General features: G+C 38.9%; 4 protein-coding genes and 1 long non-coding RNA gene across 5 annotated transcripts; 2 read left to right on the forward strand and 3 right to left on the reverse strand.

Annotated features, from left to right (window-relative positions):
* Positions 1-19,343: 19,343 nt before the first annotated feature.
* On the reverse strand, positions 19,344-24,443 carry LOC149612312 (uncharacterized). The gene has a single exon (XM_089858578.1). The coding sequence runs from the start codon at positions 24,441-24,443 to the stop codon at positions 19,344-19,346; it is 5,100 nt and encodes a 1,699-aa protein (XP_089714704.1).
* A 3,429-nt stretch (positions 24,444-27,872) lies between these two features.
* LOC149612313 (uncharacterized) lies at positions 27,873-28,687 on the forward strand. Its single transcript, XM_089858579.1, has 2 exons — positions 27,873-27,966; positions 28,040-28,687. Exons 1-2 carry the CDS (start codon positions 27,873-27,875, stop codon positions 28,507-28,509), a joined length of 564 nt encoding a protein of 187 aa, XP_089714705.1. The 3' UTR covers positions 28,510-28,687.
* A 3,093-nt stretch (positions 28,688-31,780) lies between these two features.
* LOC149612314 (uncharacterized) lies at positions 31,781-32,486 on the reverse strand. The gene is made up of 2 exons (XR_016376436.1): positions 32,320-32,486; positions 31,781-32,259 (listed from the first exon to the last, which is right to left on the reverse strand). It is a non-coding gene; the product is annotated as an uncharacterized LOC149612314 (long non-coding RNA).
* Positions 32,487-42,810: 10,324 nt separating this feature from the next.
* LOC149612315 (sorting nexin-16-like) lies at positions 42,811-43,401 on the forward strand. The gene is made up of 4 exons (XM_089858580.1): positions 42,811-42,989; positions 43,090-43,159; positions 43,232-43,350; positions 43,386-43,401. The coding sequence occupies exons 1-4, from the start codon at positions 42,964-42,966 to the stop codon at positions 43,399-43,401; spliced, it is 231 nt and encodes a 76-aa protein (XP_089714706.1). The 5' UTR covers positions 42,811-42,963.
* A 12,456-nt stretch (positions 43,402-55,857) lies between these two features.
* On the reverse strand, positions 55,858-57,517 carry LOC149612316 (uncharacterized). The gene is made up of 2 exons (XM_089858587.1): positions 57,278-57,517; positions 55,858-56,515 (listed from the first exon to the last, which is right to left on the reverse strand). The coding sequence occupies exons 1-2, from the start codon at positions 57,421-57,423 to the stop codon at positions 56,251-56,253; spliced, it is 411 nt and encodes a 136-aa protein (XP_089714713.1). The 5' UTR covers positions 57,424-57,517; the 3' UTR covers positions 55,858-56,250.
* Between the last annotated feature and the right edge of the window lie 14,572 nt (positions 57,518-72,089).

Here is a 72,089-nt window from a genome sequence, read left to right on the forward strand (position 1 = left end):
ATGCTGGTTAAATTATATATATGCTCTTTGAATATCAAAATCTGAATAAATTATCAATTGCAAGTTAAAAACCACATCTGTTTAAATTATTGAAGAAAATACAATCTATTAAATAAATTTTTGTTGTAGCCTATAGTAAAGTAACTGCATTCAATTTAAATAACTATATAATTAATTTCATGTATTCTAGAATAATTAAATTTAATTTGATCATATCTTCTATAATATTAATGTTTTCATGGACATGAGTTTTAATTTCAATAGGGATATCTCAATTGTGACGTCAGTGCAAAGGTAAAATGTCAGGGGCTTACCTTTGACAGTGGGTGGCCGTGTCTGGTACCACTTTGGTTCTATGGGAAAATACGGCGTGGTTGACGTCACACTAAAGCTTCTGAAATGGCTCTATTTTGAATAATAAAGAATTTATACCGAGTAGACAACAAAGACTTCAGACTTCATTACCAATCTATATCTATATAAATCAAAGTCCTGACTGACTGACAGACTGACTGATAATCAACGCCCAGCCCAAACCGCCTGCCCTAAAAGGCTGAAAATTTCCAGAAACGTTACTCATAAGTAGTAGGTGCGTTCTAAGAAAGATTTTTCCAATCCACCGCCATCTTAAAAAATGGCGACCAGAAATGTAAAAAATCTGCTCTATGCAACAGAGTTCGCGCGTTTCAAATGATTTCGCAAATATTTAGTACACTGGTTTCCTTTGACCTATAAGCGGGTTGAATGGTCATTCGGGCTAGATTTGTTGCCATCTTTTTAAATGGCGGCCAAAAACTCAAAACCCTTCTTTATAGAATATGTCCGTGTGAAAAGTAATAAAAAAATGTTCCCACGGGCTGACGGGCAACACCGAGTGCCTTCGCTCCTAGGGTGCTGAAAAAATATTAGTCATCAGTAAAATCTACCCAATGTTTATATCCTTTTGATGGAAGTTCTTATTACACGCGAGCGACGCCACGGGTAACAGCTAGTTCTTCATAAACCTAGTGGAAAAACAAGACGGCCCAAGGGCTCGTAATAGTAGCCATATCGTACGAGTGAATAGCCCCTCTATACCCTACCCTAATGAATGGATAACCCCTCTATATTTTACCCTAATTAGTGAATAGCGCTATCTATTTCAATGCTTAAATGATCTACCGTGCATAAAATCTGAGTTAATAGCCCCTCGATGCCCTACTCTAAACAGTGATTAAATTATAACCGTATAAATTTACTTATGCTGTAATTCTAATATTCCGGCGAATCGAAGAACAGATATTTTTAGTGATAATCCCCTGGATGCGTTTACAACATAGACTTATGCCGATGCACACTTATCGCATCTTATAAATTTCTAACAAGGACTTATGCCCAGAAACTTTTGAAAGAGAAAGTTTAGTTATAGTGATTACCTATTTTAGTGATTATCCCCTCGAATTACCTTTAACAAGGCTAAAGTGATCAAACGCACAACGCTAATTTAACACTTTGTTAGCTATATCTAAACCCACATTTGAATTAACCGCCAAAACGTTCCAGTCAAACATAACATAGATGGCGATAGCTACCGAACGAGAAAGAAACACATGGGGAGCGCGGTAGGAAACGGGAAAAATTGTTATCTATTTAATTAGCACATAAATAAAAAGGAAATAAATATAAAAACCCCAAACATTTAAATTCATAAGTATCCGACCCCACAGATAAAAATTCAAAAGTATCCGACCCCACAGATTAAGAGGTACCCCACCCCACATCACCCCGACATTTTAGAGATAAAACTTAAGGATAAAAACTGGGAGTTTCTATCAAGTCTCTATGGCTCAGTAGTAGAATGTCTGTCTACTGCGTGAGCGATCCGGGTTTGGTTCCCGGCTGCGACATGAAAAATTTTTAATTAAAATTAAATCTCTAATCGAGCCCAGTTACCCCTATTGGTGGGTTCTGGTAATATAAAGTTCCTTTTTAGCTAAAATCTAACGATGACGAAGCGACAACCCCGGCCACTACTACTACTACTACTACTACGGACGACGGCTCGGGCAAACTAAGAGCCTCATCGTATACTACGATGTGGCTAAAAACTGAATTGAACTGAGGTGAGCTATATCTGTACTAAAAGCGACTGCTTATATGACGATAGTCGCGCTATTCGTAAAACGCAAGCTAGTACGCAAACATGGATTATAATAGAAAAAGAACTATAGCGTTATTGGGAATTGCTATAATACAAAACCAGGAAAGAAAGAAAACACGAAACAAGAGAAGAATGTGGGTGAGAAAATGGATACAAAGAAGAAACGATAGGGGAGCCTACCACTGTTTGGTGAATGAGCTAAGGGCTTAAGGATCGGGAAGAATATAGGGGCTATCTTCGGATGTCTCCAGAGACCTTTAATTACATTTTAAACGGCATAAAAATAAGAATTCAAAAGCAGGAAACCTTGTTTAGAGATTCAATTTCCCCAGAAGAAAGGCTAGCCTTAACTTTTCGTTTCTTGCAACTGGTATGTTCATTTCATTATTGTATTTTAAACCAATTTTCAACGCTTAATGTCTGAAAAATACCGCATTGTTAACAGGAGAATCTATGCATTCAATGAGATTCCAATACCGCATTGGCCTCAGTACGATTCACAAAATAATTTATGAAAGATGTGATGCAATACATGAAGTTTTATCACCAAGGTAATGAAAATAACATAAATATTATAGTTTATGTAAAATATTATGTTCTTTACAGGCATATTCGTTTTCCGAAGTCCACACTAGACTGGCTTGATGTGTCGAAGAAATTCAAAACTGATTGGCAGTTTGATCACTGCATAGGAGTCCTTGACGGAAAACATATTGAAATTGTTGCACCACCAAATTCAGGATCATTTTTTTATAACTACAAAGGGTCATTTAGTATAGTTCTTCTAGCCCTTGTTGACGCTGATGCTAAAGTAACAAATTGCAGAACGTATGCTCATTTCTGTTCTAAACACTATTTTTTCAGGCTGTTTTTGTGGACGTTGGCACTAACCGGCGCTGTCACGATAGATCCACCTTTAACAATTCAAAAGTAAATGAGTGCTAATAAATGACGCTGAAAAATTACCAAAGGCTGAACCCCTACCTGGCCGACAGAAGCCGATTCCTTATGTCATTGTAGGGGATGAAGCTTTCACGCTCAAACCTAATTTGATGAGACCATTTTCCAAAAATGAGCTAACTTTCCGAAAGAGGGTATTTAATTACCGGTAGGTTTTAATGTTCAACCATCGCTCTCATTATTATTTATATATTATTGAACTTGTTTTTCTAGCCTTTCAAGAGCCCGGAGAATTTCAGAAAATTTCTTTGGTATTTTAGCGAGTCGGTTCCGTGTAATTTTAAAATCGATTCAAGGTTACCCGGAAAATGTGGAAAAAATAGTGTTATGTATTAGTACACTCCATAACATCTTGAGGGAGCAAGCGATTACAGAAACAGAGAAGAATGGAAAAGATAACAGATGTGATGATGATAGCGAAGATGATATGGAAAACAACCGACAAGAACAAAACAAAAAAGGTGCGCCACTAATGAGGCCTCTAGAGCATCAAGGCTGTCGAGCGTCACAAGCTGCGAAAGACATAAGAGATGAACTGATGGGCTATTTTTGTAACGAAGGAGTTTATGAAAAGCAGTGGCAAAGATTATATAATTATTAATGAGTTTCGATTTCCATTTGTGAACTTAAAAAATGAACTAGATAGATATAGTGAAATTAAACGCCCTTTTTTATTTATCAGAATTTGCTTTATGTTTCTTCTCAAAAATAATTTTCATAAATTCAAGCTTCATTTCATCGGAATCCTTTGGTTCCAGCATCCTTAATTGAGAAGCAATGAATCTTCCAAATAATTCATGCTCATCCAAATTTTCATCTTGCTTACAAACTGGAGTTTTTAGGCATCGTAGCGCTTCTTCTAAAAATTCATCGCACAGTGTATTATTTGATTTTCGTTTTTTGGTTTTTCCCATTTGTTGGAGTTTTTAATGCCTCGCTTTTACTACTGCATGACGCATCTTTACTGGAATCTGATGTTGATGGGGAAACTTTTTCGACTGGACATTCATTCATTGAATCATGGTCTGGCTCTACAATTTCATCCACATAGAAACAAAAATTTGCATGGAATAGTCTTCCCCATCATTTAATTTCTGTGGCTAATAAATACAATAAAATGGTTAGGTAACAAGTTTACAGCCGCAGTTGGTTAATGAATTTAAAATCAAACAACCAAAAACCTACATTATGTTCACATGTTTTGCATACTTAAGTTCATAGAGTTTAACACAATTTATTTAGTTCCACTGTTTGGTTTTAAATTCATTATGCACACGTATGAATGAATACTCAAAGTAATGCTTACGATAATGACCTCGGTTTGTAATACTGATATATCCAGATTTGTTCGCCCTTTCCTTGGCTGCAAAGAACTTTTTAAAAATCCAAGATCTGGATAGTATTCCCACTTTGGGGAATATACATCATCAATTCCGGCTCCACTAGTTTTGGACTGGGATACTTTTCTAAATTCTCTTAAAAAATACGTTCTAAGATTCTCCCATCGATATTTTGCTTCTGTTACTGAAGTAAAAAGAGAAACAATGGCAAAGGCTGAAATCAAAGAATGGGCATCATACCTGTACAGCCAATATGAAGAGAAATGTCTTTAAACACTTTATCACGGAGGCCAGTGTTTTGTAGTTCTCATGCTTGGAGTTGTAGATAAATTCATTTTCCTTCACAAGGTCAATTAATTGACGAGAATTCGTCGAATGCCAATTGTACCTCTATTCAATAATTCAACTTGTTGAGAACCAATGCACTCTGTACTATTTCTAAATTAAATCAAAGGCTTACCTCGACTTTCTTTTTTGCTGCCATTACAACCTATAAATTCTATCTCAAATCGTTAAGCCTCGAGACTAGCAGCGACTTGAAAGCTCACTTTAAAATTTAAAGTTTCAATTATTAAAATTTTAGCGTTTAAAACTAGGCCTTATCACAATTGATAATAATGGTGGTGGGAAGTTTCGAATTTTCCTTAACGTCATGCATCACGTGAACTTTTGGAAGATAATCATTGGCTGAATGATTCTCAAAACTTTAGTTCGCCTGATTCCAATCGCCCACCTACCCGATTGAAATCTAGTTACATCAGTCAGTAAAGTCAAGTCGCTCACAACATTCACACTGCCTGATTTATTTGGACGACTAGCAAGACAAACTTTGTCAGCTGACCAAAATTGGGTAGTGTGAACGGGGCATGAGAAGACGCTAACTCAGGACAGAATGTAGGGAAAGTTAACCTAGAGCATCTGAAACTCTACTGGACAGACGAAGCTGTCTTCGACAAAGCCGAAAAAGCCCCCACTTCACAATCGAACGTTGCAGATGATCCTGAGTCCCGCAACGAACGGTGGTATCATGGACCACCCTTCTACGGCGACTTCCTCAACTACTACATCTGAATCATCATCATAGTCTACTTCACCGTCACCACCTCAGGACGATCAGGAAGTCGATCACCAGATCATTCCTGCTATTCCAGATGTCCCTCATACGTCGACATCAATTGCTCTAGATGATCAAGCAGCGGATCAACAGATCCATCCTGCGATTCCAGATGATTCACATCAACCAACAGAATCTGATAGTGAACCGGGCATGGCCCTTTTTGAAGACCCTCCTCTCCTACTCCGTACTAACCACGATATGAGGGCTTTTCAGCTCAATCATCCTACTAACGATAGTCCGCCTTCTGCGGCAGGGGCGGCTTCCCCGTCTGATCAAGAATCAGTCCCTGGAGCTACGCTACATATACCAACGAAAGAAATATATATATATACATATATATATACATATATATATACATATATATATACATATATATAATGTATATATATATATGTACATTACGAAAGAAATCCTCACGCCTGAGCACAATTCTGACAAATCAGTCGAGGAACCAGAACTACATAAGTCAACTTCCAGTTTTACAGAAGAAATTGTAACGCCGGAACACAAATCAACGTCTTCTGAACAATCAATATTGGAACCGGCGTTACACTATTCTCCTTCTTCTGGTTTTTCGGAGGAGATTTTGGCTCCTGAACAGATTCCTCAATCGCAACCCCAATCGATGCGTGCGTCTGACAGTTCATCAACCACGTTATCAGAGTCTATGAGAACTCCAAGATTAAACAGGGCTTCCTTACCCGATATTTATTTAGAACCTTTTCGATTGGGATGGCGTAGAGAAGTGTGTAAGAGGGCAACGATTGTGCCGGGAGGAAACGACCTCCCGACAATAAAAGATTACGGTCGAAATATGAGGTCCAAGTTTACCTCCAAAATAATAAGATCCCGAACCTAACCAGGGAACTTTTTTGCTTTTCCCGAGAGCCAATCTCTATTTTCCCCTGGGAGTTTATCTCCCAAGCAAATAAGAGTGGGTACTAATATATTGTATTTTTAGATGGCCGAAGGAGGACGAGATTTTACACGGCCTATTTATTTTGACCCTCCTGCAGGGGCTACTATGCTCGAGATAGGAAAATGACAAGCCAATCCGTCCAAATTGGATTCTGCCCAAGAAATTAGCAATAAATATTCAGACTATTGCACTAATTGCGGCCAAGCCTCGCATAGACAACAAGTTTGTTATTTCCCTAGGAGGGAAAAAGGGGAACCTCTCCGGTGCGTCGAATGTGGAAAAAGTGATCATCTATCTAAGAATTGCGAGACTCCCTCGGATGGGATACCTTTGGTGTTAAAGGTCTCCCCCGAAGAAAGGAGTTTCTTGGGGCCTATTCTGTAAGCCTCGAAAGCGAGTTGTCGATCGACATCTCTCTCGATCTCGAACCGAGATCTCGAAAATCACAAAAATGGTATTCTGTAAGAAGTTGTCGAACTTAAACATCTCGATTATCGACAAAGTTGTCGAACTAGATATCGACAGGGTAGTAGCTGTCGAGATCGTCTTTTCGTTTCGAGTAACCCTTCTTTCATGAGTTTTAATCTTAGTGTAAATAGCTGCCCTTCTACATTTAGCTCGCTTTGAGTTAGATAATCAAGCTAGAGAAATTTTTACGTGAATTTTACGAAGACACCGTGTTGTCAGAAGTATATAAAATTTCATATATACCTCTGGTGTTGTAATGTTAACGCCCAGGCAAAACAGTCCCCCTTAAATTTTGCAGGGACGTTAAATAAATTGCTTTTAATCTATAGCCTACTTGAAAAATGCTGCAAGAAATGTGGAATAATGTCTGCGCTTTTCAACTGATTCCCCGAACATTAGGTACACCCACCGGTACACGGTATCAAATATACAGGCTTTGTGAGTTTTGGGGTATGATTTGAAACCATATTCTAAAATGGCCGCCCAAAAAGTAACAAAGATGTCCCGACGGGCAACGATGCTGAAATTTATGCAGGGACGTTACTCTTAAGTCGTAGGTGCACATCAAGAAATATGGCTTGAATGCACGGCCATCTTGAAAAAGGCGGCGAGAAATATAACTATCCTTTCGGAATAACGTCCTACTCTCGAAACCGTTCGACTAAAAATAAAAAGTGTCTTATGGGTTTTCGGGTTTAACATGCCGTCATCTTTTAAAATGGCGGTCGAAAAAGTAACACTAATGTTATGCCCCTTTCCTACTAGTTGGAGATAAATCTATACGTTTAGAGCAGTCGAATAAAAACTTTAGCCTGTAGATCATAGGTTATGGTTATGTAAATAATAGAGATGGGCCATATCGGTATCGGTACCGATATTTGGCTTTAACCGATATTTCGGTATCGGTTAAAAATGAACCGATATTTCTACCCGATATTTTTTGAAGAAAATAAATACTTATGTTGAGAGTAGATGGCGCCATAAGACCTAAACTCTGAGACAGCACAGTTTTTCATCTATTTTTGGATAACGTAACTAGTGTCTAAAATGGGTTTTTCTTATGATAAGCCAGTTTTATAGTTTCAAGTACCGAAATTGGATCGAGAATCATCTATAGAGATGGGCCGATACCGATACCATATCGGTATCGGTTTGATATCGGTTTAATCGAAGGATCGGGTAAAATATCGGTATCGGTACGTATCGGTTTCCAAAGTATCGGATCATATCGGTATCGGTTTAAACTGATATCGGCCCATCTCTAGTAAATAATAATATGGTATTTATTTATTTTTATTTATTTAGCAATTGGCGAGGTGGTGCGTGGTCACTGAGCCAGTAAGGCCCCTGCGTGACCGCCCTCTAAAAAACAATAATGAATATAACAATAATGAAACAGCGATACACAGCAGAGAAATAAAAAGCAAAAAAAAAAAAAAATAACAATAATAATAATGATAATAAAAATGATAATAATAATAATAAGAATAATAAATGAAATCAAACAGAAAAAACCATAAAGTACTAATAATAACAATAACAAAGCGAAATTAGCCAAATTACTTTTAAATACTTATTTTTATACTGTCTATCCTACTTCAAATTAGATGGCTTAAAACCTGCAAGAATTAAACTAAACCCTCACATCCTAAACAAAAATAAACGATCTTATTTTTTTGTCCGCTAATAATAGTTTCAAGTTTCGCGCCTCCTAGAGTCCTATTATGATTGGTCCCATGAAACGGAAGTGCGTCACTCTTTCGACATCTATGCTGTTCTCGAAGATCGAGAACTCCGGTATCGAACTCGAACGATACATGTTATAGAATACCATTTTTCGTTCGAGAAGGATCTCGATCGATACGACTATCTTCGAGATCGTGTTCGCTTCGAGATCGAGATCGACATCTAAGAAAATTACAGAATAGCCCCCCTTCATTGAAGAAACAGAAACTGTACAAGGCCCTGTTACTGTTTTTCGGCGCCAAAAGGACTATGTCCCAAATTCCCTTATTCCTTGGCCTCAACCTCCAGCTCGGTTCCCAGTCCCTCCAGCTCCTCACCAGAACCTTCCTCCTTCCTGCGCTTCTCCCCGTCAATGGCGCCCATTGATAGAGCCTGACGAGGAGGATAAGCTCAATTGGGAGCGTTTTGGAAGTATGGGTTAGATTCCGAAGTTAACCATTCCAAAAATCCTTATTCCGGCGAAAGTTGAGCAGGCGAAACATCCTCTCATTCTGAACACCGTAGTTTGCTGGAGATGCAGAAAGACAGGACACCATGTCGTTTCAGACTGTCCAGGAGGGCGCAGCAAAGAATCGATTGCCCGACGAGAGGCCCGACGAATTTCCCGTTTGGCGAAAAAACATTCGCTTGGGTAAATAAAAAAAAAAGAACATTTTTGTGATAACCCCTGGCAATCATTATAAGGTTCCTCGGGGTAACCTTTTTTATTTTGTTTTGTTTCAAATATAATTAAAGTTACTAACGAGGGGGGGGATGTAGCATGGCTGCCAGATCCTTGAAGCTTCCGCCCCTTGGGTCTGGCAGGGCTCTTGCCTCCACGCTAAATGCTCCTCCTCCCTTTCTTACTGCGATATTTTGCAACTAGAGTTAGTTACGGTTGGCTTCGGTCGAGAGTAGTTCTATCTTTTTTTTTTGATTAACGTTCTCCTAAGACGGAGTTTTGTATTAACGAAGTTAAGTTGCGGGATCGTTATCCCTTACTTATTTTTACATCAATAAAGTCACGAAGAACTGTCTTCTGTTTTGGATATTACATTGTTAGTTGTCTTTGATTCATTTTTATGGCCCTCGGGAGAATCTCCCTATTTAGTCAATTTCTATTGAGGGTTACAATATGGTGAGAATTTTATCGTTGACTTTTCACATTAAACTTTCCGTTGTTAAATTTTTGATATGGTGATAATTTTTTTGTTGACTTTTCACATTAAACTTTCCGTTGTTAAATTTTTGATATGGTGAGAATTTTTTTGTTGACTTTTCACATTAAACTTTCTTTCAGCTTTAACGTAGGATTTTGATGTCAGTTTTTAACACGGTGAATACACTACCGTTGATTTTCAACGCCTTAATAATTTGGATAGATATATTGTACCATTTTCTTACTTATGGAGAAATCAAGTTTAATTAAGTTAACTACATGAATGGAAACCCCAAACTTTCTAAATCACATCTACAAGTATATCCAATTGTAGGGTAAAATCAAGCAGACGATGATAAAACAGTCCTATAATTCCGGAAATGTTTCTATAAATTACCTTTTTTATAATCTTAAAAGAGAAATGGAACTATCCAAAACGATATAGACTAACTAAAATACAACTTGCGCCTTGGTACTACTGGTAATAAAGAACGCCAAAGTATAAACTTACTTCTTATGATATTGAAACCTCTATCAACACTAATTATTTACCTGAATTATTTTTTAAAGGTAAATCATGGAGATGGACATTATAAACGGAAGGGAAGCTAGATCATACGTGTTTGTAGCTGATAACTTTGGTTACGTTAAAAATAGAGGTTTATCTTCACCAGAAGAAGTTAAGTTTAAAGCGTTGGAGAAAAAATGGGGTTCCAGGTGGGGTCGAGAATGTGGATCAACATTGCCGTGCGACAGCAACCACCGAACAAGGAGTTTTAGATTTGAAGAAAAATCACAATCATGGATCACATTTAGTGGAGCTGGAAGACTTGAAGCTTCTGTCAGGACTTAAAAAGAAGACTCTTCGAAGAGCCGGATAAAACTCCCAAATTTTTATTTGATGACGAAAAAAGACAGTGGAATGCAGTATATTTTTGTTAGGGTATAGGCTGGTTTTAATCCACTGGCGTTTCTCTTTGTGCTCCAACAGCAACCAAGAATAAAAGTAGGCCTAGATCAATAACTTTTCTCCTACTATTTCATATTTACCAAGGTATCCCAATGCTTACATTTTGTACCCTGCCGTGAATTAAACCCTGTAATCATTCATGAATCGACATCGAGCTCGACATAAACTGGTAGCGGCTGCTCTGATTCCGGTTGCTCCTGTTTCTCCTTCAAATGATCCTTTGCAACAAGAATTCGTAGATCTATTGTGCAGAATATGGTACGAGTTCAATAAAAACCTGATTGCACTTTCATGCAATCATGCTTCGTGCTATCAAAGGTGTGCCAACAGACTTTCTGACAAGGAACCTCTATGTCCCTGCTGCAGAGACGACGTAATGGAGTTCAGGAGATTTTTCATTGTATAAAGTGGGTTAAAAAGCTTAATGCTGAAACGGTCCATAGGTTTGTGGCCGAAGTAAGCTTAATGGGAGGAAAGGTTTAATTCTAAAACGGTCCATTTCTATTTGGGACAAAGTATAGGCAGGAAAAAACCTTTAAAAACCTCAAAAAAAATAAACAAAAACCCAAAAGAAAAGAAAATTGTGTCAATAGCAGTGTTTCAGACGTTCCACATTTATCTAAACTTTTCTGGCTATAATTCGCAAGGAGCAGAGGCCATTAATCATAAAACAACCCGTCCAACTATGACGTTTCTCCCCTTCAACCGATAGAGCTCTATTGCGTTTCCTCAAAATTGTGAAACCCAGAAAGTTGTATATCTGTCAAAGGTGGCCCAGCCCCAAACACAAGCGCTGAAAAACCGTGCTCCAGTGGCCCCATCTCTTCTATCCCCACTGCCCTCATAATCTCTGCTATCTTAGAGAAATATGGGGTAAGTTCAATTTAAAGTAGATTTATTGCTTGCAAGTTTTTCGAAAAAGTTTCTATGTATTTCTTAAGTTGCGTCATCAGGAGATAATTTGAAATGGTTTTCAACAGTTTTACAGAAAAAATAATTGCATTATCTCATAAAATACCTCCATGGGCGCCAAGAAAAAAAATATTAACCCAGGCTGTACCGCTGCCACCGTCGCCAACCCAGACTATACCGCTGCCACCGTCACCAACCCAGGATCGACCACAGCCGCCAAGCAAGGTTCGACCGCTGATGACCCGAAGAGAGACAGAACTCAGCAAGGGTGAGTCGATAGCTTATATTCCATCCTTGAAAAAGAATTAACTATCGATGCACTGTTGACTGCGTTCAAAGATCTATACGTGGAAGAAAATATGGGAGCGATCCCATAGGAGTATTGGTCACTGGCCTAATACCCTGCCGACGTTGAATGCAAAGGTAGAGAAGGAAACTAAAGCTCGATACAACGCCGTAATGGTAAATCTGTACAGGGATGGAGATGACAGTGTTGGATGGCACTCCGATGATGAACGTGGTCATTCAACTATTGCCTCATTATTTTTCGGCGCGGAAAGAAAATTCTTAATGTGCCCGAAAGGTACAGTTCAACTCGTTCTACCATTTCGGTTAGCTTAACCAATGGATCCTTTCTTTTTCTGAAAGGGGTTAATTGCGAAAAAGATTGACAGCATTCTGTGGCACGAGATTCAACCCCCAAGTTAAAAGATAGAATTAATAATACCTTTCATTATATGGAGGAAATGCATAACACATCTGCAATAGCAAATTCTTCATTTCTCGAGAGGAGACGGGTGCGGCGATATCTGATTGAACTCCACTTTGGTTAATGCAGTCCATCCTACCAATTACAAACTGTACCACCTCTCTGCTTTCTTTCTAAGTCTATGACGCAGACTTTAAAGATCCGTGATTACCAGTCCAGTTTACAATTAATCTAAAGTTGATTAGAAGTAATAATTTGCATAAATTATTATAATTATAATGGCGCCTTGAAGGAAGTAAGCGTACTGTGGGAATGGTCTAACCCATTGCGCTAAAAGGAGATTTCTCTTCCAGTGCTAAACCATTTTAAATACTAGAAATTATCTAACTACAATACGTCCAAGTGTTAACTCGTTAACGGTGTCAATCAAATTAATCAAAAATTGACTGTAATTACTTTAGGCTTAATGCTCAAAAAGAAAGATTGGAAGGAAAATCAAATACATAAGTATTTGCTGAGTTCTGAAAATAACAATATACAACATCCATGACCCACTCTAAAATATGCTTGTTACATTAAATTACCCCATCTGCTAGCAATAATACATAGAAATCAACAGTGTCATTAGTAAAGTGGTTCATTTGTAAAAAATGATATTGGAGATTAGGCTTTTCAGAAGACGAATGTGCAAGTCTAAAGTTTCATCATTAACTTTTCGAAAATTGGAGGTGTTTTAATCATCCATGCTCTAACGAAACCTTGAAAAATTCACAAGAATTTACTTATGAATAAAAACAACTTATATTAAACAGAAATAGTAGGGCTTTCCTTAAGGTGAAGCCTCATAGATTTCAGGATTTTCAAGCGCCCATAACTCGGGTTCTACGCATCGCAGCTTCATCTCGTTTTGGTTTTCTTAATTTAGAGTCGACTTCAAACGGTGATACGTATTTTACTTATTTTAAATTTAATTTGAAACATGATGCCAGAACCGGAAACATGCTTCGGGCAAACATCCGCCATTCGCCAACGGATTTTCCCCGAGGGTTGGGCTTTTTTTATATGCTTTAAAATGTTCAAACTAGGGCATCTTCGTGCAAAATTTTATTCAGGCTAACGGTTAATTTGTTACTGACGTTGCTAAATGACTCTCAAACATGCGGCCTAGACATTTAGATTTAGATTTTCTAATTTTATAAATTTACTCAAACTTTATAGAACGAACCTTCCTAGACCCGAGTAAAAAATAATTATCACTCTTAAGTGAAATAGCCTTCGAGATATAACCGTTCATGTAAACCACAAATTTCGCTCTTTTTGAAGCAAAATTTTTAAAATACGCGCAATTTCACTAGCGGTGCCATGCAGCTAAAGAGGGGAAAGGTTTTTCTTGTCCGAAAATGTTGAAAATACTTTTTGCAGACAGTCATATATAGTACTGAAATAAAAGGAAAAAGCAAACTTCAAGAATATCTAGGATAAGTGTAGCTAAATGTTTGACATTGCGCACTCGCAAGCTCCTGAATAGTACGAAAAGATAGTTCCTTAAAAGCGGAGTTCTTGCTCATTTCATTTTGGTTTTCACGAGACCCTGTAAACATTGACTTTTTAGTTTAGTCTATTCAAGCCACTGTCAAATCTCAATATGGAAAGTAAATTCGTTAGATTTTAAAACATCTGTTATTATTATTATGCCTAAAACTAATGGAACACAGCGCAAGAGTGCGGGATCCGTGAAATAGGCTTATCGGAAAAAATATTTTAATACACTTGGAACCCTAAATAGCGGGAGGTAAGAGTTCAACGAATAATATAAAAATCCTAGCCTGCCAATCGAATGAAAGTCTTCATTTCTAAGTTATGATGCTAATAAGGCGAAACCGAATACAAATAGCATTGTCACCACGTTTACGCCAAGAATAATTCATAATTTGGAATTACACCGAAGTGACCAAGCTATGGATAAAGTTGCACCAAGGCGAATTGACTTCGGTGTTGAAACGGCAAGTCTTGATATTGCAACGAGCACTTCCTCCCTCTCACCCCCCCCCCCCACAACTGAACCTTTCCTTCCCCGTTTTTTTCCATGATGTTCGAAGACTGAACAACCCCGGGGCTCTCTCTCTCTCGTACACACTCGATCTCAGCGGTCAGTTCAGCCCATCAGTTTCTTTTAATGTCGGTATATCCTAAATTTCCATAATAAAGAGTTCTTTGTTTAAATAAATAATGTCTCTCACCATTTTACCGATACATCTGTTGCAATATCGTGACAATCCCATTTTGACGAAAATACTGAAGCAAAAGAATACTTTTTAGTCGAAACTTTTCATGACCCCGGTCTTAATGAAAATGTTGTCGAGGGTAAACGAATAGTTTATCCAGTATATTTTACTGAAGAAATTCGGAGAATGGATTCTCACTACCAAAAATGAAAAAAAGTGAATCAAAATGGAACCAACCAGAGTAATTTCCTATTTCAAAAGGAACAAAAGATAGGGCTATACTCTCGGTTTATTTATAGTTGCCCAAATTGCGATGTGAAATTAGCTATTTGCTCTGATAAAGTTTCGGGAAATATAAAAGGAAATAAGACTATGAACTATCTGTCCGAAATCGGTGTGCCAGTAGAAGACCGCAGTGCATCCACCTTAATTCCGATCATAAAAAGTGGATCGTGTCCGGTAGAACCATTTACAGTGATTGCTGGCAAGCCTGTGACTCACTGGATGAAATGCCCGACTTTATACACATGAAGGTGAATCATTCAGCATATTTTAAAGACTATGAAACCGGTGTTCATACGAACAAAATTGATGAGAAATGGAATGCCGCGAAGAAGTATTTGATTAGATTTGGTTGTAAGAAAGGTTCGGTTCAAGGCTATTTAGCCTTGAATATGCTTAATTACAAAGTTGAGGGGCACAACAAAATCCTTTTTGTTGAAATGATTACGCACATTTGTTTTTTTGTATAATCCCACTAAAATTGAATCGTTTTTCGATTCTTACTAATATACTGTATATTAATTAACGCCAGGGATATCTTCACGCCTGAGGTTCAAGAACTTCTAAGAAAATTTAACGAAGTGAAAGTTTTTTTTTGTTTTAAGCAATGTTTAAACCTGGAAATACATTTTTTACAAAAAACTCTGGGAATTTTATACGATTTTAGTAAAATTCAGGAATATTATACGAGCATTTTTGGTCCTGTATTTTCGTAAAAAAACACTTTTTTTTCCTATAAAATCCCATAATTCCGGGGGAAAAAATCCTATTTTTTCTTATAAGGAATTTAAATTTTTGGCCGGGCTCCCTGGCATTTTGTTACCTATGATTCCGAATTTTGTTACTGTTTACAAATTTATATTTAGGAAAATGAATTGAAAAGCCTATTAGCTTTGGGTCTATCTAACAATTCACCTGCTATCCTGAGGTCTGCGTCATCACGCTTGATTTCCGCCATGGAAAACTCTCAACCCACGTCACTTAATTATATGTACGATAATTATTTATATTAATTGAAACTCTTAAATTCAATATCAACTTTCATTATTTTCTATTCGTTTCAGGGCAATTCTCCAAAAGGTAATTGAAAACAATTCCGAAAATTCCAATGATTCCCCTCCCCCTAGGGTAAGTCCTTATCAAATTCAACCATTGAAGATGATTTCTCTAAAGAAGTAAGTAAAGCTTAAGTTTATAAGCGGTATGTTCCTTCCATGAGTATGAGTGCACTTCCTATACAAGTTCGTAATGCTTCTGAGAGACTTACTTAGCTCGAGATAACTAGTTCGAGGGAGAACGACGAGTCAATTGACTAGGCCTTCACTCGGTGGTGGTTAATTTTGCAGGACTTCCGCATCTATGTCCTATTTAGTCTGCATTACTAAGCCTCCTTTGACAGGGCCTCACCAGGCGTACGTCGCTTTACCCTGAATCTGAGACCTACCTAGGCCACTTCGTGACAAGCTCCAGTATGTACCCAGTCCGCAAACTTATGGAACGAACGTATGACGGAGAGAACTTATGATCTAGAGGTCAAAGGCGCGTCTGAAAAGATCAGTCACGAACTGTAGAGCGCGACAATTTAAAAATAATTTAGTAAATTAGTGATCATCTGTCACTCTGTAGCGCCATTTGGCCTGTCACTATTGTGTATATTTCATTCAGTATTAATTAAAGGAAATGGGCAGCTTGCATAACTGATTATTCCTTAAAAGAACTGCTTTTTTTTCGAAATATTAAATATTTAAAAATAAATTATCTTTTATTACAATATGATAATTAGTGCATTTAATTAGTCTTGAAAACAATCAAGGACTACTGCCTCGCCATCCGCCATTGGTTTAGTGGCGTCTGCTAAATCGAACCACTTCTTCTTCCCCCCTCTACTGTAACGGTCAAATATAAACATTAAATTTATTTCCAAATTTAAAATTATTTCAAAATTTAAAAACCTATTTTTACCTTTCGATCCTAATTTTAAAATAACTAAATAAAAGAAAATACTTATTCAAACTATTTCAAAGAAACGAAGGGTTTTGTTTGGTCAGCTGGGGACTCTTGAATGCGGGCATTCAAGATACCTTGACAAATCAAACCCTTTAGTAGCTACCCAAAATGGGAGTTCCACCTACTGCAGAGGTTGTTCGCCCCATCCCGTCCATTCGTTCCGCTAAGGTCAGCTGTTGAACTTGCAGGGATGACCCCTTTATTTAGTCAATTCCTAACCTCTCCCCACATGTAAAGAGATTTTCCCCTTTTAAAAATAACTAGAAAAACAAGGTTGCCAAATAAAATATATGTGTATAGTGATTGTTAAGTTTTCGTTAAGTAAGGACACCTGCAAACTACCATTGAACTAAAAAAGTCGGGTACGTCCCAATGACGTAGATAGCAAGGAAAGGTTTTTCCAAAAAGAGACCTACGTGATCAAGAGGTCGAGAGGTCCATAAGATTTGATTCGAAAAGACAGAGTCCGTTCCGAGCCACGAAGAGCAACGGTCATAAGACTAACTCCTCTGCTCCTCGACCTTGTGGGCCCCACCACGGAAGCGATTTGAGGGCTCGGACGCTGATGGTCCACCTCACCCGGGACCTTAACCGAAAATCCCGCGCGCTTTACGTGTGAACGTTTCAGAGTAAACCTTTATCAAAAACAATAAAAAAATAAAAGAAGTTCCGCAAATGAGCGCGAAAACTATTCGCGGAATTAACCCGATAAGCGCGACGTATAAATTAAAAACCTGTGCGCGCTAAAACGTTGAAATTCGGTGCGCGAATCGTATAGCGGAAAAGGATTTATTACGTCGAGAACAAGGAAGTCGTCGGCCCTCAACTACCGTCCATGGACCCTCTTGGAACAAACCGAACTTAAGTACCTACCCGCTAATCGGGTTCCTTTTGATTTAATTAAGTTTTATATTTTGTCGTGTATCTATATCGGTTCTACTGAGCCTGATTATCTTGTTAATTTTAAGTCCTTTAGCCATGACCATGGTCCACACCCTTAAGGTGTTTATTTATATATATATTTAATAATTTTTACTAGTGTTGATTAAATTCCTGTTAAATTTGGCAACCTAACCTCTCTAGTTATTTCTCTTATTCTTATATCTAAATTTAAAAATCAATCCCCTAGACAACGTACCTAATTCTTTATTTCTCACGCAAGTCCCAATAGTGAAGGCTTGGCGGTTACCCGGACCATTTTGAATAACCTTTGTAGGGAACTCATACTCACACTCTCACCTCTTATACTTTTATACAAAACTCCCTTACAAAATTGGGGGTCCGTCCGGGATATCATGTTATATATGTCGTACAAAATTTTTTTTAATGCATTAACCCTGATTTATTAATTTCAAAATTTCGGAGTATCTCTAATCGCCCTGGTAACCCATGAATTTGCACGATTGTGCTTTATATATTTTGATAAGAATTTTTTTTCCCCATGCTATAGATACTATAGTGTGAATTGTATGTTGTTTTATTTGTTGAACCTTCCCGGGGTTAGTTTAGAGTGCTTTGTTTAATTGATTAGTGATTAGTGTTAAATTATTTTTTTATGTATAGAACGGGAGATAAAGCGCATAAGGAACACTGTGACCGTCTAAGAGCGGCACGTTTAGCAAGTCGTAACGACCGTAGGCAATCTCTCCCAATAGTTAAAACAAAACAGCCTAAATCAAAATCCAAACAAAGTCCAGTCAATATGGCTAGCAATAATTCTTCCAGAAATCCCTCTCCAGTTAGAAATTCAGCTAATTTATCTCAGTGGGGAATCCCCCCTTTTTCTACGGGTAACAATAACCCTAACCCAAATGCCAGTACAAGCCAAAGCATGGCCACCGGATTTTCGGTTAACGCCCCCTCCGCTGTAGTAACAAAAACATAGACTGCTTTTTAACTCTTTCCGTATGTTCGTGACTATGATTAACTTTCACACGTGATGTATAAAACAAACGAACTGTCATTTATTAACATAAAGAAAAACAATACTGAATTTTACAGAAAAATAAACTCGGTACAAAAGAAACTGCGTACTTGTTGTGTTGAAGTACGAGACGAGAGTGCGGGGCTTTTTCTCCCCAGAGTTTTTGTTGTTTTTGATAGAGTTAGGGGTTGCTAGTGCTAGCGTTAGGGATTTTATTACCCTAAAAAATGGTTGACCCGATAGGCCCTGGGGGCTTTGAGTTTTATTGGTATATTTTTAGTGGATGCTATGCCTGCATCTGTGTGCTTTTGAAAATATCTAGAGTTAAGGGAATAAGTAAGCTAATACAAAAATTATGAGTTTAAACTTGAAAATAAAAATATTTAACTCTTGGCTAAACATTCCGCCCACCTTGAAATGCCTGTTTCAATTAAAATATACAGAAATATGCTAATGAAAGTATACCTTAACCAAGTCAATGACATCTTAGTTAATGGGTAAGGGACATATTTTGACAACTGGTCTTTGTAAAGTTTTATCTGATGTTTTAACCGTAACAACGCGAACGCACCCGTCGGGACCGGGATGCGTCTGGATTATTCTGGCAAGCTTCCATTTCGTAGGTGGAAGATCTTCTTCCTTTAGCAATACTAAATCATTCACTTGCAGATTTGTGCATGTTTGTGTCCATTTCGGTCGTTGTTGTAGGCGTGCCAGATATTCGTTTTGCCAGCGTTTCCAGAAATGTTGTAAAATCTTTTGTCCTACTTGCCAGCGCGTCAGTCTATTTGTCTTTTCCGATGTTAAATCTTCTTCGGGGATAGCGGTTAATGAGTCACCTATTAGAAAGTGACCTGGCGTCAAGGCGTTGAAGTCATTTGGATCTGTACTCAAGGCTGTCAAAGGTCGGGAATTCAAACAGGCTTCTATCTGACATAGTAGTGTTTGCATCTCCTCATACGTCAGGTTTGTTTGACCCATGACACGTTTAAGATGATGTTTGACCGATTTGACTCCAGCCTCCCAAATGCCTCCAAAGTGAGGAGCTCCTGGTGGATTGAAATGCCACGTTATGCTTTCATTTGCCAGCCATCTTGTGATTTGACTATTGCTGGTTGCTGACGTTATGCTTTTGATGAACTCCTTCATTTCTCTGTTAGCTCCTACAAAGTTGGTTCCACAGTCGCTAAAGATATCCGAAGGTCGTCCTCTTCTGGCAACGAATCGTTGTAGTGCTGCTATGAATGCGCTTGTAGACATATCCGTAACCAACTCGAAATGTAAAGCCCGTGTTGTAAAACACACGAAGACGGCAATCCAGGCTTTGAACATTTTGTGGCCACGACCCTTGACGACTCTAAGCAGAAAAGGGCCAGCATAGTCGACGCCACATTTGAGAAAGGGCCGAGCTGGGTTTACTCGAACAGAGGGCAAATCCCCCATGAGTTGTTGAACTGTGGCGGCCCGATGCCGTACGCAACGTGAACATTTGCGGATATGAGAACGAATTGTATCACGAGCGCCAATGATCCAGTAACGTCTTTGAAGATTTGATAGCACCAGTTGGCAACCACCGTGAAATGACTTGATATGTTCATGATTTATCAACAGATCGGTTAGTTTGCTGTCTTTGGGTAAAAGTGCTGGGTGAGCTTGTTCCAAAGGCAAATTGGCATGGCGTAGGCGACCTCCTACTCTCAAGATGTCTTCTTTGTCCATGTATGGATGTAAACTAAGAATTTTGCTTTTCGCTGAGAGTGGTTTATCTTGACGTAGGTTTTTAATTTCATTGGGAAAATGTTCATGCTGAACAGCCCTAATCCAGTGACGTAATGCTAAGTCCAATTCTACTTTGGTTAATGGACCTGTACGCCTTGAATTTTGATGTGGTTTGACATTATGGAGAAACCGTAAAATATATGCGGTCACGTGAATTAGGAACGTGGTTGATGAATACTTTCCTAGTAACGTAGTATCAACTTGAAGTATTGCTGTGAGGAGAGTCTTGTCGCGCTTCTCTTCATGTAGACATTCTTCGGTTTCGTTGTAAGGTGTAACTTCATTTGGTGTGCATTGCGGTCCGTGCCACCACAAAGAGTGGTCACGCAACTGCGAAGTTCGTAGGCCTCTGGAAGCGCAGTCCGCTGGATTTTGATTGCCTGCTATATGGTGCCACTGAGCTGAGGGAAGAGTGTCCTGTATGTCTGACACTCTGTTGGCCACGAATGTTTTCCAGCGAGATGGGGTTGATGCAAGCCAAGCTAAGACAGTTGTCGAGTCTGACCAGCAGTGAATAACAGGTTCATCAATTTTCCACGCTTCCAGGATTAACGTGATCAGGTGAGAAAGTAGTACGGCCCCACATAGTTCTAATCTTGCTGTTGTGATTTGTTTTAATGGAGCTACTCTTGTCTTGCTTGTAATAAGTTCCATTTTGACCTGACCGTCGAATGTAATGGTTTGCAAATACACGACAGCGGCATATGCCCTTTCCGAGGCATCGCAATATCCATGTATGATCATTTCCTGTAAATTGGGTTGAGATATGTGGCGATGGACGAAAATGTTTTCTATGTCTGGAAGTTCCTCGCGGAATTCATGCCATTTTCGACTGATAGAATTAGGCAAGTCTTCATCCCATTGCATCTTCTGTTGCCACATTTCTTGCATTATAAGCTTCGCTCTGATTATGACAGGCGCTAGCAATCCTAATGGATCAAATACCTTTGCAATGTCCGATAATATTGTTCGTTTTGTGACTTTAGTTCTGATACTGGGTGACGTCACGATGAAAGACAATGTATCTGAAACAGGATGCCAGAAGAGACCCAGAGTTTTGATTGAATCGTCTTTGTCGATGTTGAGTGGTGATTTGATTTCTCGCAGTTCTACTGGTAACCCTTCGATTAATGAAGGCTCATTTGACGCCCATTTTCTTAGGTGAAATCCTCCTTTTTGAGTAGCCTGTATCAGCTCTTTTTGTAATGCCAATGCTTCACTGAGGGTATTTGCCCCAGATAGTAAATCATCAATGTAGAAATCCTCCATGAGTACCTTGTGGGCCAAGGGAAAGTCGTCCTTTTCATCTAGGGCGAGTTGCTGAAGAGCCTTTACAGCCAAGTATGGCGCTGATGCTGTACCATATGTAACTGTCATCAATCTGTAGTCTTGTATTGGTTCATCTATGCTTTTTCGCCAAACAATTCGTTGCAAGTCTGTGTCTTCTCGATTGACCAAAATTTGGCGATACATTTTCTCCAAATCCGCCGTCATGACGATTATATGGAACCGGAATCGGAACAGCAGTTTAATGAGATCTTCTTGCAGTTTAGGACCCACTAACATGATGTCATTTAGAGAGATCCCGCTGGTCGTTTTGGCAGAGCCGTCAAATACAACTCGTAATTTCGTTGTACTGCTTGCTTTTGTAACACCATGATGAGGTAGATAATAAACGACTGTGTCTGGCTCGTCATCCACGTTCTTTTTTGGAATAAGTTCCATGTGGCCCAAAGATAAATATTCATCCATAAAAGTGCGATACTGATCATAAAGGTCTGGTTTTGACTGTAGGCGTCTTTCATTGGTTATGAAGCGACGTACTGCCTGATTCCTTGAATTTCCAAGTACTTCTGGATCATGACTAAGTGGCAATCGAACAGTGTAACGTCCAGTGTTATCGCGGGTATGAGTTTTAACGAAGTGATCTTCGCATTTGACTTCAGCTGAAGTTAACATCTTCCGTGGAGGAAGTTCTTCCATGGCCCAAAACTTCTGGATTTGTTCATCAATCATGCAATGATGTACTTTTATTTCGTTGGATATGCTTGTAGTTGGGCCTTGTGCACCCGAAATTGCCCAACCGAAAACTGTATTGAATGCTCCTGGGGTACCCGGTGGGCCTTTGCAATGACCATCTCGAATAAGATCTAGGTAAATGTCAGCGCCCAAGAGGATGTCCACTTGACCAGGTGTGTGATATTTCGGGTCTGCTAGTTGCAACCCTAAGAGGTGTGTCCATTGGGAAGGGTCACAAGTGAAACTTGGTAGGTTTTCAGTCAACCTCTTCAGAATCAAGGCTTCCACCTTCAAGTTCACGTTCTTGTCTGCGTTGGATCGAATTTCTAATTGCACGCTTTTGTGAGACGTTCCAACATCTGAAGCGCCAATGCCACCGATGTAGACATTGAGACGATTTTGATTTAATTGCAGTCTTTGAGCGCAACGTTCGCTGATAAAGCTTGCTTGCGAAGCTGAATCCAGAAGTGCTCGAGCTGACTGGATTTGTCCACTTGAATCAATCACTTGTATGATAGCGGTTGATAAGAAGACTTGAGTATTGGTACTCGACTGTCGTGACATGTGAGATACTACTTCGGTAGGTTCTTCTACTTTCTTCACTGCCTCGTGCTGTTTATCTTGGTGAAGTAACGTGTTGTGTCTTCGTGGGCAATGATTGCAGTGTCCTGCCTTGCAGTTGGCGCTTGAATGGCCAGTTCGTAAACAATTGTGGCATAGTGAATGGTTTCTTACCAAGTTCCAACGTTCGGGTGTTGGACTGTTCAGGAACGTTTGACATTTGTAAATGGAATGCGACTCGTTGCACACCACGCATTGTGAATGTGAGGTTCCATAATGAATGGTTGTTAGGTTTTTGGGCTTGCAAACATTCCTTGCTTTATAACCAGATGCCGTTGTTGTCTGTGCTGCCGCCAACGCTCTGGCTCTTTGATCAAGGAAGGTTGTTAGATCTTCAAATGTGGGTCTAATGTTACCCGACAGTGATAGTTCCCATTCGCGACGAGATGATGGATCAAGCTTCTCTTTGACTATGTACAGTAACATTGCATCCCAATGTTGAACTGGCTCCTTGAGGACTTTGAGAGCTCGAACCGACTCGGCAGTGGTATCAATAAGATGACGTAATGCGGTAGGAGATTCCTGGGTTACGTTTGGCTGAGTGAAAAGGCGTTTAATGTGGGCATCGATAATTTCACTTGTATCGTTGTAACGCTGTGTCAAGATGTCCCATGCATCGGGATAGTTTGCATCAGTGACAGGAATGGACTTGATCAAAAGAGCAGCTTCGTTCTTTAAAGATGCCTTGAGATATTGAAACTTCTGTGCTCCACTTAGTACTTTGTTGTTGTGAACCATCGCGGTGAAAAGGTCGTGAAAAGTGAACCAGTCGACGAAATTGCCACCAAAACTTGGCAGTTCTACATTTGGCAATTTCACATCGGGACTTGGCGTATGACTTCCTGCTAGAGGAGAAGCTTGACTCGTTGGAGCGATAGACGATGTGGTTTGATGAATGATTGATGCAAAATGAATGTGTAACTCTTCGAGTCTGGTTACAAGTTCATTATATTCTTTGTCATGCACGCTCAATTCATCAGGGACGAGACATGTATTTGCAATGTCGTCCTGAATTTCGTCTAAAGTATTTGATAATTTTTCAACTTTTTCTACATACATTTTGGCTGCAACTGTAGGTTGTTGTTGAGTGAAAGGCGCGGCTTTGACGTTTTCCAGTCGTGTTATTTGCCCTTTTATGGTTCTCCGCTTGTTTAGCAAGGTATCCATTTTGTTTGATTCTTTAATATTTTTTGATGACGCAGTTGACGTTTATTTGCTACAGTTTTTGATGAAAGCGACTCATAGCTTGATCACGAAAGTTGCTTGCTAGTTTTTGTAACGAATATACACGTAGATAGATATATATCCGGCTCGACGGACCAATAAATGTTCGTGACTATGATTAACTTTCACACGTGATGTATAAAACAAACGAACTGTCATTTATTAACATAAAGAAAAACAATACTGAATTTTACAGAAAAATAAACTCGGTACAAAAGAAACTGCGTACTTGTTGTGTTGAAGTACGAGACGAGAGTGCGGGGCTTTTTCTCCCCAGAGTTTTTGTTGTTTTTGATAGAGTTAGGGGTTGCTAGTGCTAGCGTTAGGGATTTTATTACCCTAAAAAATGGTTGACCCGATAGGCCCTGGGGGCTTTGAGTTTTATTGGTATATTTTTAGTGGATGCTATGCCTGCATCTGTGTGCTTTTGAAAATATCTAGAGTTAAGGGAATAAGTAAGCTAATACAAAAATTATGAGTTTAAACTTGAAAATAAAAATATTTAACTCTTGGCTAAACACCGTATTAATTTTGAGTTGAGAAACAAGATTATCTTAAATATTAAAATAAATATAATTAATATTAAATATTTTCTTCGTTAGCTGTTCGCCTTATTGAGCGTTACATCGTTTTGATAAAAAACAATTAAACATTCTTGAGAGACTTCACTAATTTTGGCGTTTGAAATGAAGCATACGCCGGTTGCTTCTCCTTACTCAAATAGGTAGTATATAAGGGTGTCGAACTACAGTTTAAAGCAAGAACAACCGAAATTGCGAAAACCTTTGGTGGACAACCCACCCTAGGGAGGCTAGACGTTTCTCGTAACCCTAGCTGATCGCCGCGAATGAATTAAACCAAACGATGACGATGGAGTTAGAAGCCAATGAGACAAATTGGTGTCTATGTGGAATAGTCGGAAGACCAGTAGACGGTGGTGTTTAGAAGCCAGTATGTACAGACTGGTGTCCATGTGGGATAGACAAAGACCAGAAGATGGTGGTGTGAGAACTCAAGTAGAGGAGCCATTTCCGTGACTGTGAATGCAGTTCGGAAATGGCGAACACGTTTGCTCCGATTTGGAAACTGCGAACGCGGTCACGTGGGTGTAACAACAGACACACACGATCGCTACAGAACCTCTCCGTGACATACGTCACTCGGAGAGGTAAAAACCTGTGTTAACTAAAACCATATAGTCAAAGTTTATATAGGACTAGTAATGAAGGCTGTAATAAAGTCGATACACCGTTTACATTTCAGAGTAAATAAAGAGAGAGTAGTTAATACGTTATGAGTTCGATACACTGTGCAAATCTCAGAGTTAATAACGAGCGAGTTTCTGTAAAGCGTTAGATTTTTGTATTTAAAACCATGGAAACTCTATCTAGGGTTTATATAGGATGAAAAATATTGCCTCAAGCAGCTTGCGGTACATACTGAAGTTAGTATAGGAGAAGTAATTAATATATTTTTTCTTTAGATAGAAATTGTCAATATTAGCATAATATCAAATGATATCGAAATAACGTTTCTTTAAACAATTCATCTAGAAAGGCAAAATATATTTGACGGTAAAAATAATTAATATCAAGAAAATTTATTAAATTATTTAAGAAAAACCTGGGTTTATCTAAATTTTAATAGTCAGTGTTAATATAGGACGAGTAATGATGATAGGTATGAAGTCGATAGACTGTACACATTTCATAGTTAATATAGAGCGAGTATTATTGTTAATTCAAGTTGGGAAAACCAAAATATTACCTCTCCGTGTCGAGAAGATTCAATAACCTTAAGTATCCAATGAAAACGTCGACCTTTTTGCCCTCATCCTTTCCCGCGCTTTGCGCTTCCGCATTTCATCCTTACTCTCAACATTATCTTCCTCCATTTTACATTCAAAAGTCAAATACTCACAAAAAGAAGCGGCAAAAACCTGCTGGCTCTTTATAACCACTTAATTTGACTTAATATCCAACTTCCAAACACAAATATTTATTGGTAGATAAATTGACAACCCACAAGCAAAGAAAAATTCTCAAGAATGGCTCCCGCAAATTTAAAAGGTCTATTTTCAACTAGGTGGGCGTATCTGATTAGATTTAAAATATATATTTTTGAAATTTTTGGTCTGATTTTTATCTACACCTAAATGGTTTTCACTCAAACAAACAATGTGCATAAACACAATAGTGGAAGCTTCAGTCTTATTTAAAACATGTAAAACAATTATCATCTCTGCAAATAGCTTACACATGTCTTTTTTACCCATGCCTAACCGTTTGGATTTTTCAAAAGCAATCTCAGCACCAAAAGATACTTTTTGATACAAAATAAATGTTTTATATTCTTATTAAGAATAAACCAAGAGCATAAAAAAGATTTGTCCTCTTGTAATTTTTTAAGATTTTATCATGATTACTCTATACAACAGTAACAAGGAGTATAAACCCATTAGTGGAAGCAGTATTTTTTTTTCGAAACAAACTCGCTTGTGTTTATCCTCTCTAGACTTCGCTAAAAACGTATTACTCCTACGTAAAATATTAATAGACAGGCAAGGATTCATACCATTAAAGAAGAAGCGCAATATTATCCAAATTTTTATTTCATATACAGAGAAGAGAAATTATTATGTTTCTGAGAGGAGCTTCCCATTTTGGTTGTTGTTTTGAAAAATATATCGAAATGCACGGGCCTTGATAGATATAGGAGGCAATGAATGAAATATATCACAATGCACGGGCTTTGATAGATATAGGAGGCAATGAAGGAAATATATCACAATGCACGGGCCTTGGTAGATATAGGAGGCAATAATAATTTCTGTTTGAACGAGAGGTTTATCTTTAATATTTAAATAAATATAATTATTTTTAATTATTTTAATCTTCAATAATTAACATTAATAAAGTTATACCTTTTATCTTCTCAAACTTTGCTAATATTGACGTTTAAATTGAAACGTGCCCCTCTTGCCCGCTTTCTTCAAATTTTGGGGTATATATACGATTCGTTTCCATTATAATAGTAAGGAAAATTGCGAAAACCTTTGGTGGCGATCCCATCTTAGGGAGGCTAGACGTTTCTCGTAACAATAGCTGATCGCCGCGTATATCCTAAAACCTAACGATGATAATGAAGTAGAAGCCAATGATACAGATTGGTGTTTATGTGGAGTAGACGGAAGACCAGTGGATGGTGGTGTTTAGGAGCCAGTATGTAAAGACTGGTGTCCAAGTGGGATGGACAAAGACCAGAAGATGGTGGTGATTAGAAGCCAGTATGTACAGACTGGTGTCCAAGTGGAATGGACGAAGACCAGAAGATGGTGGTGATTAGAAGCCAGTATTGTACAGACTGGTGTCCATGTGGGATAACGCCGTTCATCTTGAAGAAAAATTTTCAACTTTTGATCTAATACAGAAATGGCATAGAATATGTAGTCGTCATTTTATTTCAGGTAAGAAATACTAAATTTAAAGAAATGGTACAAGTTTTAAAATTTTTTCATTAATGCAATGCATTTTATTTAGGAAAACCATCAAGCTTGGAAGATGAGACGCACCCTGATTGGGTTCCATCACTTTTCCTGGGATATAGAAGTGTGCAAAGCTTAAGATCTCCAAAATCTAGACTAGATTTACATAATCGGTATTTAGAGCGTTCTAAGAAGAAGAGAGAATTGGAATCAAAAAGTGAAAATGCAATGTCATCATTGGGAAATGATCTCTTTGTTTCTGTGTTAACGGAAGATAGTCTAGATGATTCTGTGTTAACGGTAGACAGTCTAGATGATTCTGTGATTATGGAAAAAAGCATTCTTGAAGACAGAATTGAAGATTCTGGAAGAGCTGAAGTTGCTTGTCAATGCGTACCACTTTATTTAAATGCATCTGTTCAAGCTAATGATGAAATGGTGGAGGTATCGAGTCAGACAAACAATAATACATACAAAACTGCAGAAACTCAAACTGATCTAACCATAGAAGATATAAATTTTTAGGAAGACTTGAAAAAATACAAAATGGATGAAGAATGAAGAATTCATTCAATCAAATGAAACAAGGACTGTTTATTATACTTGCCTTCCATCAATTCTGTAGTACCATTTGATTAGATTTACGATGTTCCTAGTATATCTTTGCAAATTTTATATTTTTTATTGTACAATTAAGGTGGAAGAAAAAAAATATCACAAATTAAGTTTTATCATAATATTTGTTCATTTTTATAAACATAAACACTGAATCAGCATTAATTAAAGACATTTAAATTCCCACTTTTGTGTGTTAATTTTGTCTTTGCATGCGAAATTAAAAATAAGAACACTTAAAACAATTTTTTTCCCCCATTTCATAAAGTATGTGTCATACATGGAGAAAATTGTTTTTTTTTTTAAAGAGCGCTATGTTAAAGCTTAAGTAAACTATTGAAAGTTATTTGCTAAAGCTTGTTGTATTACCTGCAACAGGCTTTTATTGTATTAAATATCACCTTGAAATTTAAGAACAGTTTTGAAAAATTCTAAGCAAACTATATAATTATTATTAGTTATATTAACCATTTTCGACATTTTAAAAATATTGAACTTTACACTTTTGTAAACTGTATTAAGTTTGTTGTTTTGGGCTTCATAGATATCAGAGCTTAATGGGCTCCATTTATGAAAGCATACAGTGTTTACACTTTTTGAAAACGCAGATTTGCAGAAGCATAATTTGATATTTCCAGATTCGTGTTGCATATTTGAAATGTTCTTTCCTTCAAAACTTTAATTTTGGCTTGATAAAATTCTAAATATGTCTCTTCGTCCTGAGATATTATTTTGGTGAAGGAACAAATGAACAATCGCAGTCCAATGCAGTGTTTACATTTTTTGAAAGCACAGATTTGCAGGAGCATGTTTTGAAATTTCCAGAAACTTTCAACAAACATGTTAGTTTCGAGGATCTCCGTTTACGTCACTTGTTTTCAAGAACAATGCTTTAATTTTCAAATAGTTTTCTTCCCTTTAACAACTTCATGAATCTACTTACACTTTAAGACTTGGTCTCTTACCACAGAACATCTCTTTCTGTCATCTTCTACTAACTCTACATACTCTAATATTTTTTCTCCAAAGGTAGAATAAACTTTTCTTTCCTGACGTTCAATTCCATGATATAAATATAATTACAATTTTGCAGGCTAAAAATGATAAAACACGCTTATGTGACAGCTTTAACAATTAAAGCTACTCTAAACCAGTGTCTACACACAGTCGCCATCTTGATTTTTAGCTCTTTGCCCTCTCCCTTTGGAACTTTGCCCTCTTTCACGGCCAACGAGTATCTAAGTTGGCCGTGCCTCTTTAAAGTTCACTTTTCGCGCTTTCGAACTTTGCCCTCTTGAAAGTTCACTTTTAGGCGGCAACTTTCCGAAGCCAGGCTTAAGGTTCGTATTCCTCTATTAAAAACCTGTATTTAATTATATCTATTACTTCAAATTATATTTAGAAGTATTTTATGGGTTAATAAGTTGGTTATTTAAACCAACTTCATACATCGTTTGTGCTCAATTATTTTTTTCTTTCCAATTTTCCTTTTGTTAAAGTTTATGATAAGCCTATTTTTTATTACTCACATTTCATTATTACCTACATCATTGAAATCTGAGTGTTTTGCAAAGGGTTCTTTGTGTACCTTTCCAAATTCAAAGGGTTCTTCTTTGTGTACCTTTGCCAATTCAAGGGTTTCTTTGTGTCCCTTTGCAAATTCAAGGGTTTCTTTGTGTACCTTTGCAAATTCAAGGGTTTCTTTGTGTACCTTTGCAAATTCAAAGGGTTCTTCTTTGTGTACCTTTGCAAATTCAAGGGTTTCTTTGTGTACCTTTGCAAATTCAAGGGTTTCTTTGTGTACCTTTGCAAATTCAAGGGTTTCTTTGTGTACCTTTGCAAATTCAGGGGTTTCTTTGTGTACCTTTGCAAATTCAAGGGTTTCTTTGTGTACCTTTGCAAATTTAAAGGGTTCTGTGTGTACCTTTGCCAATTCAAAGAGTTCTTAAAAAATTCCTCGTGAACTGCTGGGTGTAACAAACATATTTGCAAAACCCGTTGCAATATATTATTAAATACATTATTGTGACAGCCATTCTTGACTATTTAAAATGGTTACTCGAGAACAAGCTAAGCTGAAAAAAAACCGCCTTGCAATGGGGAAATCTAGAACAGAAGCTAACTTAAAATTGCAAGCTGAGAGTAAAGCTTTGCAAAAGAAGCAAAGTAGGCAACTTTGCCTTAAAACGCGCGAAAGTAAAAACTTTGAGAGGAAATTTTTTCTCACGCCTACAAGATTGGCAACTCCCTATCTTCGACGGCAGCTTATTCTATATAAAATTTGTTCTAGCTTTGGTTCTCAGCATGAGCAAACCCTGGTTCCTATACTGGAGTGATTTTGCGGTAATCTATAACCTTGTTTTAAGCGTGCTGACAACACACGAAAGAAATATTTCGAGACAAAAGACGAAAAAAAATACTGATATTTAGGATTTAAAATCTCGACGTTTTAAATCCTGTAAATCAGTAATTGCATTGTCTTTTGTCTGCACGCACAAACCTACGTTAGTGATCATAATTTAGCCGCTCCAACATAGAAATCTGGGTTTGCGCGTGCTGACAACCAACGCTGGAAAAGATTATATATCAAATAAGCTGCCGTCGGAGATAGGGAGTTACCTATCCTCTAAGCGTGAAAACTAATATCCTCACGCACATCACTGCCTTGAATGTACAACAGAAGCGTTTTTTATGTGACGTTTTGAATTTGCGATTAGTAACCGTTAGATGGCTCTTTTATCTGGCAAATTTTTGCGATGACGAAAGTAAATTCGCACTGCGCAGTCTCGCATGACGTCACGTCCTTCACTTATGTCGGACCAGGGTGGGAAATATGGATTTTTTTTTAAACTGGACTAAATTACCCATTGAGTTGAGAAAATTACCACTAGAGTGGCCTTTCATCCCAAATTCCCTGACCTTTTCCTGAGATTTTCCCTGACCTTTTAGGCCGAAAGTGTAAATGTTTACAGCACGTTTTAAGTGCTTATAATTAAATAAAGTCTCTACATTTAAGTTTTCCAATGTATTTTTCACACCAAAATAATTAAGAAACATTTTCGCCAAAATTATTAAGAAAAATTTTAACTATAAATAACAGTCTGAGAGATTTCTTTAGAGAGCATTAACTTTACAAAAACAATTCTAGACATTTTTTAGGATTGCTCTTGAGTTTTCTGTGTTAAGAGAGGATGAGAAGAAACTTTCATTACTCTTTCAATAAAGACTTATCCCCAGAAATTTTACCTACCAAAATAAAATTCCCTGACTTTGCTGAAATTTTTCAAATTCCCTGACTTTTCCCTGACCTTTTTGGCCCATTTTCAAATTCCCTGACTTTTCCAGGTTCTCCCTGACCCGTGGCAACCCTGATTTATCATTGGGGTTTGGATTGCTGCATTTGTCGGTCGTAGTTTCCTCGGTAGTTTGTTGAACAGCATCAATCCCCAATCTTTCAGCTAGAATTTCTGCGTCTGCTGGTCCATTTATTTCAGCTGTTTCACTTGCATGCAAAGTTGGAGATTGTGAGAGCTGATTTCTTTTTTTCAGTCTTTCCAATCTCCCATTAGCCTTGAACTATTGTTGACCATGTTTCCTTAACGGGAGTTTTTTTGGAAGGAACAGCCAAAGGTCCAAGTCTGGGAGGGTAACTTAACTTATCTACAATAATAACTCTTATTATAATTGGTTTTAAATTAATATTATACGCTTAAAACATACCTGACTGTTCATATTTCGGTTGAGGGCGGTAATCCTCTTTAAAGTGAAGGGAGCAGACAACCATGGACTTGGTGCGTGGTTTACCCATTTTTAAAGCTATATCCCATTGTTTCGACAATTTAACGTCGCGCGGAAATTGGTGAAAGCGGACAACACTCATTGTGGCATTATTTTTACACCCATACACGCTGCAGTATTTAACCATTGTTTAATTACGTTTAAATAAACAGCAAAACTGACAAAAACTAGCTAAATTATCGTTGAGCAGATAGTTGAATTGTTGATTTAATTTTATAATTATCTTTGAGCAATTCAATTTAATTAACTTTAATTAAACCATGAGTATGTTGATTGTGTTTGTCATTAATGGTATCGCCGGGATTAAGTTACATTTAAACACCTGATTAAACTATCTAATCATCAATCATCAGACCTTGCAATAGGCAGACAACAAACTAGACGAAGTTTGCAGTCTATTTATGACATCTCATGTTGCCCTCTATTGATTATCTCTCAACAACTATCGTTAAATTTATTACTTAAATAATATAATTTTTTTTAATTATAATAATCATATTAGCTAATTAGAATTATTTAACTTTAAATGAGTATGTTTCATAGATTTAAATTATATCGCTAAATTAAAAAATTGGGGGGCACTACGCCAAACAGTTCTCTCTCTCCATAACCCTCTCTCTCTCGTCTCCCGCTAAAGCCACGAGTGGCGGGCGTCGGGGAGGTGGAGGGGGGTCCATATCCTTCTAACCTCTCTCTTCTCTTCACTATAATTTAACTCGCTTTATAATACAAGCAAGCGTGGCTTCGTGGTAGCACGCGCGGGCGGGCGCCTTCACTGGCGTCTCGTATGGATCAGGACGTTGTAGGTTCGAGGCCCGGCGCCGACAGAAAAATAATTTCAATTGAAAATAAATACGTTACGCCACCTATGAGGTGTAACGTGAACTACGGGTGAATTTCGAGTAGAAAATTCGCGGGAAATTTAAAGTTCGAAATATTCATTTATGACAAAATTCATCAGGTCACAACATTTCCAGTCACAACATATCCAGCCAGCCGTCCAGCCAACAGAGATGGGAACAATACGTTTGCACTCTAAAGAGTGGCAAAACGTAAAAAGGTGCAAAAACGACTGTACGACTTGCCGAGAAAACAGCACGAAGTTTTAATCAATGATTACAATCCCACGCTACTTTTGGCTTCCAAAGCCAACATGGATTTGCAATTTGTCGCTGACAAATCGGAAATAGTGGCAAACTATGTCACGGCTTACGTGACAAAGGGAGACCGGGCTGACATGGACCAAACTTTTGCCGAGTTAGGCAACGAAAGTTTGTCCAAAAAATTATTTGCCTATAGATTGCAATCTTTGACGTGCAAGCAAATAGGAATTTATGAAGCTCTCGATATGATGCTGGGCCAAGACCTTTACAACAAGTCTGACAGCACTAAATTTATAAACACTAACTTGAAAGAAAACCGATCGAGAATTTTGAAAGGTTTCAAGGAACTCGCTCGTTTGAGGGAAACTGACCCCGAAAGCAAGGACACTTGCCAAAAAGGGTTCGTCGACGACAAATATCCGAATCGTCCTGACAGCTTGGAAAATCTAAGTTTGCGGGAATTTGGTCAGTTTTACGATTACGCGATGCGCTCTGAGGGTGTCGAGAAAAATGCGAATGTAATCCAGTTGAAAAACAATCTGGGTTTCATGAGAAAGAGAATTAAGCCCTACATAATAGAGCACTTTATTCACGACCCGATAGAGATAGATCACTTCTCCCAAGAGGGAGAAAAATGTAGAAACAAGTGCCTTTTTGTGTCGGGACCTGGTGGCACTGGCAAATCGTTTTTTATCGACACTCTCGCCAACGCCGTAAGGCGACGCTTTCAAAATCCTGCTAGCGTGGCAATTGCCGCGCCAACGGGTTTGGCAGCGTTGAATGTTAATGGCGTAACATTACACAGATTACTAATGTTGCCGGTAGATCATGGGCGTATTGCCGAATACCATTCCCTAAGTTCTGACAATATGAGCATTATGAAAGAAACTTTGGGAAATTTAAAACTGTTAATTATTGATGAAATTTCTATGGTCTCATCGGTTTTACTGACACACGTTCACTTGAGGCTGAACGAATTTTGGGAAATGAACCAACCATTTGGTGGAGTTGTATTTATTCTTGTTTTGGGAGACTTTTTCTAATTGCCACCGGTTCAAGGAAATCCCGCGTTTATCAAAATCACTTCCGAAGAAGCCAGACTTAGATTCAATTGCATCGGAGGAAGTGATCTTTGGAAGTTTTTTAAATACGATGAACTAACGCAAAATGTTAGACAAGCCAACGACCAAAGTTACGGCGACATTCTAAGCAGAGTTAGAATTGGAAATATTTCCGAAGCTGATGTTGCGACCTTAGGAACTAGATTGGTTGAGGGAGGTCAAAACATCGAGGTGGCTATGGACCTTTTCATTAAGCTGTCCAATGAAGGGTTTCACCCAATTTTTTTGATGCCTAAATTAGCCATGTGCGTAAAATTCAACTTTGATATGCTGCGAAAAAACGGCGAGAAAGTTGAAGTCATTCGTTGTCAGAATAGACTCGCTGACTATGGGGAAAAAATTAATAAAAACCTTCTCAGGAGACTGCAAGGGCTAGAAAACGAACCGTCCAAAACAGGCGGTTTGGAGAGCGAGTTAGCTCTTTGCGTTGGCTGCCGAATAATGGTCAGAAGGAATATCAGTTTTGAAAAAGGCGTTGTAAATGGTACGATGGGTTTCGTAACTGGATTCAAGAAGGACGAACAAGGAAACGTTACTGGTATTTTTCTCAGAGTAGATCGCGAACCGAATAACGATGACGCTAACACTGACTTTTTAGTTGAGAAAATTTGCGTCAAATTTTTGCTCATGGCAAACATTTACGTTAAACGCTCCCAGTTTCCCGTCATCCTGGCGTACGCTATTACGATACACAAAAGCCAAGGCATGAGTTTAAAATGCACCATTATGGATTTGGGTCCGAATTTACTCGGAACTGGCATGGCGTACGTGGCTTTATCGAGAGTGACGTCCTTAGCCGGACTCCATCTATTACAGTTCGATCCGACTAAAATTAAGGCGGATGGACGAGCCATAATGGAATATAACAGGCTTCGCAAAAATTATAGGCCAGATCTGCCTCTTTTGGAAATAACGGAGTCGAAAGAAAGTAAAGGTGGGAAAAGAAGTGCGCCTACACTATCTAAAAGCCTTTTAGAAGGCGAGGAAGTGAGATGTGAAGAAACACCGAAGAAGAAAAGGAAAGCCCAACAGAGTTTGGATAGTTTTCCCTTGAAAAGTTTAGCTAACGATGATCAAGTAACGTGCTATTCTAATAGCGTTTTGCAACTACTCTTATTAGTGCCAGAATTAAGAGAATTGGTTAAATCTTACAATGGATCATTCGTTGATAAACCAGTTTTACGGTGCCTTCATAACACGATAAACGACATCGAGAGTTCTCAGGGAAGTTTCAGTCGTAAAGGGTTGGAACTGAGAATGGCTGTCGGAAATCATTTTACGCAAAACGATCAACAAGACGCCAGTGAATTTTTGATGGTCCTCTTGACGACACTAAGTCAAGAAATGGAAGCCGATTACTCTAAGGCTCTAAATGATCTTTTTTGGTCGAAGTCGCGAAACATTGCCAAATGCCCCAAATTTCAAGTTGAGCAAAATTCTGAAAATATTGTTGAAAGCAACATTTTCAATCTTCCACTAGAAAACCGAGATAAAATTGATTGGAAATCTATTGAAAAAAGGATGAGATTAACAGAGGTGTCATGTCTATTTTGTAACAACCCAAAAATACAAGAGCGCGATGTATTGATATCCAGCGGAAAGTACGCTTTTTTGTGTCTTCTCCGTGTCGATTACAAAGATGGTCATACAATTAAGATTTCGACCAAAATATCAAGTTTTGAAAATGAAAATGTCATTTTGAGCAAAGATGCTTTTTAAAACTAAAGGGGTAATTATTCATAAAGGTCAATCGTTGGCCGAGGGACATTATTTGAGCTTTGTGAGAAAAGGCAAATGTCTTGGCCTCCAGTGATGTGGATTGTATTTGCGTTTGTGAAACCTGGGCTTTAGAAACCCGAGATGATGCAACTTTCAATTTACCTAACTAGTCTATACCGTAAGGATCGTCTCACCCGTACTGGGGGTGGAATCATGATGTTTTTTAAAAGTTCCCATACATGCCATGAAGTCCCTTTAACTATACAATACCCAGAATCCCTTTGGGTTGAACTTAAAACGTCTACTTCCGGCACATGGGCCACCTAGGGTTGTGTATGTCGGCCCCCTAATACACCTCGGGATCAAACTGAAACTCTCTTTGCCGACTTAGAAAGTATTGCCGCCTCTAAACTGAATTAAATTATTACCGGTGATTTTAACCTTCCGCACATTGACTGGGATACCCTATCTACCCTGAAACATGCCTCCCCTCAATGCTCAATTTACTAACCTTCTCACTAACTCGGCGCTAACGCAACATTTACGTTTTCCCACACGTATTCGGTCCTCCGCTTCAATACTCTTGATCTGGTTGCAATTATTCCGCAACTAAACGATCTCCCACCCCTTGGTGATAGTTATAATCTGGTTATACGCACCTCCTTTCCCTTACAGTGCTCAACTATACCTGGGCAATACTTTCGTCTCGACTACGACTATACCCGAGCGGATTACTCTGCCCTCAATCGTCTTCTAAGGGACGAAGATTGGTCACCTATGGATTGTTTACCTGGAACAGTCTTGGCTGTACTTTAAAGATTATCTTGTTCATAGTATTAACATTCCCGTTGCACTGTATTGCGCACCTGTGTTTTATCGTTGAAGTATCACTTAAAGTTAGGAATACTGAAGGCTTCAACTGCTTAAAGCTGAAGTCGAGGGTCGTTCTCAAAAGAAATTGTGATGAACACTGCCTCAGAAACAAGTTCCAAATTAGTCCAGGAAGAAGAAAATGAGTAGAAACCAGAGGAACTAGGTATAGTTTTACCAGAATATTTAAAGTCTTTGCTTTTTCAAATGGAGCAATTAACCCCTGACGAAAATTCTCTCGTAACAATTAAAACCCTATCTAGGGTTATGATTGGTGGCTACATTGTGAAGATTGCCGAAGACAATAGAGTGCCTGGATTTTTTAGATAAACTAATTCAACCAACCTAAAATACGCCTTTATCAACCCTTATTTAGTCCCAGGATAGGGAGGGTTGAAATATTCATCAAGGCTTCTTATAGCCTATCTTGCGATTATAAGAGTTCATTCAATGGTCACTGAAGTTGTTTCCTCGAAAAATGCTCTTAAGTTACATCAATACAATTTATCCCCATGTTGCAAAGCCCTTACAATGGAAATGTGAAAATAGTGCATTATTAAAAAAATTATTAGCAAAATTCCTACGGCCGCTGTTAAAGGGACTCTAAACCGGTCGGCGGACCGTTGAATGTTATTAAAAAAGTCCTTCGATCTTTCTTTTGACGTCAGCTGCTGACGTAAAACGCTTCAAAAAGGAATAATTTCTTGCTAGTAAAGTGGTTTCTCACATACGGCCAATCTCTCCTGTGATTGGTTGTTAGCCCCCTTTCTATTCTCTCTATTGGAATAGCCTGTCCAGTCCGCCCTCCAGTCGTGTTTCGTAGCAAAGTCTTGGTGAAATCATTAAAATGGAGACTGTTGCCGTGGTTAATAACCCAAAGCCAAAGGAGTGGCGCGTTGTTAAACCAAAGCCGATTATACAAACAGCAAAGGTAATTATTTAAAAACAATTGTTTAATTTAGGCGTACAACTTTAATTTGCGCCTAGATTATGAAGATGCCCATCCCTTTCTTTGTGAAACTTTTGATGGAGATTTTGGAAAACAATGCGTTGAAAGATATTTCAAATATGGCAGACCAGGATAACCCCGAAAGACCATTATCATAAATGAATGATATGATGATATTGATACCTTGGACAATGTAATCATTCCATGAACACCTCCGCCTGATTGTCCGTTAGCGCCACCTGATCAAGGAGAAAGCCCTAGTTGGTGCAAATGTAGGAATTGTACCGAAATGCCTACCCCCTATAGAAAGGGTATGCTGTGCGTCTAGACAAAAGTTGACTTAGAAAAATTACCCATTCAGATAATTTACTAATTACCTAAATTATTTTAGGGGACTTGGTTGTATTACATTACCTCCTGTCCGATTTGAGAAACTTATTCTCGATCGAGAAGCCCTCCATATCCAAATGGAATTATTATGCGGCTGGGGAAATATACGGTATGAAGCTGAACTCAATACACGCTATCGCTTCGCTGCTTACGCAGCTTTTAGTTCTTGGCACAATGGTCCCTTAGGAAGAGGGAACGGGAAAGTTGTCCCATCCTGTGCCGTTAATAAAATTAGAAATAGGTATCCTAGCGAGTATGGTATGTATAAAGGATTTGGACTTGCAGATAGACCTGGTGGGAGTGTAGGTAAAGGTGTGGGAGGGTTGGTAGAGGTAGGGGACGAGGGACTCCTGGTGTGTAAGTTTTGTAATTCTCCGTTACTGCCAGGTTTTTCAAAACTGTTTTATTAAAACAAAACGTTGGGAAAAAAACATTAACTGTTGGTCATTTCTTCCACTATTTCGCTACGTTCCTCTTCAATTTCATCTAAATCTTCAGAAATGAAGGCAAATCTTGTAAAGCTCCGTTACTGCCATGTTTTTTTAAATTTATTTTATTGAATTAAAAATTGCTAATTTCTTCCATAATTTGGCTACGCTCCGCTTCAATTTCTTTAAACTCTAACTCTTCAGAAATGAAGGCAAATCATGCCCTAAACGGTGGTATAAATGACGTATCTATCAGAAATTTAGTTTGTGAGAAATTAATTATTTTAGGTTTGTTGTACGCTAATGTTATTTCTATGGGCGTACACAAAAGTCAAAAAGTCATTTTTCTCGAAAATGGCTCGGTGTATTTTTATCATAATTTGATAAAATATACTACCAATAATGTCCTAAACGGTGGTATAAATGACGTATCTATCAGAAATTTAGTTTGTGAGAAATTAATTATTTTAGTTTTGTTATACGCTAATGTTCCCAGGTAGCAATTCACCATGTAAATTGCGTGTATTTTGAGTGTTCTTAGTGTATATAACGTGTTTGGGTTTTTCATAAGTGTATATAACGTGTTTGGGTTTTTCATAAGTGTATATAACGTGTTTGGGTTTTTCATAAGTGTATATAACGTGTTTGGGTTTTTCATAAGTGTAAAACACGTGGAGTATACGTTGAATATATCACGTTAATAGAGCAGATGATTTAGGGCGTGTAAAACACGTGGGGAATAGGTTGAAACTATCACGTTAATTGTGGAGTATATTTAGACGTGTAAAACACGTGGAGTTTTGGTTGAACACATCACGTTAATTTGGTGGCGATGTAAAGCGTGTACAACACGTGGAGTATAGCTTGAAAATATCACGTTAATAGAGCTGATGATTTAGGACGTGTAAAACACGTAAGGAATAGCTTGAAACTATCACGTTAATTGTGGAGTATATTTAGGCATGTAAAACACGTGGAGTATACGTTGAATATATCACGTTAATAGAGCTGATGATTTAGGACGTGTAAAACAAGTGGAGTATATGTGGATAATATCACGTTAATTGTGGTGCTGATTTTGGGAGTGTAAAACACGTGGGGAATAGGTTGAAACTATCACGTTAATTGTGGAGTATATTTAGACGTGTAAAACACGTGGAGTATAGGTTGAAAATATCACGTTAATAGAGCTGATGATTTAGGACGTGTAAAACACGTGGGGAATAGCTTGAAACTATCACGTTAATTGTGGTGTATATTTAGACATGTAAAACACGTGGAGTTTTGGTTGAACTCATCACGTTAATTTGGTGGGGATTTAAAGCGTTTAATACACGTGGAGAATTGGTGGAAAATATCACACTAAGTTTGGTGGTGATTTAGGCCGTGTAATACATGTGAACATGAAGTTGAATTTAACAGTTACTCAAAATGCCTAAATCACGTCACAATGAGGTTGAAAAGAACAACATATTGTTTAACTTTAAATTTATAGTAAATCAAATTTCCACACATACAATTGTATTAATATAATTTTTAGAAAGATAAGCACAGGTGATATGTATGGGTACAAATAAATAAGTGATTATTGTATAGACTTCATCGTTGTTAAGACCGCCCGTCATTCACAGCTAATTGTTGAAGCCCAAATTTTCTTTCTCCAATATGGCAATGACACCTACCATCTAGTACCGTTTTCTATTGACATTTTCCTTGGAGTAATATTTAAGGATTAAAAATTAACGTTGCCTTATAAGTGCTTTAAAATACAGCTACGCCTCCTTCAGTATAGTGCTCCTAAAAATAGTTAGGGTGTTCGGCCGTTCGCTTTTTTAAATCTTTCATTTTAAAAAATATTAGACCTCCTTATCTATCGCAATGTTTTAACCATTTGGTTTTCGGTCGGCTAGCTGGAGGTTAGTTTCCAGCTTTGCGTTTAAAATTTAACATGGATATATTTTGGATTTCAACATATAACAGCAAGTTAAAGGTTTCTGTGCCACTCATTTTCACGCATTTGAAGTTAATCTTATGATATTTATTAGTAACAACAACGTGATCTTCACTGTTGGTTAACGTGAATAAGACGGTGCTTAGAGATGAAATGGTATGGGTATTTTACACGTTGATCATTAGGTTTACCGTACACCGCTTTTAGACGTGTAAATCACGGGTTTTGGGTACCTGAGAATCGTTGGGTACACGTTCTATCCACGTAAATTGCACGTTACGAACACTAAATTACCTTACATTATTTTCACGTTAATTTAAGTGCAAATATTGTTTACATATTTAATAAAAATAACGTGATTCTCTCTATTTGTTAACGTGAATAAGACGGTGTTTAGAGGTGACATGGTATGGGTTTTTTACACGTTCATAATTAGGTTTACCGTACACCGCTTTTAGACGTGTAAATCACGGGTTTTTGCTACCTGGGTTATTTCTATGAGCGTACACAAAAGTCAAAAAGTCATTTTTCTCGAAAATGGCTCGGTATATTTATATCAAAATTTGATAAAATATACTACAAATCATGCCCTATACGGTGGTATAAATGACGTATCTATCAGAAATTTAGTTTGTGAGAAATTAATTTTATTAGGTTTGTAATACGTTAATGTTATTTCTATGGTCGTACACAAAAGTCAAAAAGTCATTTTTCTCGAAAATGGCTCTGTTTATATATATCAAAATTTGATAAAATATACTACCAATCATGCCCTATACGGTGGTATAAATGATGTATCAATCAGATATTTAATTCCTGAGAAATTAATTAATTTAGATTTGTTATGCTATTTCAATGGGTGTAAAAAGAAATAATTTAACTATTTCGAATCTTCATTCTCCCTTTAATTTAATTAAATTTGTCACTTTCCCTTAAAGGCATTAGGCGTATTTCTCTTTTGTTTTCAAGTGTGGGGTACGTTGAAGGTGTTTTTCACGTAATTTCAACGTGTGCTTTAGCATCTGCCACAAAGACGCAAAAGATCATCCCTGGCGTGGTTGAAAAAAATGTTTAGCATCCTACAGAAGTTTTTGCGTAGTTATTTACTTTCTAATAACGTTTTGTCCCCATTTTTCACTTAAATTGTGTGGAATCCCACGATATTTTTAGTCATCCTGGTTAACTTTAGAACTCCCTTTTGGGTTAATCATTTATTGTAACTCCCTTCCAAAAAATTTCTTTTCGGCAATAAAATTGTCCCTGATATTGTCGTCATGCTTGAGTGAATAGGATTTAAACAAAATCAAGAGAATTACTATGAATAAATATAATTATGTTATTTATTCTTCTAAGAATGTCTTAAGACTCTAGGCCTAGAATGATGCTAGGCTACCTTGAAACTTTTCTCTCCCTCAATTTTAATCTAAAACACCCATAAAAAGTACGTGTATCAAAAAGAGAAATCATTTCTGACTTCGATCTGTTTTACAAGCTAATTAGGGGAACTTGGTGTTAGAATTTTCAAGGACATCTTAACCATATCTGATTTTCAATTAAACTGAAATAATTGATTGATTATGGCAGATAATTTAATTTCATTGCGAAATTGCGGTTATTAATACCCTTATTTTAAACCGAGACAGAAACAGACCAAGATAATAAATCATTAAATACTTCAAATAATCTTAAAAATTTATAATTATGGTACACGACTTATATATTTATTTATTTCTTTTTAAGATATACAAAGTTCAAGTGGAACATTCCACCACATGTAGACGTTGGTTTGTTTTCAGACGTTACACTGATTTTGCAAGACTTAATAAAAAGTACTTAGGCTTCTACTATCTATAAATATTTAAATTTCAAAGTTATAAATAATTAAAATATTTGCTTTATTTTTGAAACGTAGCTCAAAACTTTATTCCCTAATTTAAAATTCACAATACCACCGAAAAGGTGGTTTGGTGATAATTTTGACACAGCATTTCTTGAAGATCGTGTAAACGGACTTCAATCTTTTGTAAATAGTCTAATGATGAATGAAGAAGTAATGAAAAGGTATTACATATTAATAATTAAAAAAAAATGTACTCTTTCATTTTAATTATGAGCTATTTTAATGTAGTTATTAATTTTATTTTAAATTTGTTTCGTATAGTCATCCTGTAAAGGAATTTTTTTGTATGGATGACCCACCTGGTCCTGATGATGGTTTCGAAGAAAGCAGGGTAATTAACCCTTATTTCTAATTATTTTTACCAATTATATTTAATTGAACAATTAAAACTGTCTGTTAATAGGCATTATGCGGAAGTTTAGAAGAAACCATAATTGAAATGCAGCGTATACGTAGGGAAGAAGATAAAGAGGTGGAACTTCTTAAAGGAGAAGTTTCCATGCTCAAAACTCAAATGAAAATGCTTATGAAATCACTTAGGTATGTTCAATGTTCAGTTTTTATAATTTATAATTTTATTTATAATTCTTTTTCTTCCGATGTTTTAGAATGGAATGTACAATTACGTCGTCCGTTTTGAGTCGACTTCAGAAAGCTCAAGATATAAGCGCCTCTAGAGAAAGTATTTGCAGCTCCGAAGCTTCAGGGTGTAAAGTTTTTGCGTTTATCATGTTAACGCGCCTGGGCAAGAAGAGGGTGCTCCACCTTTACCCGAAGGGTAACAAACAAAAGTATTTTAATATTTAATAGCTCTATAGCTTTGCGCGTGCTGACAATTGATATTGTATTTCAGCACGCGCATTCTTAGGATTAGGCTTAGCTAGTTTGTTGTGTAAAAGAACTATTCTGTGCATTTTACGGTTGCTGCTACCAGGTAAGTTCAATCTCTATTTAAATCAGTGTTTACTGTTATTGTCCAGTTTTGGCCACTTCATGACAAGCTCCAGTCATTTTTAGTCCTATATTTTCCTATAAAAACACATTTTTTCTCCTATAAAATCCTATGTCTTTATTTCAAAATCTAGCCAACAAGATGGATAGACTAATCTCAATGTCCGATAATTGCCCAGTTACACTACACTTTTACTACGAAGGAGGTGATTTAAGGAGGGGTGAACGAGACCACATAGAAATCAATTTAAACCGTCAAAGAGACGACCTACTGGAAGACCCTGACACAGGAGAAGAGGACAATGAACCATTCGTGGAAAGGGAAGTATTGAACAATCCTCCAGCACGAGGAAGGCGGCCTGTGGGTAGAGCTAGGGCAGCTCATCAAAATGAACCATTCGTGGAAAGGGAAATATTAAACAATCCTCCGGCACGAGGAAGGCGGCCTGTGGGTAGAGCTAGGGCAGCTCATCAAAATGAACCATTCGTGGAAAGGGAAATATTAAACAATCCTCCGGCACGAGGAAGGCGGCCTGTGGGTAGAGCTAGGGCAGCTCATCAAAATGAACCATTCGTGGAAAGGGAAATATTAAACAATCCTCCGGCACGAGGAAGGCGGCCTGTGGGTAGAGCTAGGGCAGCTCATCAAAATGAAAAATTCGTGGAAAGGGAAATATTAAACAATCCTCCGGCACGAGGAAGGCGGCCTGTGGGTAGAGCTAGGGCAGCTCATCAAAATGAACCATTCGTGGAAAGGGAAATATTAAACAATCCTCCGGCACGAGGAAGGCGGCCTGTGGGTAGAGCTAGGGCAGCTCATCAAAATGAACCATTCGTGGAAAGGGAAATATTAAACAATCCTCCGGCACGAGGAAGGCGGCCTGTGGGTAGAGCTAGGGCAGCTCATCAAAATGAACCATTCGTGGAAAGGGAAATATTAAACAATCCTCCGGCACGAGGAAGGCGGCCTGTGGGTAGAGCTAGGGCAGCTCATCAAAATGAACCATTCGTGGAAAGGGAAATATTAAACAATCCTCCGGCACGAGGAAGGCGGCCTGTGGGTAGAGCTAGGGCAGCTCATCAAAATGAACCATTCGTGGAAAGGGAAATATTAAACAATCCTCCGGCACGAGGAAGGCGGCCTGTGGGTAGAGCTAGGGCAGCTCATCAAAATGAACCATTCGTGGAAAGGGAAATATTAAACAATCCTCCGGCACGAGGAAGGCGGCCTGTGGGTAGAGCTAGGGCAGCTCATCAAAATGAACCATTCGTGGAAAGGGAAATATTAAACAATCCTCCGGCACGAGAAAGGCGGCCTGTGGGTAGAGCTAGGGCAGCTCATCAAAATGAACCATTCGTGGAAAGGGAAATATTAAACAATCCTCCGGCACGAGGAAGGCGGCCTGTGGGTAGAGCTAGGGCAGCTCATCAAAATGAACCATTCGTGGAAAGGGAAATATTAAACAATCCTCCGGCACGAGGAAGGCGGCCTGTGGGTAGAGCTAGGGCAGCTCGTCAAAATGAACCATTCGTGGAAAGGGAAATATTAAACAATCCTCCGGCACGAGGAAGGCGGCCTGTGGGTAGAGCTAGGGCAGCTCATCAAAATGAACCATTCGTGGAAAGGGAAATATAAAACAATCCTCCGGCACGAGGAAGGCGGCCTGTGGGTAGAGCTAGGGCAGCTCATCAAAATGAACCATTCGTGGAAAGGGAAATATTAAACAATCCTCCGGCACGAGGAAGGCGGCCTGTGGGTAGAGCTAGGGCAGCTCATCAAAATGAACCATTCGTGGAAAGGGAAATATTAAACAATCCTCCGGCACGAGGAAGGCGGCCTGTGGGTAGAGCTAGGGCAGCTCATCAAAATGAACCATTCGTGGAAAGGGAAATATTAAACAATCCTCCGGCACGAGGAAGGCGGCCTGTGGGTAGAGCTAGGGCAGCTCATCAAAATGAACTATTCGTGGAAAGGGAAATATTAAACAATCCTCCGGCACGAGGAAGGCGGCCTGTGGGTAGAGCTAGGGCAGCTCATCAAAATGAACCATTCGTGGAAAGGGAAATATTAAACAATCCTCCGGCACGAGGAAGGCGGCCTGTGGGTAGAGCTAGGGCAGCTCGTCAAAATGAACCATTCGTGGAAAGGGAAATATTAAACAATCCTCCGGCACGAGGAAGGCGGCCTGTGGGTAGAGCTAGGGCAGCTCATCAAAATGAACCATTCGTGGAAAGGGAAATATTAAACAATCCTCCGGCACGAGGAAGGCGGCCTGTGGGTAGAGCTAGGGCAGCTCATCAAAATGAACCATTCGTGGAAAGGGAAATATTAAACAATCCTCCGGCACGAGGAAGGCGGCCTGTGGGTAGAGCTAGGGCAGCTCATAAAATTAACCATTCGTGGAAAGGGAAATATTAAACAATCCTCCGGCACGAGGAAGGCGGCCTGTGGGTAGAGCTAGGGCAGCTCATCAAAATGAACCATTCGTGGAAAGGGAAATATTAAACAATCCTCCGGCACGAGGAAGGCGGCCTGTGGGTAGAGCTAAGGCAGCTCATCAAAATGAACCATTCGTGGAAAGGGAAAATATTAAACAATCCTCCGGCACGAGGAAGGCGGCCTGTGGGTAGAGCTAGGGCAGCTCATCAAAATGAACCATTCGTGGAAAGGGAAATATTAAACAATCCTCCGGCACGAGGAAGGCGGCCTGTGGGTAGAGCTAGGGCAGCTCATCAAAATGAACCATTCGTGGAAAGGGAAATATTAAACAATCCTCCGGCACGAGGAAGGCGGCCTGTGGGTAGAGCTAGGGCAGCTCATCAAAATGAACCATTCGTGGAAAGGGAAATATTAAACAATCCTCCGGCACGAGGAAGGCGGCCTGTGGGTAGAGCTAGGGCAGCTCATAAAATTAACCATTCGTGGAAAGGGAAATATTAAACAATCCTCCGGCACGAGGAAGGCGGCCTGTGGGTAGAGCTAGGGCAGCTCATCAAAATGAACCATTCGTGGAAAGGGAAATATTAAACAATCCTCCGGCACGAGGAAGGCGGCCTGTGGGTAGAGCTAAGGCAGCTCATCAAAATGAACCATTCGTGGAAAGGGAAAATATTAAACAATCCTCCGGCACGAGGAAGGCGGCCTGTGGGTAGAGCTAGGGCAGCTCATCAAAATGAACCATTCGTGGAAAGGGAAATATTAAACAATCCTCCGGCACGAGGAAGGCGGCCTGTGGGTAGAGCTAGGGCAGCTCATAAAATTAACCATTCGTGGAAAGGGAAATATTAAACAATCCTCCGGCACGAGGAAGGCGGCCTGTGGGTAGAGCTAGGGCAGCTCATCAAAATGAACCATTCGTGGAAAGGGAAATATTAAACAATCCTCCGGCACGAGGAAGGCGGCCTGTGGGTAGAGCTAGGGCAGCTCATCAAAATGAACCATTCGTGGAAAGGGAAATATTAAACAATCCTCCGGCACGAGGAAGGCGGCCTGTGGGTAGAGCTAGGGCAGCTCATCAAAATGAACCATTCGTGGAAAGGGAAATATTAAACAATCCTCCGGCACGAGAAAGGCGGCCTGTGGGTAGAGCTAGGGCAGCTCATCAAAATGAACCATTCGTGGAAAGGGAAATATTAAACAATCCTCCGGCACGAGGAAGGCGGCCTGTGGGTAGAGCTAGGGCAGCTCATAAAATTAACCATTCGTGGAAAGGGAAATATTAAACAATCCTCCGGCACGAGGAAGGCGGCCTGTGGGTAGAGCTAGGGCAGCTCATCAAAATGAACCATTCGTGGAAAGGGAAATATTAAACAATCCTCCGGCACGAGGAAGGCGGCCTGTGGGTAGAGCTAAGGCAGCTCATCAAAATGAACCATTCGTGGAAAGGGAAAATATTAAACAATCCTCCGGCACGAGGAAGGCGGCCTGTGGGTAGAGCTAGGGCAGCTCATCAAAATGAACCATTCGTGGAAAGGGAAATATTAAACAATCCTCCGGCACGAGGAAGGCGGCCTGTGGGTAGAGCTAGGGCAGCTCATCAAAATGAACCATTCGTGGAAAGGGAAATATTAAACAATCCTCCGGCATGAGGAAGGCGGCCTGTGGGTAGAGCTAGGGCAGCTCATAAAATTAACCATTCGTGGAAAGGGAAATATTAAACAATCCTCCGGCACGAGGAAGGCGGCCTGTGGGTAGAGCTAGGGCAGCTCATCAAAATGAACCATTCGTGGAAAGGGAAATATTAAACAATCCTCCGGCACGAGGAAGGCGGCCTGTGGGTAGAGCTAAGGCAGCTCATCAAAATGAACCATTCGTGGAAAGGGAAAATATTAAACAATCCTCCGGCACGAGGAAGGCGGCCTGTGGGTAGAGCTAGGGCAGCTCATCAAAATGAACCATTCGTGGAAAGGGAAATATTAAACAATCCTCCGGCACGAGGAAGGCGGCCTGTGGGTAGAGCTAGGGCAGCTCATCAAAATGAACCATTCGTGGAAAGGGAAATATTAAACAATCCTCCGGCACGAGGAAGGCGGCCTGTGGGTAGAGCTAGGGCAGCTCATCAAAATGAACCATTCGTGGAAAGGGAAATATTAAACAATCCTCCGGCACGAGGAAGGCGGCCTGTGGGTAGAGCTAGGGCACCTCATAAAATTAACCATTCGTGGAAAGGGAAATATTAAACAATCCTCCGGCACGAGGAAGGCGGCCTGTGGGTAGAGCTAGGGCAGCTCATCAAAATGAACCATTCGTGGAAAGGGAAATATTAAACAATCCTCCGGCACGAGGAAGGCGGCCTGTGGGTAGAGCTAAGGCAGCTCATCAAAATGAACCATTCGTGGAAAGGGAAAATATTAAACAATCCTCCGGCACGAGGAAGGCGGCCTGTGGGTAGAGCTAGGGCAGCTCATCAAAATGAACCATTCGTGGAAAGGGAAATTCTAAACAATCCTCTGGCACGAGGAAGGCGGCCTGTGGGCAGACCAAGAGCGAATCATCAAAATGAAGAAGTATTAAACAATCTTCCAGCACGAGAAAGGAGGCCTGTGGGCAGACCAAGAGCGAATCATCAAAATGAAGAAGTATTAAACAATCTTCCAGCACGAGAAAGGAGGCCTGTGGGCAGACCAAGAGCGAATCATCAAAATGAAGAAGTATTCAACAATCCTCCAGCACGAGAAAGGAGGCCTGTGGGCAGACCAAGAGCGGAACAGGAAAATTTCCCAAGAAACATTGGAGAAAGAGTTCGCGTTCGAAATCCGCAAGGAGCCAACCAATTTAATTTTAACGCCGACCCTCAAAATTATCTTCCCAGAGGGCATAGACCATGTCAATGTCCACGGTGGATCAATTTGAGAGAGTGACGGAGCACATTGTCCCGTCTTTTTTTCTTCACAATTTTCATAAACTTCACAAAAAAATTTCTGTTGCCATGAATTCTATATTTCCCTAGGATATATTAATATTCATTTTAAATTTATATAATTTTAACTTTAAAAATTATTAGTTTACTCAGTAGTACACTCCGCCTGAACTTCAAACCAACTTTTATACTGGAAATTCAAAGTTTGCGTTCTCTCATTGGTCAATGCTTGACAAGTGAGCGTGACGTCGTTTCTGTAACGAACGCCATCTAACGGCGGATGAATATCGTTTACATTGTTTAGTATTTTAGCGGTAAATTTGTTTCTGATAAACATCGTGGTTTTTCGAAGTAAATAATTATGAATTCTAATGAAATTGATACAAAAAAGGTATACTTTTATACATTATACTTTCAAAAATTCAAAAATTACGGTTGCAATCAATAAAAAACTAAGCTATTAAGAATGGTTATAAGATAAGCGAAACTTTATCTGAAAATGTTACCCATGTACTGACTGAACTAGACTCTGAGGAATTGGCTTTGAAACAAATTATTGATTTAAAACACGATAGTAATATTGAAATACTCTCTCTAAAATGGTTTTTTGACAGCGTTAAATCACATACACCCCAAATAACTGAAAGTTAAAATTGAAACGTAAATTGTCAGATAGTGAAGTCATACCTTCAAAAATTATGAAGAGAAACCAGTATTTGTGTCAAAGGCCTACACTATTAAGCCACGAAAACGTAGATTTGGTTAAAGCTTTAGAAATTTTGGCTAAAGAAGCTGAATTACGTGATGACCCTGGAGATTACCCCAGAGCTTTAGCTTTTAGAAAAGCCTGTACAGCACTGAAACAATCTAAAAGAATAAACCATTCGGGAGATATTACCAAAATCCATGATATTGGCCAACATTCCGCGCGAATCATAACAGATATAATAGAACACGGACATTGTGAAGAAGTTGAAAAAACTGCAAACTCTAATTGGTTCAAAAGTGTGACTGATTTAACATCAGTTTTTTGTGTGGGACCAAGCACCGCTAAAAAATGGTTCAGCCAAGGTTATGATACCTTGGAAAAAGTTAAAAATACGCCTAAATTATGGAAATCAAACTTAAGAATAGTATATGGCCTGGTTTTTCATTCAGACCTAAATTCTCCGGTGACCTTGAAAGAAGGTCAAAATATGAAAACTTTGGTGCAAAATTTTTTGCCAAACAATTGCCTAATTGAAATAACTGGAGGTTTCCGTAGAGGAAAACCAGAAGGGCACGATCTTGATCTACTTATAACATCACCAAATGAGGGAAAAGAAACTGGCATCTTAGAAGATCTCTTATCAAAACTTAAAACAAAGGGAATAATCTTATATGGAGGGATTGAAAACAAACCAACGCAAGCTCATCAAAATTAGGCCTAGGTTCTCGTAGTCGTAATATAATTGACAATTTTGACCAGTGTTACCATCATGAAGTACCCAGAAGAATATCCAGAAAACGATATAAATAGTCAAATTGTGGATTACGTTTCTTATAAGGATATTGAAAATCTAGCTCAAAGTAAACGTTTGTGGAAAGCAAAAAGAGTGGATTTAGTCATTTGCCCTTATTCTCAATGGGCCTTTGCTTTATTAGGATGGACCGGCAACAAAATGTTCAACAGAAGTCTCAGAGATTATAGGCTGATAATGTAGCAGATGCTAGCTTTAGTACCAAAAATGAACGTTTGGATCGCCAGCATCATGTACTACTTTCTAAAGACCTATGACGTCAAGAAGCTTTTCTCTGATTGGTTAGTTGCTGTAGAAGGTTGAGCAGAGAGTAGTTTTCTTCTCAGTTTACATGTCGTCGACAGTGAACCAAAAGCAGGGAATTATTAATGAAGTATACTTTTTGTTTTTATATCTATAGGCTTTTGGTAATGTTAAAGTATAGCTGATTGTTTGTTATAAATATCACCACTATCATTATATCCTAATACCTCACATTCTGTTAAATTCTATTCGCCTCTGATATAACAGACAACGGCATACAAATAACTCTAAATCGTCAATACTCTAGGTTAAATTGTTTTAGCTTCATGAAGGTATTAGAGTACACGCTGGGGTGTAAAATGGATGCTAGAGAATACAGACTGTTGCGCTCCGGGCCATTCGGCATGCGATAAATGAAATTGGGGTTTGTCTTTCGTTTCAACTTGGCCGCTCTCCTTGGCGTAAGCGTTAATTACAACCGCCAAAAAGACCCTGTAATTAGAAGACTGTTTTCCGCATGCTGTATTATAAACCATACCCCCTTTTCCCTACAACTTGCTTCTTTCAGTCAGGGTGGGTTAGTTATTAGAGAACAGTCACTGTGTGGTTTTCTCCATTCTTTAGCTGAACCAAGAAGTGACATCTATGGTTTATTAGGGAGAAGGTGTAAGATGCCTAAGTATTCGCCGGGGGCCTTAGTCCCAGTCCCCATTTTTAAAATACAAAAAAGGAGGCCGGGCCATTTCGCCTCTTCTCAGTCGACAGTAATTTTCGAACTCATTAGCGTCGCGCTGACGTGAGTTTTCAAGGACCAATGAGATTCTGGTTGGAAATTAGAGGCGTGAATTAACTCCGTCCGGACCTACGTTTGGACTGGAGATAAAGAGCTAGAAATGTGGCGGCGAATTTTTACCTTCTCTCTAGTAAACTAGATATCACTTCTTGGCTGAACCAAAAGGTAAAAATAATACGCCTCCAAGGGACCGACTTTTGTTAGCAACAATAGTTCAAGATGAAACGTTTCACTGAAAGAATTAAAACTACAGAAGAGAATCATGACAGTTGATATATCCGTGCAATCATGAAGGAAAAAGGGATGGAGTGGCACCCCTATTCCTATAACGTTGCCTCTGTACCCCCACCTATGGAACGGCCCCGTAGTTCTCCCAGCATCCTCAGCGTTTAGGTAGGGTTGCACAGTACCGAATCGTAAAAATAGGGTCTAGCAGGGTGGGAAATAAGAATTATTTTTAAACTGGACATTTGGCCAGCGACACCCCCCCCCTGGCCTGGAATAAATAAACTGGTCCATGAGCAATGACCAGGGCACGTCGTCTGCTAAACTAATTAAATGGATAAATACTATATTTGAATTAATGTCTGGACTTTGGCTACCCTTGAATTTTCTTAGTGGTCACGTGGCCCACAGAACCACCTCCTCCAATTTAATTTTTAAACTGGTCATTTGCCCTGTGAAACCGCCTTATTTACCACGCTCGAGTCTAGTTCTCTTACAAATACAATGGAGCTACGCGGCAGTACTTCACAATCGCCTACCAAAGGGTAGGGGCGTGCGCGAGGGATGCTGGTAGAGTTACGGTGCCGCAGGTTGACCGTCATCATTTCCAATCAATCTCACCTCATTTATCCCTCACCTCAAATTGTCTCCTCTTCTCTGATTGGCTGAAGAGCTTCTGTCGTCATTGTGGGGTTTAAAGTCGCAAGGGAGCGCGTGCAGAAAAAATTTAAAGTTCATATATTAATTTTCATTCTTTTAATAAAATTTCATGAAGTGGTGACACGAAATCAAGCTATTCACAGTGTAGTACTAACGTAAGGGAATAGTTAGTGGCGTCATCTAGGGACCTTTTTTTCGTGTAAGTAGATTTTTCGCTGTGTTATGGCGCAAAGTTTCAGTTTATTTTTGAGGTTGTTGACTTGGTCGAACTCTGGTTAACGTCCTGGACCAATATGGCTCCATTCTTTAATTATTATTTTCCGTAAACACATAATATCCTCCATTGTATTTTCTACCTTGAAGTTGTATTATTAACTTGTGATTGCAGACTTCATAAGTTCACATTTGAAGCAAAGACCTGATCTCGGAACGTTCAACATTGTCCTCATCTAATAGCTAATCTTGTTTAACCGCGTTACTGGCGTAGATTAATGGACAGTAACGCGGTGACAAACGTGTAGATTCTTTACGTTAATATTTAAATATATTACGAATTGGTAATATTATAGCACGCCTCGTGCTGCCATCTTTAAAAAGGACAATCCAACTTGCAATTTTAGAAAATTAATTAGCCTCATAATTAGGGTTCGAAAATTACGGTAATTTTGGAAAGTGGAAAATTACGCCGTAACGAAAAATTCAAAAATGAATTATATTGATCGTTTATAAGCTAAATAATAAAAAAATCACTTGAACACAGCTATACTTTTGGTAGAATAGTATTTTACATTATTTAAACCCAGAGTTTTGATGTTTGCAGTTCAAAAAACTTTTGAATAGCAATATCCACTTTCTTCTTCTTACCCATTTTGAGAAGATGGATCTTTTAGACCCTTTTGCAAGAGAAATAAATGAGAATTTGGTGGTAAATTACCACGGTATGACCAAGGTAATTACCGTTTTCGTAACTTACCTGAGAAAATCGTAAATTACAGTTGCCTTGGTAAATTACCGTGTAAACTACAATGGTAATTTACTCATGACCAAAAATATCCTGTTTTACATTCATTTCCTCTTTCCTTTAAATAGGACGGTTTGTTATGTTTCGTTTTATTTAAAATATGATCTATGTTTCTTTAAGAGAGTGTCTATTCACTTTCTTGACAACTTTGACAGGAAAACTGCGAAGGACGTAAACATCAAAAGGCAACAGCCATTTTTAAAGAGAGTACCAAGCAAATCGATGAACAATTCTTTAAGACAACGAGTCACTTCCATATTGGCTTGTAAGAATGGTTGGGCACAACTTACCAATCTAACATGTGAATGTGTGACATCAGAATTCTGGTGAAATAATTAAGAGTTGATTTAAAGTTGTGATAGCCTGACTTCTCTTTTTATCTGTCCGAGTGACGATGACGTCACGGATAGGTATTACACTGGACGTGTGTGTGTCTGTTTGTCACCGCGTTCGCAGTTGGCAAATCGGAGCAAACGTGTTCGCAGAAAGCAATTTTTGGTTTCTACTCCTTTCGTTAGGATTAACAAGTTAGGAAACCAAATAAACCTCTTCGAGTCGAGACGTTTTTCTTAAATAATCGATTAAATATATCTAATTTTAATTATTTTTTCGCCAGTAATTTTCCTAAATATTAGTTAAGACGTTTTAAGAAACGTGTTTCCTAAAATAATTTTAAATAAAGTTATTGTTGACGTTTGAATTCTAGCGTATGCCTCCTTAACAACTTTTGTAAAAGGGTATATAAGGCGATTGGTTCACTAAATGAGAAGAAAATCCACAGCCATTGGGAGGCTCGACATTTCTCGTACCCTAGATAGAGAGAGTTACATTTCAAACGGGCTTACTGCGAAACACATTGTTTTCGTCAAGGACGTTTATCAAAACGTGACGGCGCTATCTGTGAGCCTCTAGCGGAACCAATTACAAAGTTTACTCGCTTATTTGCAATCAGAAACATAGTTATGATTTTTATTTCATCTATTTATCAGATTAAAAAGGACTAGAGTTTTTTTATTTAACTCGCGTATTTTATTTAACACGTTTAAAAAACTATCTTGACAGCTTGTTACGCGGGTTATAGCAGCAGACGGTAATAAAAGAGTTCTTCAAGTGATTAATAGGTGGCGCCACCCGTATTTTATAAAGATTCATGCAAATTACAAAAAGTGTATCGCGAAACGTAGATCTCGAGATCCCAGCACGTTGTGTCTTTAGGTTTAATACATGTATTCTATCTCATTGCAACGCGTTCCAGATATAGCATACACCTTTACTCCGATTTCCAACTGCGAACGCGGTGACAGACGGACAATACCACTCCGTGACGTCATCGTCAGTCGGAGATGTATCAATCAGGGTTCGAGTAACTGAGCACGCGGAATGACTCGAAAGCGTTTGATGCTCCCTTTAAGAGGAGACATCGAGGCGTGATTAACTTTGCGGATATCCTATCTGCGCGAAAGATCGAGCTGTCAGAGCAGGTGCGAAGAAATTACAAAACAAACACTAGAGGGAAGTACCTAGACAAAGCGATGAGGCCGACAAAAGATGTAAGATCTTCATTAGCTATATGAAATTTCGTGATTACCAACAGAAATCCGGCTAATATATCATGTTAAACCCCGGGCTAAAACGATTACACATTTAATTTCACACTGTCATAAAGACGATTTTATTTTTCGACAAAAAAACTCCAGTTTTTTCTAAAACAAAAGAATAAGGCGAGTGACAAGCTAGTCTAAGATCCAAATGAACGACTAATATGAAACATTAACAATCAAATAAAAATAATATAAGTAAATGTAATTATTTATTTTCCAACAAGTACATTTAGTAATTATTTATTTTACCACAAATACATTTAGAAATTATTTTTTTCCATTAATTTCTTAGAATACTTCAATAAATATGTAATAATTTATATATCTCGTTAACAAATTCATACGCGTATATTCGATTTAAGAGTCATCGCGGTTTTACAAAAATATTAGTAATTCCAATATTCTAAGTAATTTTAGTAGTATATACTATTAACTTTGGATTCCCTAATTGGAAAGCACTATCACTAGGTTATGCTAATTTTTTCAAATTTTGAACAAGACTGCTTTCATTCGCCGACAGAAGAATTTGTTTCCGGTTGCAATTATTGTAAGAACTTCTATTTTGTTTCACTTAGAACTATGGTCAGTTGAGAATTTGTCGAAGATCGCGTTAGCTATTTACACGCTATTATAGTAACATTAGCTTATGGTCATTTTCAAGTGTCACTTAATTAAATAAACTTGGTTTCATCCTCGAACGACAATAAATGAAATAAGCCCTAGCTTAGTATCACCAAAAGTGGATGAGGGTAAGGTTTGAAAGTGGCTAGAAGTCGCGAGGCATCAGAGTTTCGCCATGATTGGCCGTGGAATCGGCGTAGCTATATTAGGCTTAGTCACTCCCTATAAGTAGGCCTTGTGCAAGTTCGAGGTTACCGTCGTCTGCTATTGTGTGCTAAAACTTTCTCAAATGTTTTATTTTGCATATTAACCATGAAAATACCTGTGCTTCGTGCAAATACTAGTCTGAACCGACTCTTAGCCATGTGTTTTTTCGGATCGGAATCGTTTTAAATCAGTTTCCGGTTTAAAGTTCCGTTGCGAGGGTTTACATTCCCAGCAATCCTCGTTTGATCTTAGTGATGTGCAGTGGTTCTCGAAACTGGAATCTTGTCAGAAGCTCGGCGGTGAAGACGAAAGAAGCGACTCCAAGCATTGCCGCCCACAATCGGAACTTGGCTTCAATGTCCTTAAACCCGAGTACGTGCACTTCATTCTCAGCCGTCGAATGTTGTTCCAATTCGATGCGCCATTCTCTCTCGAACACGCGGTGAAATGCTGTGATTTGGCCGGTTTCCACGAAAGACCGCAATCTGCAATCACCAAATGGTGAGATACTTTAATTTTTCAATTCAGTAACTTAAATCAGGTTGCAAAATTTGTCCGCGTGATTAACGCTGACTTTATTTGATAGTTTCAAGGTACACACGACACTTTTGGCCGGGACTTGAAAAATGATATTCCCCAAAGATTTCAAGTGACACTATGAAGAATTGACGATAATTATACCGATTTCGATTAAAATTCGCGAGTAATATAACGCGATACGCGGCTCTTGAACTCGCCATTATGTGCTCGAGCAAAATTTCAAAGTAATATAAAACCTTAGCAATGCCACCTACATGGCGAAGGCTTCTCAATTTTTACAAACTCCACAATGGAAGGAAAAAGTAATTGTTCCCGTGTGCCTTTGCGCCGCATTTATCTTTTTAAAGCGCCTCACGGTGAAATGCGTCAGTGATCCGACCCTCCATGTGATTTTGAATTGATAACGTTTTGGAGATATAAAAATCTCTTTGGATAGATATCAATCATGTAATGGAAACTAAAGTATAGAGGCTCGTGGACCACAATTTGGACTTACTGTGGAAAGAGTTTTTTTGTTCAAACGTGATTTTATACTAATTAGCAACTTTCAAGCGTTATTAGTCAATGCACGCGCGAACGCCAGTTGAGGTGCGGCATTATTGAAGAAGACTCAAGTAGCTACGTTTGATATGACAAAGATGATCGTCAATGTGCGAAAGAGAAACACCTAAACGTAGACTGTTCTTGCATTAAGAAAGTAAACGAACCTTTGGTTGATGTACTTCAGAGTTTTAGGATTCATTGTTGCATTGTCAACTGTGAATACTAGCGGTTGTTCCAAGTACTTGGCCGAACCAAGATGAAAATGCAATAGTTTCAGCCTTGGCTCATCAAATTGTTTTAACAAGCCCATCTGTAAAATAGGTAAATCTCCAAACCATATTTGCTTTTCTGACGGTAAGCCTCTCGGTTCAAAGCGTTTTGCTCGCTGATTCCAGAGAGTTTTCATTTCATCGTCAGTCTGTTAGGATTGAAATTTTATTATTGGACTTTGGAAATGAGATTAAAGTATTTAAAAATCTCCACCGATTGTTTAACACTGTCTTCTATAAAGTAGGAAATTGAAACTTTGACGTCTGGTACTTTCAATAAATCCGGTATTCCGTTAATGTTTTCTCTCTTCTGAGACGAGAAATTGGCTTTCAAGACTCCGTTGAACAAATTGACGAAGACCACTACTATCAAGAGGTAAACTCCAACGCTGAAGCGAATCGCCAGTGACGAAGGAATGTCGAAGCCTGCACCGCCACAAACCAATAGAACAAGATTGAGAGGTTGAAAGCCACTGACTAAAACCATTTACTATAATGGACGTGTGGGTGTGTCTCTGTGGATTGTTGCACCCAAGTTTGCAAATCGAAGAAAAAGTGTTCGAAATTTCTGGACCGCATTCACACTTCAGAGAAATTCGAAATTTTTTTATTTCACTACCTTAGCTATTCCGCGTGGAACGTCACATTTTTGGCAGACAGTAATCTTTGATGGGCGTATATGACTGGCACTGTGAATGTTGGCAACATACCATCTCGCATTGAAAATTCGTAACCTGTTAGAAATGCTCCCAGGTCCAGTTTCTGGAAATGCGTATGTGAAAAACAGTTTGTAATTGGCCCTTAATGGGAGCATGAAGGGTTGAAACAAGTTGAACTCATTCGCTTTAAAATTATACAGTGAAATAAAAAAAGGTTAATGAAAAATAACGCCTCGCTTTTAAACGATTTTCACGTTGCCTGAAATGTATTCTCGACCATTTTACTCTGAATTTCCAAGCAAAGCTCGACCATCCATTTTAAATAGGCCTTGCCAAGAAAACTAGAGTGCTCTCTGCAGGTTGAGAAGATTTCACCTACTAGAGCTTTGGCGGAGAACGTTTCGTCAGAGGAACACGATCTAACAAGCTACTACGTCACACTTGTTACGTATTTGACTAATTTAAACTTTGCGGGTCAAATTGTTTTGTATTACTCATCGCTTGGGGTCGCTAACGAACTAGTCAAAGCAGTATCATCGTGGTTGTTGTTTCTCATTCTTAATTAGTTAAGAGTGAAAGAAACCTAACTAACGGTAATAGTTAGTATAGGGCGCTGTCGGTTAGCTGTGGCATAGGGGCTAGCCACCACCCCTCTATGCATTTTAAAGGCGTTAGATAAGTGGCCATAAGTCGCAAGATGACTTGGTCCAATTAGCTAGCTGAACTTATTATAAAAGAACGTAAAAACACTTAATGACCATCGCTCGGTCGAATTTTTCAGAGCAGGAAAGAGCAATTCTCTGGCAGTTTTTGAGATCAGTAGAAAACGCGACTCTGGGCGAGTGTTAAACCCAGACAGATTGGTACACCAAGAAAATGAAGGTTTTGGATTGCTGGAAATAAAAGCCATGGCGAAATGCAAAGAGCTGGGAATAAGCATAGAAGAGGCTGTATAAACCAAACAACCCACGATAAGGTTTCTGAAAATGGATGAAAATGGAGCACCAGCACTTGATCCCAACCACAATTTTTTTTATCAAATCCAAGGGCAGCTAGCCTTAACGGGTCTGCCTTGGTGTGATTTGTTAGTAGACTGTGGTAATAGTCAACCATTTTGTGAAAGGCTTTTTTACGATAAAGTCTTTTTTGATACCAAAATTGTTCCTAAACTTCTGGCATTCTACACTGATCATGGCCTTCCTTACTTAGAAAACAATATTTAAAGTTCAACTGTGATATTTTAACCTAAAGTTCAAGTTTTATTTCAAATTCGATTAAAATGTTTCCAAAATATTAACAATTTTTTTTACGTGTAAAAGTGGCTCCTTACAAAAGTTCACCAAGTGAGCGCAGATTTTCCAAACTTTATTTAGTTGGTTACTCATTGAGTTTGGAAATGAGATTTGAGACTTTGAGTTAAAAAATGTCCAGACTAAATGAATACTACTTTATTTTAAAGATCAATTTTCGGCGTGATAATTAATTGTAGTGTGTAGTAGACTTACTGTTGCTATTGAAATAATAGTGAAAGAATATTCACCATTGTCTTTGAATTGCGCGCTTAAATAGGGATGAACGGCAGACACACAAGCGAATCACGAACACCATGTGGCTTTCATTTTTAATGAAAAGGTACAGCAATCGAAACGGATTCCTCTTCAAAAAAGACGTGGTTTCAAATAAAACTATGAATAACTTTTTAAAGACGACTGACCGTTGCGACTCTGCCAAAGAGTTTGTACATAACGTCATGAAAGACATTACCAAATAAGTTGGTGAAAACATTTTTTTAAAAGAGATAAAAATTTCTTGCCACTCGGCCGAGTTTGTTTTTATAAAATTAAGTGCCATTTTAAAATATTATTCTTATTATTAAATATAAATAATAATTTATATTTAAATCAGTCTAAATAAACATATTATAGTTAAATGTTGAGATATTATTGCATATTTAAAGATTTACGGGTCGTGTTAGATATTTTTTCCTTAACGCCCCAATATTTCATTCTTCTGGCTTTTGGTTCTAAAAATCTGAACAAAAATGCCGGACTTAATGGACATATTTGTGATGAAGACCATAAGTGGGATTAGTGCATGCTGGCAGCCTTTGATAATAAAATTTGGTACTCCATCAATTCCACAGGTTAATTTTGGCTTAAGTTTCTAAAAAGCGTCAGACACATCCTGGGGTGAGATCTCTTGCCGAATTTAATTTGTGGGGTTAAAAGCAAATGACAGGTCAGATTTATCTTCAGCTATATTTGAGAAAATTTTGCACAGTTCCTTCAAAATATCCTGTGTATCACATATGACACTGACATCTTTTTTTCAAAGTTATATCGTGTTGTGGGTTATTTAGCCTAGAGCCGACATATTTCCAGAACGCCTTAGGATTATGCTTAACATTTTTCCTGATTTCAGATCCGATATAGTCTCTGTCCCGCTTGAGTAAATTTCTTGACCAAAATGCGCTGTAAAGTATATTTATGATGGGCTAAGGGACTTCTTTTGAATTTCCGGTGGAAGTGGGCTTTCCCACGTAAGGCAGTTTTGAGATCCATTTTGGAGTGTTCTTTTTCTTTTGTGGATGATTTGTAGCATTTTTAGTATGCCCGATAGTCCCATTTCCCCCCAAAAAAAAACAGATTTCAAATTCCCGATACTGCCATTTTCACAAATAAAACCGGATTTCAAATTCCCAATACTCCATTTTCCCAAAGAAAACCAGACTTCAAATGCCTGATAGTCCCATTTTCTCCAAAAAACGGATTTCAAATGCCCGATACTCCCATTTTCCCAAAAAAAAACAGGATTTCAAATGCCCGATAGTCCCATTTTCCCAAAGAAAACCGGATTTCAAATGCCCGATAGTCCCATTTTCCCAAAAAACCGGGTTTCAAATGCCAGATATTCCCATGTCTCCCAAAAAAACCGGGATTCAAATCTTTCATATTCCCAGTCTCCCAAAAAGACCGGGTTTCAAATCTTTCATATTCCCAGTTTCCCAAAAAAACCGGGTTTCAAATGCCAGATTTTCGCAGTCTCCCAAAAAGACCGGGTTTCAAATCTTTCATATTCCCAGTCTCCCAAAAAACCGGGTTTCAAATGCCAGATTTTCGCAGTCTCCCAAAAAGACCGGGTTTCAAATCTTTCATATTCCCAGTCTCCCAAAAAGACCGGGTTTCAAATCTTTCATATTCCCAGTCTCCCAAAAAAAACGGATTTCAACTGCCAGATTTTCGCAGTCTCCCAAAAAGACCGGGTTTCAAATCTTTCATATTCCCAGTTTCCCAAAAAAACCGGGTTTCAAATGCCAGATTTTCGCAGTCTCCCAAAAAGACCGGGTTTCAAATCTTTCATATTCCCAGTTTCCCAAAAAAACCGGGTTTCAAATGCCAGATTTTCGCAGTCTCTCTCAAAAAGACCGGGTTTCAAATATTTCATATTCCCAGTCTCCCAAAAAGACCGGGTTTCAAATCTTTCATATTCCCAGTCTCCCAAAAAAAACGGATTTCAAATGCCAGATTTTCGCAGTCTCCCAAAAAAACGGATTTCAAATGCCAGATTTTCGCAGTCTCCCAAAAAAAACAGATTTCAAATGCCAGATTTTCGCAGTCTCCCAAAAAACCGGGTTTCAAATCTTTCATATTCCCAGTCTCCCAAAAAGACCGGGTTTCAAATCTTTCATATTCCCAGTCTCCCAAAAACCGGGTTTCAAATCTTTCATATTCCATGTCTCCCAAAAAACCGGGTTTCAAATGTCAGATATTCCCAGTTTCCCAAAAAAAACCGGGCTTCAAATGCCAGATATTCCCGGTTTCCCAAAAAACCGGGTTTCAAATGCCAGATTTTCGCAGTTTCCCAAAAAACCGGGTTTCAAATGCCACATTTTCGCAGTTTCCCAAAAACCGGGTTTCAAATCTTTAATATTCCCAATCCCCCAAAAAGACCGGGTTTCAAATCTTTCATATTCCTAGTCTCCCAAAAAGACCGGTTTTAAAATCTTTCATATTCCCAGTCTCCCAAAAAGACTGGGTTTACAAACTTTCATATTCCGTGTCTCCCAAAAAGACCGGGTTTCAAATCTTTCATATTCCGTGTCTCCCAAAAAGACCGGGTTTCAAATCTTTCATATTCCCAGTCCCCCAAAAAGACCGGGTTTCAAATCTTTCATATTCCCAGTCCCCCAAAAAGACCGGGTTTCAAATCCTTCATATTCCTAGTCTCCCAAAAAGACCGGGTTTCTAATCTTTCATATTCCCAGTCTCCCAAAAAGACCGGGTTTCTAATCTTTTATATTCCCAGGCTCCCAAAAAGACCGGGTTTCAAATCTTTCATATTCCATGTCTCCCAAAAAGACCGGGTTTCAAATCTTTCATATTCCCAGTCTCCCAAAAAACCGGGTTTCAAATCTTTCATATTCCCAGTCTCCCAAAAAGAAAGGGTTTCAAATCTTTCATATTCCCAGTCTCCCAAAAAACCGGGTTTCAAATCTTTCATATTCCATGTCTCCCAAAATAACCGGGTTTCAAATGTCAGATATTCCCAGTTTCCCAAAAAAACCGGGCTTCAAATGCCAGATATTCCCGGTTTCCCAAAAAACCGGGTTTCAAATGCCAGATTTTCGCAGTTTCCCAAAAAACCGGGTTTCAAATGCCACATTTTCGCAGTTTCCCAAAACCGGGTTTCAAATCTTTCATATTCCCAGTCTCCCAAAAAAAACGGATTTCAACTGCCAGATTTTCGCAGTCTCCCAAAAAGACCGGGTTTCAAATCTTTCATATTCCCAGTTTCCCAAAAAAACCGGGTTTCAAATGCCAGATTTTCGCAGTCTCCCAAAAAGACCGGGTTTCAAATCTTTCATATTCCCAGTTTCCCAAAAAAACCGGGTTTCAAATGCCAGATTTTCGCAGTCTCCCAAAAAGACCGGGTTTCAAATATTTCATATTCCCAGTCTCCCAAAAAGACCGGGTTTCAAATCTTTCATATTCCCAGTCTCCCAAAAAAAACGGATTTCAAATGCCAGATTTTCGCAGTCTCCCAAAAAAAAACGGATTTCAAATGCCAGATTTTCGCAGTCTCCCAAAAAAACGGATTTCAAATGCCAGATTTTCGCAGTCTCCCAAAAAAAAACGGATTTCAAATGCCAGATTTTCGCAGTCTCCCAAAAAACCGGGTTTCAAATCTTTCATATTCCCAGTCTCCCAAAAAGACCGGGTTTCAAATCTTTCATATTCCCAGTCTCCCAAAAAACCGGGTTTCAAATCTTTCATATTCCATGTCTCCCAAAAAAACCGGGTTTCAAATGTCAGATATTCCCAGTTTCCCAAAAAAAACCGGGCTTCAAATGCCAGATATTCCCGGTTTCCCAAAAAACCGGGTTTCAAATGCCAGATTTTCGCAGTTTCCCAAAAAACCGGGTTTCAAATGCCACATTTTCGCAGTTTCCCAAAAACCGGGTTTCAAATCTTTAATATTCCCAATCCCCCAAAAAGACCGGGTTTCAAATCTTTCATATTCCTAGTCTCCCAAAAAGACCGGTTTTAAAATCTTTCATATTCCCAGTCTCCCAAAAAAAACGGATTTCAAATGCCAGATTTTCGCAGTCTCCCAAAAAAAAAACGGATTTCAAATGCCAGATTTTCGCAGTCTCCCAAAAAAACGGATTTCAAATGAGAGATTTTCGCAGTCTCCCAAAAAAAACGGATTTCAAATGCCAGATTTTCGCAGTCTCCCAGAAAACCGGGTTTCAAATCTTTCATATTCCCAGTCTCCCAAAAAGACCGGGTTTCAAATCTTTCATATTCCCAGTCTCCCAAAAAACCGGGTTTCAAATCTTTCATATTCCATGTCTCCCAAAAAAACCGGGTTTCAAATGTCAGATATTCCCAGTTTCCCAAAAAAAACCGGGCTTCAAATGCCAGATATTCCCGGTTTCCCAAAAAACCGGGTTTCAAATGCCAGATTTTCGCAGTCTCCCAAAAAGACCGGGTTTCAAATCTTTCATATTCCCAGTTTCCCAAAAAAACCGGGTTTCAAATGCCAGATTTTCGCAGTCTCCCAAAAAGACCGGGTTTCAAATCTTTCATATTCCCAGTTTCCCAAAAAAACCGGGTTTCAAATGCCAGATTTTCGCAGTCTCCCAAAAAGACCGGGTTTCAAATATTTCATATTCCCAGTCTCCCAAAAAGACCGGGTTTCAAATCTTTCATATTCCCAGTCTCCCAAAAAAAACGGATTTCAAATGCCAGATTTTCGCAGTCTCCCAAAAAAAACGGATTTCAAATGCCAGATTTTCGCAGTCTCCCAAAAAAACGGATTTCAAATGCCAGATTTTCGCAGTCTCCCAAAAAAAACGGATTTCAAATGCCAGATTTTCGCAGTCTCCCAAAAAACCGGGTTTCAAATCTTTCATATTCCCAGTCTCCCAAAAAGACCGGGTTTCAAATCTTTCATATTCCCAGTCTCCCAAAAAACCGGGTTTCAAATCTTTCATATTCCATGTCTCCCAAAAAAACCGGGTTTCAAATGTCAGATATTCCCAGTTTCCCAAAAAAAACCGGGCTTCAAATGCCAGATATTCCCGGTTTCCCAAAAAACCGGGTTTCAAATGCCAGATTTTCGCAGTTTCCCAAAAAACCGGGTTTCAAATGCCACATTTTCGCAGTTTCCCAAAAACCGGGTTTCAAATCTTTAATATTCCCAATCCCCCAAAAAGACCGGGTTTCAAATCTTTCATATTCCTAGTCTCCCAAAAAGACCGGTTTTAAAATCTTTCATATTCCCAGTCTCCCAAAAAGACTGGGTTTACAAACTTTCATATTCCGTGTCTCCCAAAAAGACCGGGTTTCAAATCTTTCATATTCCGTGTCTCCCAAAAAGACCGGGTTTCAAATCTTTCATATTCCCAGTCCCCCAAAAAGACCGGGTTTCAAATCTTTCATATTCCCAGTCCCCCAAAAAGACCGGGTTTCAAATCCTTCATATTCCTAGTCTCCCAAAAAGACCGGGTTTCTAATCTTTCATATTCCCAGTCTCCCAAAAAGACCGGGTTTCTAATCTTTTATATTCCCAGGCTCCCAAAAAGACCGGGTTTCAAATCTTTCATATTCCATGTCTCCCAAAAAGACCGGGTTTCAAATCTTTCATATTCCCAGTCTCCCAAAAAACCGGGTTTCAAATCTCTCATATTCCCAGTCTCCCAAAAAGAAAGGGTTTCAAATCTTTCATATTCCCAGTCTCCCAAAAAACCGGGTTTCAAATCTTTCATATTCCATGTCTCCCAAAATAACCGGGTTTCAAATGTCAGATATTCCCAGTTTCCCAAAAAAACCGGGCTTCAAATGCCAGATATTCCCGGTTTCCCAAAAAACCGGGTTTCAAATGCCAGATTTTCGCAGTTTCCCAAAAAACCGGGTTTCAAATGCCACATTTTCGCAGTTTCCCAAAACCGGGTTTCAAATCTTTCATATTCCCAGTCTCCCAAAAAAAACGGATTTCAACTGCCAGATTTTCGCAGTCTCCCAAAAAGACCGGGTTTCAAATCTTTCATATTCCCAGTTTCCCAAAAAAACCGGGTTTCAAATGCCAGATTTTCGCAGTCTCCCAAAAAGACCGGGTTTCAAATCTTTCATATTCCCAGTTTCCCAAAAAAACCGGGTTTCAAATGCCAGATTTTCGCAGTCTCCCAAAAAGACCGGGTTTCAAATATTTCATATTCCCAGTCTCCCAAAAAGACCGGGTTTCAAATCTTTCATATTCCCAGTCTCCCAAAAAAAACGGATTTCAAATGCCAGATTTTCGCAGTCTCCCAAAAAAAACGGATTTCAAATGCCAGATTTTCGCAGTCTCCCAAAAAAACGGATTTCAAATGCCAGATTTTCGCAGTCTCCCAAAAAAAAACGGATTTCAAATGCCAGATTTTCGCAGTCTCCCAAAAAACCGGGTTTCAAATCTTTCATATTCCCAGTCTCCCAAAAAGACCGGGTTTCAAATCTTTCATATTCCCAGTCTCCCAAAAAACCGGGTTTCAAATCTTTCATATTCCATGTCTCCCAAAAAAACCGGGTTTCAAATGTCAGATATTCCCAGTTTCCCAAAAAAAACCGGGCTTCAAATGCCAGATATTCCCGGTTTCCCAAAAAACCGGGTTTCAAATGCCAGATTTTCGCAGTTTCCCAAAAAACCGGGTTTCAAATGCCACATTTTCGCAGTTTCCCAAAAACCGGGTTTCAAATCTTTAATATTCCCAATCCCCCAAAAAGACCGGGTTTCAAATCTTTCATATTCCTAGTCTCCCAAAAAGACCGGTTTTAAAATCTTTCATATTCCCAGTCTCCCAAAAAAAACGGATTTCAAATGCCAGATTTTCGCAGTCTCCCAAAAAAAAAACGGATTTCAAATGCCAGATTTTCGCAGTCTCCCAAAAAAACGGATTTCAAATGAGAGATTTTCGCAGTCTCCCAAAAAAAACGGATTTCAAATGCCAGATTTTCGCAGTCTCCCAGAAAACCGGGTTTCAAATCTTTCATATTCCCAGTCTCCCAAAAAGACCGGGTTTCAAATCTTTCATATTCCCAGTCTCCCAAAAAACCGGGTTTCAAATCTTTCATATTCCATGTCTCCCAAAAAAACCGGGTTTCAAATGTCAGATATTCCCAGTTTCCCAAAAAAAACCGGGCTTCAAATGCCAGATATTCCCGGTTTCCCAAAAAACCGGGTTTCAAATGCCAGATTTTCGCAGTCTCCCAAAAAGACCGGGTTTCAAATCTTTCATATTCCCAGTTTCCCAAAAAAACCGGGTTTCAAATGCCAGATTTTCGCAGTCTCCCAAAAAGACCGGGTTTCAAATCTTTCATATTCCCAGTTTCCCAAAAAAACCGGGTTTCAAATGCCAGATTTTCGCAGTCTCCCAAAAAGACCGGGTTTCAAATATTTCATATTCCCAGTCTCCCAAAAAGACCGGGTTTCAAATCTTTCATATTCCCAGTCTCCCAAAAAAAACGGATTTCAAATGCCAGATTTTCGCAGTCTCCCAAAAAAAACGGATTTCAAATGCCAGATTTTCGCAGTCTCCCAAAAAAACGGATTTCAAATGCCAGATTTTCGCAGTCTCCCAAAAAAAACGGATTTCAAATGCCAGATTTTCGCAGTCTCCCAAAAAACCGGGTTTCAAATCTTTCATATTCCCAGTCTCCCAAAAAGACCGGGTTTCAAATCTTTCATATTCCCAGTCTCCCAAAAAACCGGGTTTCAAATCTTTCATATTCCATGTCTCCCAAAAAAACCGGGTTTCAAATGTCAGATATTCCCAGTTTCCCAAAAAAAACCGGGCTTCAAATGCCAGATATTCCCGGTTTCCCAAAAAACCGGGTTTCAAATGCCAGATTTTCGCAGTTTCCCAAAAAACCGGGTTTCAAATGCCACATTTTCGCAGTTTCCCAAAAACCGGGTTTCAAATCTTTAATATTCCCAATCCCCCAAAAAGACCGGGTTTCAAATCTTTCATATTCCTAGTCTCCCAAAAAGACCGGTTTTAAAATCTTTCATATTCCCAGTCTCCCAAAAAGACTGGGTTTACAAACTTTCATATTCCGTGTCTCCCAAAAAGACCGGGTTTCAAATCTTTCATATTCCGTGTCTCCCAAAAAGACCGGGTTTCAAATCTTTCATATTCCCAGTCCCCCAAAAAGACCGGGTTTCAAATCTTTCATATTCCCAGTCCCCCAAAAAGACCGGGTTTCAAATCCTTCATATTCCTAGTCTCCCAAAAAGACCGGGTTTCTAATCTTTCATATTCCCAGTCTCCCAAAAAGACCGGGTTTCAAATCTTTCATATTCCCAGTTTCCCAAAAAACCGGGTTTCAAATGCCAGATTTTCGCAGTCTCCCAAAAAGACCGGGTTTCAAATCTTTCATATTCCCAGTTTCCCAAAAAAACCGGGTTTCAAATGCCAGATTTTCGCAGTCTCCCAAAAAGACCGGGTTTCAAATATTTCATATTCCCAGTCTCCCAAAAAGACCGGGTTTCAAATCTTTCATATTCCCAGTCTCCCAAAAAAAACGGATTTCAAATGCCAGATTTTCGCAGTCTCCCAAAAAAAACGGATTTCAAATGCCAGATTTTCGCAGTCTCCCAAAAAAAACGGATTTCAAATGCCAGATTTTCGCAGTCTCCCAAAAAACCGGGTTTCAAATCTTTCATATTCCCAGTCTCCCAAAAAGACCGGGTTTCTAATCTTTCATATTCCCAGTCTCCCAAAAAACCGGGTTTCAAATCTTTCATATTCCATGTCTCCCAAAAAAACCGGGTTTCAAATGTCAGATATTCCCAGTTTCCCAAAAAAAACCGGGCTTCAAATGCCAGATATTCCCGGTTTCCCAAAAAACCGGGTTTCAAATGCCAGATTTTCGCAGTCTCCCAAAAAGACCGGGTTTCAAATCTTTCATATTCCCAGTTTCCCAAAAAAACCGGGTTTCAAATGCCAGATTTTCGCAGTCTCCCAAAAAGACCGGGTTTCAAATCTTTCATATTCCCAGTTTCCCAAAAAAACCGGGTTTCAAATGCCAGATTTTCGCAGTCTCCCAAAAAGACCGGGTTTCAAATCTTTCATATTCCCAGTCTCCCAAAAAAAACGGATTTCAAATGCCAGATTTTCGCAGTCTCCCAAAAAAAACGGATTTCAAATGCCAGATTTTCGCAGTCTCCCAAAAAAACGGATTTCAAATGCCAGATTTTCGCAGTCTCCCAAAAAAAACGGATTTCAAATGCCAGATTTTCGCAGTCTCCCAAAAAACCGGGTTTCAAATCTTTCATATTCCCAGTCTCCCAAAAAGACCGGGTTTCAAATCTTTCATATTCCCAGTCTCCCAAAAAACCGGGTTTCAAATCTTTCATATTCCATGTCTCCCAAAAAAACCGGGTTTCAAATGTCAGATATTCCCAGTTTCCCAAAAAAAACCGGGCTTCAAATGCCAGATATTCCCGGTTTCCCAAAAAACCGGGTTTCAAATGCCAGATTTTCGCAGTTTCCCAAAAAACCGGGTTTCAAATGCCACATTTTCGCAGTTTCCCAAAAACCGGGTTTCAAATCTTTAATATTCCCAATCCCCCAAAAAGACCGGGTTTCAAATCTTTCATATTCCTAGTCTCCCAAAAAGACCGGTTTTAAAATCTTTCATATTCCCAGTCTCCCAAAAAGACTGGGTTTACAAACTTTCATATTCCGTGTCTCCCAAAAAGACCGGGTTTCAAATCTTTCATATTCCGTGTCTCCCAAAAAGACCGGGTTTCAAATCTTTCATATTCCCAGTCCCCCAAAAAGACCGGGTTTCAAATCTTTCATATTCCCAATCCCCCAAAAAGACCGGGTTTCAAATCCTTCATATTCCTAGTCTCCCAAAAAGACCAGGTTTCTAATCTTTCATATTCCCAGTCTCCCAAAAAGACCGGGTTTCTAATCTTTTATATTCCCAGGCTCCCAAAAAGACCGGGTTTCAAATCTTTCATATTCCATGTCTCCCAAAAAGACCGGGTTTCAAATCTTTCATATTCCATGTCTCCCAAAAAGACCGGGTTTCAAATCTTTCATATTCCCAGTCTCCCAAAAAACCGGGTTTCAAATCTTTCATATTCCCAGTCTCCCAAAAAGACCGGGTTTCAAATCTTTCATATTCCCAGTTTCCCAAAAAAACCGGGTTTCAAATGCCAGATTTTCGCAGTCTCCCAAAAAGACCGGGTTTCAAATCTTTCATATTCCCAGTTTCCCAAAAAAAACCGGGTTTCAAATGCCAGATTTTCGCAGTCTCCCAAAAAGACCGGGTTTCAAATATTTCATATTCCCAGTCTCCCAAAAAGACCGGGTTTCAAATCTTTCATATTCCATGTCTCCCAAAAAGACCGGGTTTCAAATCTTTCATATTCCCAGTCTCCCAAAAAACCGGGTTTCAAATCTTTCATATTCCCAGTCTCCCAAAAAGACCGGGTTTCAAATCTTTCATATTCCCAGTCTCCCAAAAAACCGGGTTTCAAATCTTTCATATTCCATGTCTCCCAAAATAACCGGGTTTCAAATGTCAGATATTCCCAGTTTCCCAAAAAAAACGGGCTTCAAATGCCAGATATTCCCGGTTTCCCAAAAAACCGGGTTTCAAATGCCAGATTTTCGCAGTTTCCCAAAAAACCGGGTTTCAAATGCCACATTTTCGCAGTTTCCCAAAAACCGGGTTTCAAATCTTTCATATTCCCAGTCTCCCAAAAAAACGGATTTCAACGGCCAGATTTTCGCAGTCTCCCAAAAAGACCGGGTTTCAAATCTTTCATATTCCCAGTTTCCCAAAAAACCGGGTTTCAAATGCCAGATTTTCGCAGTCTCCCAAAAAGACCGGGTTTCAAATCTTTCATATTCCCAGTTTCCCAAAAAAAACCGGGTTTCAAATGCCAGATTTTCGCAGTCTCCCAAAAAGACCGGGTTTCAAATATTTCATATTCCCAGTCTCCCAAAAAGACCGGGTTTCAAATCTTTCATATTCCCAGTCTCCCAAAAAAAACGGATTTCAAATGCCAGATTTTCGCAGTCTCCCAAAAAAAAACGGATTTCAAATGCCAGATTTTCGCAGTCTCCCAAAAAAACGGATTTCAAATGCCAGATTTTCGCAGTCTCCCAAAAAAAAACGGATTTCAAATGCCAGATTTTCGCAGTCTCCCAAAAAACCGGGTTTCAAATCTTTCATATTCCCAGTCTCCCAAAAAGACCGGGTTTCAAGTCTTTCATATTCCCAGTCTCCCAAAAAACCGGGTTTCAAATCTTTCATATTCCATGTCTCCCAAAAAAACCGGGTTTCAAATGTCAGATATTCCCAGTTTCCCAAAAAAAAACCGGGCTTCAAATGCCAGATATTCCCGGTTTCCCAAAAAACCGGGTTTCAAATGCCAGATTTTCGCAGTTTCCCAAAAAACCGGGTTTCAAATGCCACATTTTCGCAGTTTCCCAAAAACCGGGTTTCAAATCTTTAATATTCCCAATCCCCCAAAAAGACCGGGTTTCAAATCTTTCATATTCCTAGTCTCCCAAAAAGACCGGTTTTAAAATCTTTCATATTCCCAGTCTCCCAAAAAGACTGGGTTTACAAACTTTCATATTCCGTGTCTCCCAAAAAGACCGGGTTTCAAATCTTTCATATTCCGTGTCTCCCAAAAAGACCGGGTTTCAAATCTTTCATATTCCCAGTCCCCCAAAAAGACCGGGTTTCAAATCTTTCATATTCCCAGTCCCCCAAAAAGACCGGGTTTCAAATCCTTCATATTCCTAGTCTCCCAAAAAGACCAGGTTTCTAATCTTTCATATTCCCAGTCTCCCAAAAAGACCGGGTTTCTAATCTTTTATATTCCCAGGCTCCCAAAAAGACCGGGTTTCAAATCTTTCATATTCCATGTCTCCCAAAAAGACCGGGTTTCAAATCTTTCATATTCCCAGTCTCCCAAAAAACCGGGTTTCAAATCTTTCATATTCCCAGTCTCCCAAAAAGACCGGGTTTCAAATCTTTCATATTCCCAGTTTCCCAAAAAAACCGGGTTTCAAATGCCAGATTTTCGCAGTCTCCCAAAAAGACCGGGTTTCAAATCTTTCATATTCCCAGTTTCCCAAAAAAACCGGGTTTCAAATGCCAGATTTTCGCAGTCTCCCAAAAAGACCGGGTTTCAAATATTTCATATTCCCAGTCTCCCAAAAAGACCGGGTTTCAAATCTTTCATATTCCATGTCTCCCAAAAAGACCGGGTTTCAAATCTTTCATATTCCCAGTCTCCCAAAAAACCGGGTTTCAAATCTTTCATATTCCCAGTCTCCCAAAAAGACCGGGTTTCAAATCTTTCATATTCCCAGTCTCCCAAAAAACCGGGTTTCAAATCTTTCATATTCCATGTCTCCCAAAATAACCGGGTTTCAAATGTCAGATATTCCCAGTTTCCCAAAAAAAACGGGCTTCAAATGCCAGCTATTCCCGGTTTCCCAAAAAACCGGGTTTCAAATGCCAGATTTTCGCAGTTTC

Source organism: Phalangium opilio, unplaced genomic scaffold (genome assembly GCF_054372755.1).
Source record: "Phalangium opilio isolate 3A_F unplaced genomic scaffold, DU_Popi_V2 ptg000246l_1, whole genome shotgun sequence".
Taxonomy (NCBI): Eukaryota; Metazoa; Arthropoda; class Arachnida; order Opiliones; family Phalangiidae; genus Phalangium; species Phalangium opilio.

Coding starts and splice junctions, on each gene's coding strand:
- LOC149612312 (XM_089858578.1), bottom strand. CDS start 24,443: ATGGATACCTTGCTAAACAAGCGGAGAACCATAAAAGGGCAAATAACA.
- LOC149612313 (XM_089858579.1), top strand. CDS start 27,873: ATGTGGGATAACGCCGTTCATCTTGAAGAAAAATTTTCAACTTTTGAT. Junction 27,967..28,039: donor TAGTCGTCATTTTATTTCAG/GTAAGAAATACT, acceptor CATTTTATTTAG/GAAAACCATCAAGCTTGGAA.
- LOC149612315 (XM_089858580.1), top strand. CDS start 42,964: ATGATGAATGAAGAAGTAATGAAAAG. Junction 42,990..43,089: donor AATGAAGAAGTAATGAAAAG/GTATTACATATT, acceptor TGTTTCGTATAG/TCATCCTGTAAAGGAATTTT. Junction 43,160..43,231: donor ATGGTTTCGAAGAAAGCAGG/GTAATTAACCCT, acceptor GTCTGTTAATAG/GCATTATGCGGAAGTTTAGA.
- LOC149612316 (XM_089858587.1), bottom strand. CDS start 57,423: ATGGGCTTGTTAAAACAATTTGATGAGCCAAGGCTGAAACTATTGCAT. Junction 56,516..57,277: donor CTGAAGTACATCAACCAAAG/GTTCGTTTACTT, acceptor TGGTGATTGCAG/ATTGCGGTCTTTCGTGGAAA.